Here is a 72,089-nt window from a genome sequence, read left to right as displayed (position 1 = left end):
AGGCTGAGATGGAGGTAGCAGAGATGAAGATGTTGAGGTTCTCCTTAGGAGTGACCAGGTTAGACAGGATAAGGAACGAGTACATCAGAGGGACGGCTCATGTTGCCTGTGTTAGCGACAAAGTCAGAGAAGCCAGACTGAGATGGTTTGGACATGTTCAGAGGAGGGATAGTGGATATATTGGTAGAAGGATGTTGGAGATGGAGCTGCCTGGCAGGAGGGCAAGAGGACGGTCAAAGAGGAGATATATGGATGTCTTAACAGAGGACATGAAGTTGGCTAATGTTAGTGTAGAAGATGTCCATGATAGAGTGAAGTGGAAAACGATGATTCGCTGTGGCGACCCCTGATGGGAAAAGCCGAAAGAGAAAGAAGGAGTATAAGGATGGTCATATGGCACAATGGTCCTGAAAAGCCTGTGTGTACTGGCATATAGGAAAGAATTCTGTGGTTTTTGTTGGACAGTTCTTGTCCTCCATGATTAAACGCCTCTCTGACAGCTTTGTTGTGAAGATGCATGGCTCTGATCCTTTGTTTCTTTGTTGTAATCAATCAGAGGTGAAGAGTGCGAGTTAAGTTTGTCACTCTGTCTCTTCTGATTGCTCATCTTCAGCAACGAATGTCACTGACTTTGACCTGCGTTTTCTGCTCTAAGAAAGTTAGTAAATAAGCACAAAGACGGAGAAAATGAAACAGAAATGACGAGGCTTTTATAAAATCAGTGCCTGATGATTAACCAGAAACCACCGTCTTCTTCCAACCACTGAATGAACATAACAAGATGGCCTCATTGCTTCCTATTAGTTATGCTGAGACACTATCAAAGGCTGCAGATTTTAATTACTGTGCATTAGCTTGTGTTATCATGTCACAGACTGACCTTCCTGCCGTATGTCTCATGACAAAGAAGGTTGTGTTTGATGTCTTCTTCCGAAGCAGTCAGTCATCACTTGTTCTTGGAAGAAAATCAATTACTTTTAGAGCAGCACCATAAGATGTTAACACAAGAAGCATTCAGTCACACATTCAGCTTTTATTTTGTTGAGTTTTAAGCAAAAATAAAGCGGCAGTTATTTTATTTTAATTTTTTTTTAACAATTTTGGATAATAATTTAAGAAATGTAAGCAAGATCGTAATGTCACAAACTGTGATAGCACCATTTCCAAATGACATTTGTCAGGTAATCTTAACTGATTTACACCGGAAATGTCATATAGGCTTTGCATTGACATGCAACACATTATGGGTGGCTGTGGTGCAGAGGTAGAGTGGTCGACCTCTGTTTGGAGTACTGTTGGTTTGGTTCCGCGCCTTGTGTGACCATGTGTTGAATGTCCTCAGGCAAGACACTGAACCCCAAATTGCTCCTGGTGGTTATAAGTTGGCGCCAGAGAAAGGCAGTGGAGCCATCATCACCAGGGGGTAAAGGTGGTCCAGCATTATATAAAAATATGCCTTTTTAAATTGACATTACTAGCCTAAATTGTTACCTATTGGTGCTTTTCTCTGAGAAAAAATCATCTGGGATTACATTATTGCTTAAAAAGGGTTTGAGAGTTCATTTCTATTGATTAAGTTAAAGTACTTTTAATGTCTAAAATAACAGGGGTAGGATTTGTTCTGAACAGAAACTGAACACTGTGACATAAGGTGAAATGTGTCCCTTTAGATGATCTTAAGTGTGCTTGATGCAAAATTAAAAAACAAAAAGAAAAAAGGTAAATGCAGCTGCATTTACAGTATACTGGTGGCAGAGAAATCCATCATCACCATGGCAGGTTCAACTCTTCCTTCAGGCCAAGTGTACTACATGTGTCGGCGCAGTTTTAAATGTGTAGGAGCTCTGAGCTGGAATTTTGAGCTTCTTAAACACCCTTTCTGATTCATTTGACAACATGCTGGCGTGATGGATTCATAGTCCGTAAAGACACCTATCTGACCACATGTCAGCGGGTGACTCTGTAAGACAGCTATGACAGCATCCATGGGAAAAAAAGGAAAACACAATGAACAAAATATGATTTAATTACAGATAAATGGTTATTGGATTTTTAGGGCAATGATGTCCCTTTACTAAGCAGCAACACCTGGAGTGCAACTGTGAAATGACTGGTTAAACGATAACAGACTTCTGGAAAAAGTACAAGTGAAAGTGTGGAATTGGAGTTTAATTCTTGTACTAGTTCAAGAGTACTGTGGTCCGTTGCACCGTACTCTGTATTTTATCACTGTAAAAGCAATAAACAGCTCAACACTCCCTTCGTGTGTTCCCAAATAGAAAACACCCGCTAGCTTCAAGAAGCCAAAATCCCATCGACTTATATGAGAAATAAACACTGTACACTTATTCTGCTGATAAGTGTATAATAGTAATAATTATAAGCAGGGCTCTAAATTGCCATAAACCTGCCATATGCAGGTAAAACTTTATATAGACGGCTACAAAGACAATGTCTCCCCGGCCACTTTGGCTCATACTCATACTCACAACCATGACTTTGATGTTGAAAAGTATTTAAGTTAAGGTATGTGTACATGAAAAGGTTCAGCAATTCGTAAGGTCTTTTGTTAAAAATAAAATTTCATTTCTGTACTGTTTAAAAATCTGCAAGACAACGCTTTCAATTATTATTATTGTTTTGTTTTTACAAGAGAAAAATAGTCAACTGAAACTTCATAAATGAAAGGAATAACGGTTTTGCTTTTTGTTCCAGACAATATTTGGCTAGTAGAAATAAATTTGGTTAAATGTTACCGGTCATTTAAAGCCCCGATTAAAGTCACTTCCCAGTAATGATACTTTTTTGTGCACTGTTTTGTTTTGGCTCTGTTCTTCAGTTGAATGTATGATCTCAATGTTTGAAAACTTTTTGTTTTGCCAATATTTTTGCCTCTTCATTATTTCAAACAGTAATAAATGTTTGTTTGAGTTGTGAACCCCAATTAACTCCAAAAAAATTCAAGCTCATCTACAGCCAGAAGGTACGACAGTGTCAGCTTATCCTGTCCATCTCCATCTGCATGAAAAGGGACCCCATGTTGGGACTCCCAGGAGGACACAAAGATTAAAAAAAAAAAAAAAAACAAGGCTGGATTTTGACTGATGAGATAAAAGAGGAGATTATTAGAGGTTCAAAGACATCTTGGATTGCGGTGCTACTTCAGACACACTCTGAAATGATCAACAATAAGTCCAGATCCGAATCCTACAAATCCAATACAAATGAGTGAAGAAATCTTAAACTGCAGTTGGAAGACATCCTCTAAATCTAAATGAGTTGGAGCAGTTTGCAGAATAAGACATTCAAGGGACCACCTTCAATAAAAAGTGTACATAGACATGCGTTTCAGGCTTCCATGTTCAAAATCTCGCTGCTCAAGTTTTTAAGTCAGAATTCAGGCCGTACATACAAAACCCGCATCATCATCATTGAACCAGTTGAACTTTAACCAATCAGGTACTTGGATAGGGATGTATGGATGACGTCCCTTTTAATTTATGGAAGTGCTAACGATTTGAAAATTGATCGTAAAGGAGAAATTAATAATTTCAGTTTGTGCCCAGCCGGAATTCTATGACACCAAGTCGTTCAAATATCGGACTAGAGCTGTGAAAGGAAAAACTCCGGAGCAAGACTCAGTGTGAAATGTTGAATCGGTGCAGTTCTAAAGATGCCCTAAAATGAAAACTTGAGCAATTGATTTGATTAAAGCAAAAAACAGAACATAAACTAGAGCTGCAAAACAAAACAGGACTAAAAGTTGACAAGACCTAACAGACATAACCTAAAATTGGGCTGGAACTCACTAACTAATTGGGACATTACAGTAAGCAGCAGGTCCAAATGGATGAGAGAAATTAGGACACGGAAGAACATGAGGACCAACATACAAAGCAGAACACAATGACTGATCCTTCCTTTAAAGCACTCTTTTAATGCATTACAATTTGAGACAATAGCTTTGCAAAGAGTTATAAGGAGTAATTTGATTAGTCTACCCAAACCATTTCCACTGAGACTATACAAACTCTGAGTCTATTACACAAATCCACAAGGGACGAAAAAGCCTAGAAAATGGAATTTAATAATTTACATTTGTCCGTGCAAGCAGGTTACCCATTAAAAAAACATATCATTTGTGGTACTTATTATAATCCTAGATTGAATACTAGCATTGGTCAAAAAGGTTCCATAGAGATCCTATGGTCAGAAAATGCTGTGAAATGTTTGGTCATGAAATCATAGACAGAAAAAGTAGTGGACATTTTGTTTTGGTTAGGGTGTATTCAAAATGGACACATTTGGTTCGCTTTAGGTGAACCAAAGTTTGTTTCCCCCCGATAATCCAGAGCAAATTTTCAGTCTCAGTACACCCAAGTGGACCCTGGTCCGGGAACATCAACCACTCGAGGTGTACTCGTTTAATTCCAATCAGACTGAGCTTCATTTTGCTCTGAGATTCCTCAGACTAAATGCAATCTGTTCTCAGAGCGGAACAACTGAACCAAAACAGCCACCGTAGTGAACCTAAACAGGGTAGGAATGAAGCAACAGATGAGCTGCGAACCAATCTAAAGCAATGATTGTCATTTTATCAAAGAGAAAAAATGGTGCAACTGCTTCCTTTCTTGTTTAAACGTTTATTTTAACACTGCTGAAAAAACTTCTTAGATGCATTTCTGTGTCTCTCCACGCTGCACGCGCTCGGCGCTACTGTGGGTTACAATTAAAGCTACCTTGTAGTTTTCTTAATAGAATTCTCTTTTTAATGTTTTCCAAATTGCTTCTCACTGTTTTCAAAACAATCTATCTGTTATAAATACTTATCAGTAGGGATGGGTATCGTTAAGGTTTTAACGGTACTACTACTCTTATTGATGCTGCTTATCGATCCATTATTTTAACGATACTCTTATCGATACTTTTTGAGGACGAAAATTAAATAAATAACAAATTAAGAACATAAGGTGTTTTATTTCCTCATTATGCAACAACAGTGGTTTTTTAACAAAACATTTTACTATATACATTTTTCCAACTTGAAAAGTAAAATACATGAAAGAAGTTATTTAAAGAAAAATAAACAGCAATGTTTTGACATATTGTTGTCATGATGTAAATATAAAACAAATTAAACAAACTCTTCACTCTACAATAAAATACGGTTCCATAGGGCAACATGGTGGAGCATGCAGGTAGATTGCAGAAAGCCGCATATTTTACTTTCTTTGCGAGTCCTGTGTTCAAACTTCAAGGGCTTCTGGGGGCATTTCCATTGAATTGATTTCCATTACAAGCTGCGTGCGTTCTTGAGTGCACGACGCGGCCACCCGCCGGAGAATTTTGTGTTGTGTTTTGTGTAATAAAGAATCAATTACTGTTATTCTGGGGGAATAACAGGTTATTACTGTTCTCCTTCACTCCGTAACAACAAACATGAACGCGCACCCCCAACACACTTGTGCACTCTCTCACTCACTCTCGCGCGGCACGCACTCCTTCCTCTTACACACGCAGCGTACTGACACACAGTCATTCTACAACACCTATATAGTTATATCATTAGTTAGTTGTTACTGTTATTTGTTAATAAAGAATACTGCGTTGTAATTATAAATTGTATTCATTTGCGATGCGGCCACCAGGAGATTATTTGTTTGGCGGCGACTCCTCATGCTTCATCAGCGCGGTGATCAAAAATCCTACACCGTCACAGCTCTAGTTTATATCTTGTGGGACACACAAAAAATGCTACTTCTCCAGTACCGATAGCAGAACCGTTGAGGTCCTATCTTACTGATACAGCGGTCTTGAAGAATGTTGTCCCGGGGCTCGTTCAATACCGGGGCTCGGTACTCATCCCTACTTATCAGCCTCCCTTCATACCCGAACTCTCTTCAGTACTGCAGTTGCTAGCATCCTCTAAGTTAAAGCACACATTGGCTCCTTGCCAGCAACCGCCTTGCAGTATGCCTATGCGTACCAAAGTTACATGTAAAAAGTGTTGTTCCCGACATTCAAAACTGTTAATCAAAATATCAAGTTTTAATAAGTTATCTGTCCCAATATGAATTTTACAGTAAAGCTCAGCACATCCATTTTTCTCTTGTTGTTTTGACCTGCCCTTGTAGTTCCTGGCAAATCACTGAAGAGATCAGACGTCACATGGTGTTGTTTAAAAGCTTTGGTCCATGACAGAATGGTCTGTTTGATGCCAGTCCGAATACAGACTAAATGCAAGGTTCAGGACTCTATCTAGAACAAAATGAGTAGACTTGATCTGGAACGAAGGATTTTTCCAGTCTGAATACACCCTTAGATAGAATCCAACGGACTATAGCCTGAAGCTGCAACTTCCAAATTCACACTGGACTGCCACTGCCTGACACCAGCTCATGAACTCACAGTTGGAAGAGGATTGGTTCCCAGTGGCCTTTTAATTACGATTATACCTCTTTTGCCTTAATCCTTGCTTGCATAGATTGAACAAAGTACTGGAAACATTCTTCTGAGAGTCTGGTCCATACTTGACATGATAGCATCACACAGTTGCACAGTTGCAGGTTTGTCGGTTGCACATCCGTAACGCCAATCTACCATTCCACCACATCCCAAAGGTGCTCTACTGGGTTAAGATCTGGTGACTGTGGAGGCCGTTTGAGTCCAATGAACTCATTGTCATGTTCAAGAAACCAGTCTGAGATGATTCCAGGTTTATGACATGGCGCCTTATCCTGCTGGAGGTAGCCATCAGAAGATGGGTACACTGGTCATCAAGGGATGGAAATGGTCAGCAGCAATACCCAGGTAGGCTGTTGCGTTGTTACCACGTTCAGTTGGTATTACAGTCTTGGTGAGTCTGTGTAAATTGTAGCTTCAGTTTCCTGTTCTTAGCTAACAGGAGTTCACCCAGTGTGGTCTTCTCCTGTTGTCTTTCTATCAGCTGGAACCAATCCGGGCATTCTCCTCTGACCTCTAGCATCAACATTGCATTTCCGCCCACAAAACTGCCGCTCACTGGATATTTTCTCTTTTTCTAATCATTCTCTATGAACCCTAGAATGGTTGTGAGTGAAAATCACAGTAAATCAGCAGTATCTAAAATATTCAGACCAGCTTGTCTTCCACCATCAACTACACTAACAAAGATACTTCAATCCCCTTTCTTCCCCATTGTGATGCTTTGAATTACAGCAGATCATCTTGACCATGTCTACATGCCTAAATGCATTGAGTTGCTGCCATGTGATTGGCTGGTTAAAAATGTGTGCTAAAGAGTAGTTGGACAGACTGTAGTTTCTGCAGAGCAGCTGGAGTTCATTTGAAAGTTGCCTCTGAGTATACCTCTTTTGCCTTCAGAACTGCCTTAATCCTTGGTGGTATAGATTTAACATCAAAATCTTTTTCAACGGGCATATTTTTGTCTGTTCCTGATTCACAACAATTTGAAAAAAGAAATGCTCAGAAATGCAATTTTAATTTACATTTTTTTTATACATGTCCTCAATCAACAGAAAACTGTCACAAGAGCATGCTATAAACACCCAAAACACCATTTTCATTGGAATGGATCTTTAACCCTTGTGCTATCCTAGGCACTTTAACATTGGGAGTTGGGTCATCTAGACCCACTAGACAGTGCTCTGAACCTTTTTTCTTCAATGATTTGTGATCTTCACTGATGTCCATGGATTACATGAAATCTTTCCACCTTTTTCCACCTTTGTCATGTTAGGGAGAACACGTCAATGGAAGGGTGGGGTCATAGGATAGCACAAGGTTTAAATACATACAACAGTAAACACAGCTAAAACACAAATAATTGTTAATAGTTGAGGGATTTACATGCATGTCAATTCATCTGGTTAATCGAATGTATCTTACACTCACTTTATGTTTTGTGTTCTTCTCCGGCATTATGCATTCGATGAAAACTGGACTGGAAGCCTCCCTGAATAAATACCAAACACCTGACTGCATTTAGACTTTAAATCAATACATAATTCGATGCCATTTAATTTTCTTATTCGCACATGAATACCCACCTCTTTTCCTCACAGAACACAAACAATCAAGCTTTTCGCATATGCGCCGTGGCTGAACTTGAACACTCAGCAGACCTAATTATGACCACATTAGTGTTGTCCTGCATACAATCACGGTGCACCATCATATTCTGAAACCTCCAGACTCTTACTATTCCAGGAGGCCGATATTTACCAACGTTGAGCTTTTATTTACACATCACAGTGATTTCTTGTCATTTATTCCAATTGCTGACATTACCTGAATCCAACAACATGCACATCTCAGTAAACAGCAGCTTAAAAGACCATCACAAAATATACAGACTGACAGATAAACCTTAAAAGCCTCCAAACACTAAAACCTACTTAAATAACATGAATCTGGAAAAACACATCAACTAGATATAAGAAACACAAAATAACAAAATAAAGGCCTAGAAAAAAATGATACTACATATGGAAAAATTGAGAATAACTTGACCACAGCAGCATTTTTTATTTTCAACACACTGGGCGTGAAACAGAAATTGAAGGTGAGAGTTATCTCAGCAGAGTAGAAGGAAAATGTGAGACAAACATGTAAACATTTCCCAGAAGTTCAATGTTTCTCATGCAAATACTTAGACATATATGTATGTTCAAGATCTGAGGGAAAACAGAATGTGTTTTTTTTTAATGTTGCACTGATTATCCACAATCATGCTGATGCTGCTTGCAGAGACTTTTCTTGGATCTACAACTTCACTCACTGGGTTCTGCCAATAAAAAAACCTCTAATGGTGCCCGCATTAATGGAGAAAAAGGACAAAATTTTCAATTTTTCAAAGTTTAAGTGGTTAACCTTGTAAAGGCCTCTAAATCAGAATTGACAGAATGTCTTTTTTTTCCCTTTATGATGTTTTTAAGTGATGAAATCCATTTATCTTTTTTAATTGTAGATGTGATCAGGAAAAAGCACAGTGTTTACTCAAATCTGATTCATATTTTGCATTATTTCAATACAGCAAGTAGTCATTTAAAAAAGAACAACAATAGATGAGTTATTCTCACCATAATTTTTGGAACATTAGCTAAACTTTTCCTGCCAAAAGTGTTTTTGAGATTTCGTGGAAGCGAAAAGAGCAGGGAAAGCCCTTCTACTGCTTTTGGTGGAATGATGAATAATTACCGGGCAGAAAACATGGACAAAGTTATATTCAATGGGTTTTTGAGGAAAGGTTCAATCATACTGATGAGATAGGGCCCTCAGAAGTGCCGTTATCAAATATGATACAAAGGGTTATGTAAGGGTTAATGTCTGACGAAGTTTGCGTTATCAATAAATTAACACAAGCCGTGGAAGGCTTTGTGTCAGACGGTTGCACCTGCAAAGTGCCTTAGCTTCTTTAAAACAACCTTTTGCTTCATCATCTGGACAAAAACAAGCGGTAAGAGGAGAACATTCTCTCTGAACTGATGCTTTATTCAACCCATGGGGACGATCAGCATATATACATCGCCGAATTCTTGACTGCGTGACCATTACCGTGACAGGGCACTGCACATTGTAACAGTTAGTCTGCTTTTCTTTAAAAAAGTGATCCAAATTGAAAAAAAAAAAACAAGAATTAAGGACTAAAAACTGGTTAATATTTCTTTCTTTTGTAAGTCACCATGGTATAAGCGGGTTAATGGCCTTACATAATGCAAACTTCAAAGTCTATTATCCTGTTCATACCACGGTCAATTACAAAAAGAAATGAATATTCAATCAATTTTTAGTACTCAATTCTTGTTATTTTATTCAGTTTAGATCACTTTTTGCACAAAAAGTGATTGTCGTGTTACCATGACAACGCGCTACTTAGCCAGCTTTCAAATTCAGTTTTTTCGTTTTCTCTCACTCTGCTTTCAGGTCTCAATTTACAGTTTCATTGTAGAATTTGGCTATAATTTTTTATGTGTGGGTGGGGCTTTAAGTCCATTGTCTGTAGTGGTGATGATGCGCTCTCAAAGTTTGGTATATCAGAGGAGAGATGACACAGGCTGCACCACAAACAGATGATTTGTGGAAATGACATCACCACAACCAATATTAATCATGTCCTGGTAGCCGAAGGGCTCAAAGCCCCATCGTCTCATAAAATTTTGGTTAGCATTCAACGCAAACTTTCGGAATTCAATGTGTAAATTGAGGACTGAAAGCAAAAAGTAAGGGAAACAGAATATGTAGAAAAGTTGCAAATACAAAACAGGAAAAAAAAAAGAGAAATGTTTTTTTTCTCTTTGATAACAGTTTTAGGTTTATAGGGTTCATTTATGCATGTCTTTTTGAAATATTTTCTTAAAGTTTACAATGTGTTGCTAACTTCGAGTACTGAATAGGGTAATCCAATGTTTTGGTAGAGTCCACACATTTGTTCATGGTATTCAGGAGCAGGTAAGTAATGTATGTCTGGAAAGTGGAACAGTTGACCGAAATGCCTTTGGTTAGGAACTACAATTTCTATGTAAGTAAGTGGTGGAAAGTAAAGTAAGAATAAAAAAATCAACTTGTCTAAAACTTATGTTAGTTCTTCACATTTTTGACTTAATATCCATGTGTCACAGACTTCATAATTAATTATAAACCTGTTAGAAAAACTCTTAAACGGTTGTTTATCATTAGTTATGATTAATCCACTTTTCTCCTTTATATTTCAGAATCTCTCTATATAAATATGACTCTCCTGTGGCAGTAAGCAAACCTTGGTGATTGTTAGGATTGTCGCTAGAATGTCTGCCATAAATCCCATCACCAGACCACAACCAAAAGAATCTGTCATTTAATCTTTCAGCCTTTGGAAACATTTGAGCTCACATTTGCAACAATATTTCAGATAATTCCTGTCATTGATTGTGTACTACACAATGTCTGCAATCTCCCAAACCATCAAAATTCAAAAAGAAGTAATCCCAATGTGCCAAAGAAAAAGTAAAAACTGTTCAATTGTACTCCTAGGAAACTAACTTTGCAGCTTGACATTTTAGAATCAGCCAAAAGTATGATTGTGTTTGGTCCAGTCTGTGGCTTTTGGACGGTTCCAACTGGCTGCACAGTCATGTGCCTTCAACTACCTTAAAGAACTGACTCCTGCCTTTCCACCAGTCAGATTTACATTGAACGTCTGAAGCATAAAAACACAGCGCCTGCCAAACAAACATCAAACAGATGGCTGCTAGTTGTGTCTTAGATGCATGCTGCGTTTGCAGGCTGTCAGGTGAAAAGAACACACAATAAAAGCAATTCATAGAAAAGGTATTAAAAACAGTTACACATGTCAAACAGTCAGTCCTTTCACTTACGTATATGCCATTTCTTCTGTATCCAATTATTCTAAAGTGTGCACTTCCTGTGACGTCATTTCCGGGTGAGCTATTCCCAGTGCTAGCTGTGTGACTGCTGTCCTCTTGTTTGGCATTAGCCTTACTACTATTGCTTACTCTAAGGGTTATCTGGGTTAATATTCACATCTAGTACCTTTTATTAGCGAATTCACCACTGTTAAACCGCTTGCTGTTCACTTTTCTCATTTTGCTAAATAAACCACTTCTCTTTACTTAAACACCGCTAGCCTTAGCTTAGAACCTAGTATGGCCACCACCACTCCTTCCGCCTCTCCTCCTCTCTCCTGCCCCATGTGCCATATGTTTAGTGATGACCCTGCCTCCTTTAGTGAAGATAGCGGTAGGTGTGTTAAGTGTAGTCTTGTGTTAGACTTGGAGGCCAGGCTGGAGCAGTTAGAAGCGCGGCTCCGCACAGTGGAAGCTAAGCCGGCTAGCCAGGTCGTTACTCGTAGCGCGGGCCGCGCTACCAGGGCTAACTTAGCTAGCACCCCAGCGCCCTCCCAACAGCCGGGAGACAGTCAGGGGTTTGTACCGGTTGGGAGGAAACATAGTGCTAAACGCAAAAACTTAGAGCACCCGAGACTCCACGTTAGTAATAGGTTCTCCCCCCTCAGCGACACACCCGCTGAACACTCAACTCTGGTTATAGGCTCTTCTGAAGTTAGAAACGTGGAGCTCCCAGCGGCTACTGTCAGGTGTTATCCGGGGGCCAGAGTTGGTGACATCGAGGGGAACCTTAGGATGTTAGCTCAGAGTAAGTCCAGGTTCCGTCGAGTCGTGATTCACGCAGGCGGTAATGATGCCCGACGGAGACAGTCAGAGGTGGTTAAGTTAAACGTAACTTCGGTGTGTAAACTGGCTAAGACGATGTCCGACACTGTAATTTTCTCTGGTCCCCTGCCGAACTTAGTCAATGATGAAATGTACAGCCGCTTTTCATCATTTAACCGCTGGCTTTCTAGATGGTGCCCAGAAAACGGCGTTGGTTTTGTGGATAACTGGAGCGCGTTTTGGGGGAAGCCCGGTCTCATGCGGAGAGACGGCGTCCATCCCACCCGGGACGGTGCCGCTCTTCTTTCTAGAAACATTTCTGCTAGCCTTAGTCTGTTAACCTGACAATCCAGAGACGAGACCCGGGCGCAGAGCAGCAGTGTAAAACGCTCCTCTGAGCCTCCCTTAGGGTTAGTGCTGGTGCAAAACCCATGCAGGGAAAGTCAAGCAGGTCCGAGCTTTAGCTTATGTGCTGAAAGACAAATGAAAGGAGCGCGTCATAGAAACCTTACAGTGACAGACAGCAGTTCTCACAAGCAGAATTATGATGTCATTAAATGCGGTTTATTAAACATTCGATCCATTTCCTCCAAGTCCCTCTTAGTCAACGAGTTAATTACTGATAACAATCTTAGTCTTTTAGCCTTAACAGAAACTTGGCTCCATCAGGATGACTATGTTAGATTGAATGAAGCAACCCCCCCCACTTATGCTAACTATCAGAAATCCAGGATTTCAGGGAAATGAGGTGGTTTGGCAGTAATATCACAGTCTAGCTTACTTCTCAGCCCTAAAGTTAAAAATGCTTATAATTCATTTGAAAGCATCATATTGTCTTTAAGTCACCCAAACAGGAAAACTCGAAAACCTGTTTTACTCATAATTATTTATCGCCCCCCCGGCCCATATTCAGAATTTTTAACTGAGTTTTCCGACTTCCTATCGACTATTGTCTTAGATTCTGATCAAATTATAATATTAGGGGATTTTAATATTCATGTTGATGACCCCAGTGACTGTCTAGGAAAGGCTTTTGCAGCTTTATTAGATGATGTTGGTTTCACCCAAAGTGTGAATGAACCCACTCACTGTCATAAGCACACCCTGGATCTTGTTCTAACCCATGGTATAGAGATCAGCCAGCTGAGTGTCCTTCCTCTTAACTCCATCATTTCTGATCACTTTATGATTACCTTCCAGCTTACACTGGAACATCCTTCTGCCCCAGTGAATAAGAAACAACTTAGAAGAACCTTAACTGACCGTTCTGTGTCTGAGTTTAAACACACAGTTCAGCCAGTACTTAGTGATATTCTGAGAAAATACTCTGAGACCAGCTCCCATAGTATCAGTCCTAGTATAAATGACCACTTTGTTAATGATGCCTTACAAGCCCTCAGGAGTACACTCCATGTTGTTGCCCCCTTGAAACCTAAGTTCGTCAGACAAAAACGAGTAGCACCGTGGTTTAACGCTGAAACTCGTTCTCTTAAACGAGAAACCCGTAAGTTGGAAAGAGAATGGCGCCGCTCCGGTTCAGAGCAGTCTCTGGATATCTGGAAACATAGCCTATTAAATTATAAAAAAGCTCTGCGTAGAGCTAGAAGCCAGTACTATTCAACCTTAATATCAGAGAATGGAAACAATCCAAGATTTCTTTTTAGCACTATTGCTAAATTAACTCGCAGTCAGAGCTCAGTAGAATCACATGTTCCTGTTTCTCTCAGCTCTGATGATTTTCTTACATTTTTTGATAGTAAAATCTCAAATATTAGACATAAGTTAAATCAAGTTATTCCTACTATCAGCCCAGAACAGGCTGAAGCGGTAGAAATGGAGGCATCCATAGAAACCTCTGTAACATTAGACTGCTTCACTGCTGTGGATCAAGCGGAAATAACATCAATTATTACGTCCTCCAAATCCTCAACGTGTCTGTTAGACCCAATTCCCACTAGACTTTTTAAAGAAACTTTTCCCCTAATTAATGATCCCATATTAACAATGATAAATGCCTCTCTGGAAACGGGTTACGTGCCACAGTCTTTTAAATATGCAGTTGTTAAACCTCTTCTGAAAAAGCCCAGTTTGGATCCTAGCATCTTGGCCAACTATAGACCGATATCAAACCTGCCCTTTATTTCTAAAATCCTAGAAAGAGTTGTAGTTAAGCAGCTTTACTGCCACCTACAGGACAACAGCCACTTTGAAGACTTTCAGTCGGGGTTTAGACCTCACCACAGTACGGAAACTGCACTAGTTAGAGTCTCTAATGACTTGTTATTGGCCTCAAAAAAGGGACTACTTTCTATTCTGGTCCTGTTGGACCTCAGTGCTGCCTTTGACACTATCGACCACGGTATTTTACTCCATAGATTAGAGCAGGACATAGGGATCAGAGGATCTGCTCTCCAGTGGTTTAAATCCTATCTGTCTGATAGGTATCAGTTCGTTAATGTAAATGGCCATTCCTCTCAGTGCACTCGAGTCAACTATGGAGTCCCACAGGGCTCAGTCTTGGGACCGATCCTGTTTACGCTTTATATGTTACCCCTAGGAAACATAATCAGGAAACACAGCATTAATTTTCATTGTTATGCCGACGATACGCAGTTGTATTTATCCATGAAGCCTGACCAGAATGACCAGATAGAGAAACTGAACGCCTGCATCAGTGACATCAAGACCTGGATGACAATTAATTACCTCCTCTTGAACCCAGAAAAAACTGAGGTCATTATACTTGGTCCTAAAAACCTCAGAGATACTCTGTCTGCTCAGATAGTCTCCCTGGATGGCATAAGTATAGCCCCCAATTCCACAGTTAGAAACCTTGGGGTTTTACTTGACCAGGATTTATCATTTAAGGCTCACATATCTCAGGCATGTAGAACTGCCTTTTTTCACCTGCGGAATATTGCTAAGATCAGAAATATACTTTCTAAGAGTGATGCTGAAAAACTCATCCATGCATTTGTTACGTCGAGGCTGGATTACTGTAACTCCTTGTTAGCAGCGTGTCCTAAGAGTTCCTTAAGAAGTCTCCAGCTTGTTCAGAACGCAGCTGCTAGATTGTTAGCTGGAACCAGCAGAAGAGATCACATCACTCCTGTGTTAGTTTCGCTCCATTGGCTCCCAGTTGATTCTAGAATTAAGTTCAAGATCCTCCTGTTAACCTATAAGGCCTTACATGGAATGGCCCCGTCCTATATTAAGGACCTCATAGTCCCTTACCAACCAATCAGAACACTTCGCTCGCAAAATGCAGGACTGCTTGTGGTTCCTAGAATTAGTAAAAGTACGGTTGGAGGTAGAGCGTTTAGCCACCAAGCCCCTGTCTTATGGAATAAACTCCCAGCTCATATAAGAGAGGCCGACTCAGTTTCTACATTCAAAGCTAGACTGAAAACATTCCTCTTTGGACAGGCTTATTGTCAGACTAGTTAGTATTCAGAGATTATTTAACTTAATGTTAGTTTGTTTAAATTAAACTTAATAATAACTATTTCTTTTAAAAGGCTGCTAGAAGTTGAAGCTGGGGTAACTATGGTACACTGGGGTTCTGTCCTCTTTCCTTTTTTACTTCTACCCTTCCTCTCCTCTATTCTTGATCATAATTTATCATTTAGTTCTCCATGCCTCTGTTTGGTGCAGTGCGATTCATGTATTGTCCCTCTTTTCCTCTCCCCTCCTGGGGAGTGGGAGTGCTTCCAGACTCCAGTTGGCTCATCCGTGCTCCAGTTCCTGACCGTTTACCTCGCCTTTGCTCCTGCTCCTACACCTGGCTGTGGATCCTGCCTCTGGCTCAGCTCTGGCTCGTCTCTGCTCTGTACCTGACCGAGTACCTCGTCTCTGCTCCTGCTCCTACACCTGACTGTGGTTCCTGTCTCCGGCTCGACTCGCGCCTTTGACTGTCCCGATAACCACGGCTGGATGAAGCTCGTCTGCTGGACTTTTATATATGTAGTTGTAGATTTAGATAAGTTAATTCTTCTCTAAGATTTCTGGTAAATCGCCTGTCCGTCCTGGGGGAGGATCCCTCCTTCATGTGGGCACCCCTGAGGTTTCTTCGTTTTTTCCGGAATCCGGTTTTTTTGGGAGTTTTTCCTTACCGCGAAGGGGGGTCTAAGGGCAGGGATGCCAGTATAGCTTAGTCAGTTTGTGAGTTCATTTTAGTATTTTTCTATTGAACTCTTTGTATTCGTGATCCTTTTGATTTCATGTTTTACTTCGAAGCCCATCGAGACGACTGTTGTTGTGATTTTGGGCTATACAAATAAAATTGAATTGAATTGAATTGAATTGCATGACAAGTTTTTGGCATTAAAGCGTATATTCTTTTCTTTTGTTGCCCGCCAAAAAAGAATGGAAGCTTTAAACAATACCATACCATACAATACAAGAATCCTGTTTGATACGTCTTTGTATGGATGTAAAACTCTGATGATTGCATTGTTTTGTGCCTTGATCTTGCTTGAATTGCTTGAAATAAACCATTTCCAAATCCAAATGCAGTGCATTGTGGTATATTTGCCAATCTTGTGATAATCACACTGGTTTTTCACAGAGAATTCTGGGAAATTTCTAGGGCACTGAATTTTGAAATTGTATATTCAGACACCCCAACTCAATGGTGAACACACTCTAATAATGTACTAAGTAATAATAAAGGGGGTGGAATTCAGACACAACCTAAGGCTTTGTCTGAGTTCCCTCCCTATTTCCCGAGTACTGAAAAAAATGTGTAATGTGGAGTTATCCAGAAATCTGGATTTTAAAACCATTTGAACACCATGCACACCACCGTGCCTTTTTTAATCATTAGAAATGATATCACTGGTTATAGTTTTTTCTAATATTAAAACAATGCATTGTAGTCTATATTTGCCAATCTAGTGATCATCGATGCACAATGGTTTTTCACACGGCACTGGATTTTGGATTTGTAGATTCGGACATTCCGAGAAAATGGCCCTATACAGTGCTCAATGTCAAAACCAAAGAACGTCAAGGTGTTGCTTGAATGATGGTCAACAAGTCTTGCTGTACTTTTGTCTCTGTTCATTTTGATATTGTGTCAAGCAGGTCGTGAAGCTTCTGTATTATTTATGTATTTTAAGACCATAACCAGCCAACTGGGCTTTGTAGGGTTGCAGACATTACAATCAACAAATAATTTTCCCTTTTAAAGGAAGATGATGCTGATTTGAGATGAATTATGTTCAAAACTTTTCCTTAGATTTATAACTCTTAGCTCTGAGCATTATGATCAAATAATTCCTCATATTTGATCATTCGATGCAAAACTGCTGAATGTTAGAATCACTTGAGCATTGTGTGTGTTTTTTTCACACACACCTACATCCACAAACAAAATAGTTGTGTTTCCACATGCAGGTTTGTGTTCTCCAGCAGTTTCAAAAGGGAAGAAATAGAAAGAAGCATTTCTGAGTCTGGGTGGAAAACGGCGGCCCATCCACCGATTAAACATTGCTTATGTGTTATTTAACTGTCAGTAAAAATGTCTGTGAAAAGGAAGTGGAAAGTAAAACTGTCATGTTGCATCAAACTTTCAGCAACATGCGTGATTAATTTTTGACAGTAACAATTTACCTGACCACCAGCAATGGAACCACACATAATTCTGAGCCACCAAATAAAAAAAATGTTTTTGTTTTCTTCTCTAAAAATACAAGAAATCATTGGGATGAAGCTATTGGTCATTTTAAGACCAAAAGAGTGAATGCATTTTTTTAGTTACATTCATACTTTTCTGCTTTATGAAAAATAATGCTAACCTTAAAGCAAACTATGACAAAGTATTGCCTTTCAAAATGTCTTGGAATGCAGACATTTGACCTCCTTCCAGGTTTTCATGCTGAAACTCAATTTTTTCCCTTGGTTGTTTTTGAACCTGATGGTTCTAGTAATTCATCCATATTTTACATCTGTCTGTCAGAGAATCCCACTTGAGTTTTAAAGTGAGAACATGTTGTCCTACTGAGAGCTAGCAACACATTTAGAGTCAGAGATTGATGCATGCAAAAACTGGGTTCTAGCGATGGTGTTTTGGTAATGTCAGATTTTTTAAAATACATTTCGTCCCAACCAAAATCAAGAACCTTTTGTTAAAAATAAACTCGCAACAAACGATAAAAAATTGCTGTTTAACTCTCACCTCACAGCAAGAAGGCCTTGGTTTAAATCCCTGTGGATCTTTTATGTGTGGGGTTTACATGTTCTCCTGATGCATGCATGCATGGGATTTCTCTGGCTTCCTCCCACAGTCCAAAAACATGCCTCATGGGTTAATTGGTTTCTTTAAATCAGGGGTCTCAGACTCCAAGCCTCAAAGGGCCTGCATCCTGCTGGTTTTTAAGAAATCCTGCCTCATCTGCTACTGATTACCTGGATCAAGTAAGGAGCCAGTAAGGAGCTTCAATGGCAGGTTAGTTGGAAAACATGTAGGACACCAACCTTGGAGGCCTAGAGTTTGAGACCTGTACTTTAAATAGTCCTTTCTTTTGTTTGTTTTTTTAACTTGTACTGTCCAACAGCTGATCAAGCAGATCAGAGCTGAGTAGCTCTTGTATTGGACAGATTTTATTGTTACAATTGGGGTTTATGGATCTTCAGGCAGACTGAGTGTATATTTGAATAAACCCCTTTTGTATTTGAGGCTTTATTTATGAAAATTATATTTGTATGCATTCCTTGTTGAGGAAAGAAACAAAAGAGGAGAGAAAGAAAGAGAGTGGAATGTCAGAGATGGGGGATGAGGGGTTGGAGTGGGGGGTAGTCGATATCACAAAGTTAAAACATAAAAGTGTGGTAAGTAAATTAAATTACATTTAGTTCACACAGCAACAAAACAAACAAAAAAATAGTCTGCACACAACTATTTATGGGTTAGAAGTATAAACATGCATCAATGGTTAAAGATTTATCTTCCAGGATTACTGCACAGGTACACACAATATACGCAATACCGATATTCATGAGGAGGGGTGTAGACAAAGAGAAAAAAACAATACCCATGCCCGTATTTGTGCAAAGGTGAATAAGCGGATGGGCTGAGTGAATGTGTGCCTCTTATAGTGAACCTTGATCACACTGAATGCTCCAGCAAAGGCAGGAGCCCCCCCACCCCACACCCGAGAGCTGGGGGCAGACAGCGCAGCAACCCGGCCGATCCAGGCGTCCAAGAGCCTCACTGTCAGACAAAGATCCAGGAGCAACCACCTTCCCATGCACCGGACCCTCACTACAGAAACAGAGACGGAGGTCAGGACCCATCAGCCCCCTGGCCGAGGGGTAGGAGGAACAGACAAAAAAGCAGAGCCGGAGCCCCAGCCCCGACAGGGACCCGCCCCACCCCAAGGTGCTCCGGGCCTATACCAAATGCCCCGACCACTCGAGACCTATGCCGGCGCCCAGACGAGAGGCATGCCACCACCCGGGAGTCCTGAGCCCCCACCCAACCCCAACCCCAGAGGCAGGCCTGCACAGCCCCATGGTCATCCCACACTGCGCACCCATGCAACCTGCCCGCCAGCCCGACGAGGTCAAGAGGGGGGAAGCGGCCGCAAGCAACCAGCGGAGGCCCCAGACAGGGCCAGGGTACGGTGAGCCTGAGGGCCAGGCTCTAGCTGCTGTAAGCAACGATGGAAAAGATTGGGGTGTCCCGGTAGCCCAAGAGAGGGGCCCCACCCAGCCCCCAGGGGATGCCGCCCAGCCCGCTTAGATGTTGTATACTCCCTCCCTGCACGGAAAAGGAGCCGCAGGATCCGGGGCGCAAGAGCCCCCACAGTGCCACCAACACCCCGGGAGCAGACGCCGGCCCATCCTACTCAGCCTGGGGGGCAGGGGACAGGAAGCAACGTGAGCATCCCCCTCTCGTTGAGTGTGTGTGTTTAAAGAGGTGCAGTTAAATTGGTGGACAGGGGCGATACAGACTCCTCCATTCTACAACAGGAGAATCTGACCTTTAAATAGTCCTTAGCTGCACATGAGTGCGTGTGGCCCTGTGATGGACTGGCGAACCACCCAGGGTGTACCCCGACTTTGCCCGTCAATGGCTGGGATGGGCTCTTGCATCTCTGTAACCATGAAAGGGACCAAACATGTTTGGCAGATAGATGGGGGACAGATGGCTAAATGAAATAGGTGTTTAAAATCCATACACCACCTGGTAATTAAGATCACATTTTTAAAAAAAAGGGGAAATTTTAACAGCGAGCTTTGACTTCTTTAGCTTTTGGGAATAAAAGGGGAAAAACTATGCATTCCGTAAAAAGCTCTGACCCTTTTAATAAACTGACTATTTCCAATTATATGTACAAAAAAATCCATGTTTTTTTCTATTCAATGTGATGCTGAATTGAGTGAAGTCCAGGATTTAATGGTTCATTGCAAATTTGTGACATATGGCATGAATGAGTTAGACTTCTGTATATTTTCAGCTGGAAAACTTTTTAACTGTTCATCAGGCATTTGGCTTTTCCACTTGCATTTAGATTTTGAAGAATTTTTATTTATTTTTTTGGCTTTGATGCAAACAAGTTTTTTGGGGTTTGTAATAGAAGTTAATGGAGCAGAATGTTCTGGACCCAGAATGGCAATGCCACAGGTTACATTGCAGAAACGTGTAATTTTGAAAACACCAGAACTGTTATAACTACAACACCTTTGCAATAAAATCCTGTTTTTTATTTTAGCAAAAAGCAAAGTACCTCTGGTTTTATGAAAAACCACACTCAAAACCGCAGGGGGGAACTCTATTTTTTAGAGCTCAAGTCTCAAGTGCTTACATAATCAGCGTATCAGCTGATTCTTTGGCAAAGACAAGCTGCTTTGCACCGCTATGCAACAATTTAACATCCCGTTCCAATTATCTTCTGATCTATTGTAAAAGTGTTCAGAGTGGTCTTTTACTTATGATTGTTATTTTTAGCCAAAATCAAAGAACCTGGGTCGTATTCTAGGAAATAGTTTTTGCAGAGCGGCAGGAGTTTATCAGGAATTCACCTCTGAGTTGAGCAGGACTGTTGGTGCGGAGTGACCCAGCCCCACTTCCCATCATCATCTGTTTGTGTGCTTTCCTTCTAGCTTACAGCGTCTCACAACCCAAACTAACAATACCGATCCTACAAAATGGTGAGCAATAATGGAGCTCTCCAGCTGTACAGTTTTAAGCCGGATTCTATGAAGTGATGTATATGCCAAAACATTGCAAAAAAAATTGTAAGTAGCTAATGTAAATGTTCAATAATTGCTTTCAAAAGCTTTTGTTTTGCTTTCAAATATTTTTTGTGCTTTTCTAGTTAAAGCTAGATGTAAGGGCCAAAGTTCGTTTCAGAGGAAGTGCTGAATGATGACAAGTGACACTAAAATGCAGAAAATGGATATATGTTCATATTTGGATTTGGTTTACAACAAAAAATAAACAACCAAAAAAAAAACACAATCAGTTCTATGCAGTGCATCTGCTGTCCATCATCCAAAAATATTCATAAATCTGATTCCAAAAAGTTCAGTGCAAGCAAAGTTCATAGCGTAAATTCATCACATCCACATATGGGGTGTAGGTGTAAATGCCTACTACTACCCAGTCCAACGTTGCCACGATGTCAGCTTGAGAAGACCTGGGGGGTATTCCAGGAGGCATTTTTAAACTACCCTGACTTTAACCCTGAACTCTGGCTGAAATCCGCCTGAACTTGCTTACTCTGGGTATGTCGGTTCCAAAAGACCCGATATGAGTCAGCATAATTATGCTCAATTTGGTAATCCCAGGTTAATGCACGTGCACAGCAGGTACATAAAGATATTCTCAATGGATCGCCGATTTCTGAGTTACCATGGAAACGCGTGGTGAAAAAAAGAGAGCGCTATACATCAGTGAGACGGAGTCTGAGATTTTAATGACGCCGTATGAAGATTATACGTCCATCAAAAAAGTAATACAGCTGCATCATCAGCAAAAATCACCAAGTTTCTGCTTGGAGAAAAATAACGGACAAAGTAAACGAGTTTCTATCTCATTTCTATTTTCATTGTGACGCATATATATATAAATTATCCAACTTTGCCAACTTAAAATAATTCCTTCTATTGGTAACAGGTAATTAAGTTAAATTTATTCAACCTAATTTCTTATGTCTGTCTAATCAACAATTATTTTTACAACTCAAATTTACATATTTATCTAAGTAAATGTCATATGACTCCAATTCAATTAAATGTTTTTCCATCTTAATTTATTATAATTCTTGAACTCTCAAATGTCTAAGTTTGAACCTGCAGATATACTCATTTTTATAACAATAAAATGAAAGAAACAATATGGATTTGTAAAATTAAAACAATCATTTCTCAGAACAATGAAGTAGGGGTGCTTTATAAACTCATCATCCTCTCCCACCCTGTCACTCATGGTGCAGAAAGAATTTAACATCACTGGACAAAATAACTGGACAGAACACCGTAAAACAGCTGAACAACTAAACACATTTGGTCAAAAACCCACACTTAAACCCCAATCCGTCCAGACAGCCAAAGGGAATGGTATCCCACAATCCCTTGCAGTGCCGATCTAACAGCAGCACCAAAGTTACACCTACTTAATTGAATTAATTTAAATGAAAGTAAAATAACTGTCTGATAACTACGTGTTATTTTTAGGTGGACTGAACTCAAAAAATTATTTATCTTAACTAAAGCAAATAATGAAGTTAGATCAAAATAAAAAGTTTATCTTTCCAACATCCATATGTGGTCTTATCACCCTCTCATGGTGGAAAAAGTATTATCTGAGCTTCTTCATCCACTAAATCATCTTCAAATGGACACGCCATGCTGTTTCACCTTTCTGAAAACTAACTAACCTTCAACTAAACCTGATCCAGACCAGGTTATGTTCAGAGCATGAGTTGCAGGGGAACTAAGCATACCCTGAAACATACCTCTGTTTTTGGAACCAAAAGCGATGGTTGTACACTTTTTTTAGCCTCAAACTTACTGTGGGAGCTAGCATAACCTGCTTTCTGGAGTACCCCCCAGGCCACTGGAACTCATCCACTCTCCCTTTGACCTACTTTACTCACCTTGCACAGGTGTGTTTAATCACCTCATTTGTGCCTAAAGCTTTACAAGCAGTGGTGAGTCAGTCACCAAAAGAGAAGGGGTGGGATGACAACATGCACAGTTAGAATTTAAAGCAATGTTTGTGTGTGTGCTTTCTTTTTCATCTTGGAATCTATGACATTAGTTTGCTGATTCTCAGTTTTCTGAAATGAATAAAAATGGTTCCTTTTCGACCAAGCCGGAGGTCAGAGAAGAGTTCAGACTCAGTTGTCTTCACAACAGGGATCTATTTTACAGTGTCAGAGCTTCTTGTACACAGTTCAGTTTCCAAAGTTTTAAAAACAAATACTAAACCCAGGAATTTGGCATCCTTACAATCTGGGTTTGAGATTATATAAAGTTTCAAAACTGGGCAACAAACATGGGGCTCGAAAAGAGGAGGAAGGGTGTGTTGGAGTAGCCAAGCGTCCATTGTAGATTTTTATCTCTTCATAAAGACTCCAGCATATTGGTGGTCATTCCAAAAGCAGTTCCTCCCAGGTCTTGAAGGTCCTGTTGGCATCACTTTCTAATAATTCATTGAAGCACAGCCACACCGGCCTTCATTGCAGCTGAAAAATTAGCACACCTGCATCATACAGGTGTCCCGCATGAAATATAGAGGTCACAGACCACATGTGTCAAACTCAGGCCCGGGGGCCAAATTTGGCCTGCAGTGTAATTATAAATGGCCTGCATGATCATATCAAATGTGCATTAGAGCAGGCCTGTGGTATATACTATACCTACAATACTACAAACCCCACAATGCTTTGCTAGTACGTTGGCGCACAGTCGAATCCGGCAATCGCTCCTTTTTTTTCTGTGGACAGTCATTGACAGCCATGCTTCAGTCACAACGGACAAATTAATTTCACCCTCCACAAAAACGGTCAAACGAAGGATGGACATCAGGATCTTTAAGACAGGTTCTGCTAAAATACGAGGTTTTCCTCGGCTCAGCCTGACCCCAGACATTGATGGACTTGCATCTAAGAAAAGATACCGTTGGACTGCGGGTGGTAACCTGAGGACAGGCTGACAGTAGCACCAAGCGCAGTACAGAATGCCTTCCATACCTGTGATACGAATTGAGGTCCTCTATCAGAGACTATGTCAGCAGGGATGCCATGATGACGGAAAACCTGGTCAACCAGGGTCTTGGCGGTCTCTGTGGCAGAGGGAAGCTGGGGAAGTGGAATGAAGTGCACAGCTTTAGAGAACCTGTCGATCACAGTGAGGATAACTGTATTACCCTGAGAGGGGGGTAACCCTGTGACGAAGTCGACAGCAAGGTGGGACCAGGGCCGGTGAGGAGTGGGCAAAGGGCGGAGCAAACCAGCAGATGGAGAGTTACCGGATTTGGACCGGGCGCAGACAGTGCAGGCACTAATAAACTCACGAACATCCTTGTCCATGTGAGGCCAAAAAAATCTCTTGCGGAGGAGGGAGAGGGTTCTGTGAACTCCTCCGTGGCAGGCGATTTGAGAGCTGTGTCCCCAGGCAATGACATCAGGCCTAAGGGACGTGGGAACAAAGAGAGTGCCGTCAGGACATTGGGTATTACAGGTCTCCTCACCTTGGGCATTTCTGACGCGGGTTTCGATGTCCCAGGTTAGATTGCCCACGATGCAGGTAGCGGGGATGATAGGAACAGGAGGCGAAGCATCGTCAGGGCTGTACTTTCTGGAGAGAGCATCGGGCTTGGTATTGCGGCTTCCGGGTCTGTAAGTAATAATGAAGTCAAAGCGATCAAAAAAAAGGCACCACCGAGCTTGGCGAGAGTTCAGTCTTTTGGCCGTGCGTAGGTAAGCTAAATTCTTATGGTCTGTCCAAACTATAAATGGGTGAGTAGCTCCCTCCAGCCAGTGACGCCACTCCTCCAGTGCCAATTTAATGGCTAGCAGTTCCCGATTTCCCACGTCGTAGTTGCGTTCGGCTGGTGATAATTTGCGGGAGAAGAAGGCGCAAGGTTTTATTTTGCTGGAGGATTCTTCTCTTTGGGAGAGTACGGCTCCAACTCCAGTGTCCGAGGTGTTGACTTCGACTATGAATTGTTTCGTGGTGTCCGGTTGAATAAGAATAGGGGCAGAAATGAAAAGAGCCTTTAAAGTGTCGAAAGCTTCCTGGGCCTGAGGGGTCCAGATAAATGGCTTAGAGACTGAAGTGAGCTGGGTGAGAGGGGCGGCTATGGAGCTATAGCTACGAATAAACCGACGGTAGAAATTTGCGAACCCTAAAAATTGTTGAAGTTTTTTGCGGGTAGTGGGAGGTTCCCACTGGGCAACGGCTTCCAGCTTGGCAGGATCGGGGCGGACCTGGCCGGCTTTGAAAATATAACCTAAGAACTGAATGGAGTTAGTGTGGAATTGACACTTTTCAGCCTTAACATATAATTGATTTTCGAGGAGCCTGGACAAAACGAGACGGACATGATTTTTGTGCTGGATGGGATCACGGGAGTAAATGAGTATGTCATCGAGGTAAACGAACACGAACCGGTTGAGAAAATCACGGAGCACATCGTTGACGAGTCTTTGAAAAACGGCGGGAGCATTGGTTAGACCGAACGGCATAACAAGGTATTCGTAGTGGCCGAGAGGTGTGTTAAAAGCCGTCTTCCACTCGTCGCCTTCTTTAATGCGTACGAGGTGATAGGCGTTGCGAAGATCTAATTTAGAAAAGATCTGGGCCCCCTGGACAGAGTCAAAAGCGGAACTGATGAGCGGAAGCGAATATTTGTCCTTTATGGTTATTAGATTAAGTTCGCGATAATCGATGCAGGGACGAAGGGTCTTATCCTTCTTTTCAACGAAAAAGAAGCCAGCGCCTACAGGGGACGAAGAAGGACGAATTTGACCGGAAGAAAGAGCCTCGTGAATATAAGTCTCCATGGCGGTTTTCTCAGGGCCGGAGAGGTTGTATAGGTGGCCTTTGGGAAGCGTAGCGCCAGGAAGGAGCTCTATGGCACAATCGTAGGGGCGATGCTGGGGTAAAGAACCAGCCTTACTTTTACTGAAGACGGCTTTGAACTCGTGGTAACAAGAAGGGACGGAAGATAGGTCGATGTTTTCGAGCATAGGAGTGTTAGGAGAAACAGGGGGAATAGCAGATTGAAGACAATTGGCCAAACAAAACCCACTCCAATTAGTTATGCGTTGCCTGGCCCAGTCAAAATGAGGGTTGTGGATCCTAAGCCAAGAGTAACCTAGAACTACAGGGTTATGAGGAGAAGAGGTGACATAAAACTCAATAAACTAGTGATGATTACCAGAGTTGATGAGTAACAGGGGTTTAGTGCGATGGGTGATGAGAGAAAGATGTTGACCCCCCAATCCAGCGGCTTTGATGGGATTGTCGAGGGTTTCTATGGGAAGAGAGAGAAGGGAAACCAGAGAATGATCAATGAGGCTTTGTTCGGCACCAGAGTCAACAAGAGCATGGGTATCGGAACACTTAGACTGGAAACAAAGCTTGACAGGAATATAACAGAAGTCTTTACGGGTAGATAAGACCGACTGACCCCCCCACGGCCTGTCTTTTAACGGGGTTTGAGAGTTTAAACGAAATGAACACTGAGAAACTTGGTGTCCTTGGCCACCACAGTAAAAACATAGTCCTTCCTTACGACGCTTGCAACGTTCTTCAGCAGATAGGCGTGAGAGACCAATCTGCATGGGCTCGTCCAGGCTGGTGGTGGTGGTTCCAGTATGGATGGTTGAGTAGTATTGGTCAAGGTGATTTTACGTACAGGGGGTGGACGTTCATGTTGGCGTTCTCTTAGTCTGATATCAGAGCGTAGAGCAGCGGCCACGAGTTCCTCAAAAGAAGGGGCTTAAGGCTGAGTACATAAATGGTCCTTTATAGTTTCGTTGAGTGACTGGTAGAAAATACCTAGCAGGGCGGGATCTGTCCAACCTGCCTCCACCGCCAGGATGCAAAAATCCACCACATGATCACTGACTGAACGGTTGCGTTGTTTCAGATTGAGAAGTCGCCTGGTGGCTTCTTCTTGTCTACGTGGTTGGTCGAAAACGAGTCTGAACTCACCGATGAAGCGTTCGAACAGCAAGTGGGAGATGGGGTTAGCAGCGAGGAAGGCTTGAGCCCACTGGAGCGCCTTACTCCTCAGGGAGTTAACGACCATTGCAATTTTGCTATGATCCGTGCGATAAAATCTGGGAGCCTGTTGGAACAAAAGCTGGCATTGGAGTAGAAAACCCCCACAATTTTCTACATCACCAATAAATGGCTCTGGCTGGAGACGGTAGTTTTCCAGGTTAACTGAAGGTGGAGCAGGATCTTGCACTGGAGAACCAGAAAATTGTCCAGTTAGATCTGATAAAGTTTGGGTCATACCATCGAGGCAGCAAAAAAGGTCTTGTTGAACCGAAGCCATTTTAGAAAGGGCGTCGACTTGGCGTCCTAGCATGATGCCCTGTTGGTTTACAGCAAGACGGAGACCTTCTGGGTCAGCTGGGTCGGGGTTTTGGCCAGTTCGTTCTGTCATGATCTGAACAAGGCAGACCCAGATGCTGCAACCCAGAAGGAAGAGGCGGTTAGGTGAAAGGTAAGAAATTGGTTTTATTTTGAAGGAGCCAGAGGATCCAGGAGGAGGACGGGGCGTGGAGCTTGACGAGGTTTCCTCGACCAACGGTGAGCGCGGGAACTTTACTGTGGCGTGACTGGAGCTCTTGACTGCGGCGTGACTGGAGTTCCTTAGACCGCGACGTGGCTGGAGTATAAGGCTGAGGCAGGGCAGGAGTTCTTGGCGGTGGCATGGCTGGAGTTCTTGAGGAGCGTGGAGGGTTTCAGCTTCTGCTCGAGGTGGAATGCGGACTCGGGTTTCTCTCGTGGAAAAAGGCAGACCATCAGGTTTAACGAACTGGCGAAGACTGCATGTGGAGGTCCTCCTTAAATGGCAGGTGAGAAGATGAGATGAGTAGAAACAGCTGTGAGTCAGGAGCAGAGCTGGGAGGGGGAGGAGTCTGACTGGCCACCATGACATGGACAACTATTTTAAATGCTTCTCTTTCAGTTAACAGGAGATGTCTGTGAGCCTGCTGGACAGGCTTTGCATCACACTGGGACTTCTTTAGGGCCTGCATCTGGAAAGAAACAAAAACAGCAAAGTTGATTAACCAAAAAAAGAAGAGAAAAAATTAAGATTAAAATTGTTTTCATTACCTTAAAGAAGTTGTAGACATCCACGTCATAGCTGCCTCAGTATTCCTGCCTTTTTTGTTATGGCATGCACAACAACGGCCCTTATAGAGAACAACAGACATTCAGCAATAGTCAATTTTTAATTCAGCACCTAATTAAAAAGAAACTAATAATTCTATGGATGTTTAATACTGGAATAATTTTAAGGGGAATAAAGCATGTTTTTGCTGGTCTGCTACAATTTACTCTGCTCTGATTCACTCATACCAGAATTCTGCCAGTCTGCATAGTGCAGACGCATACATTTTGTAAATATGGAACAGGAATATTGTTGCTCTGTTCAATAATTCCCTCTGTCTGTAAACCCTGAAAAATATTGAGAAACCTTATAGGTTATAACATATTTGATTAACCCTAGTGACAATTCACGGGCAATTATTCCCAGGTTTACATGACACTCTGGTAAAAAATCGACTTTGTTTAATCCATAAAAGTCATGAAAAAAGCTGGAAACCCCGCTAGCATTGAGCTAGTTAGCGTGCTAACACGGGAGAACAATGGTGATAGTTTGTCATGCAACTTCTTACTTTCTAACATCTTTTTTCACTAGCAGCTACTGGTGGAGCTCCTCATCTGACTGTGCTGGCGTCCTCTGGTTAAATAAAGTACAAGTGAGATCGTTTAATATAGTAAAAGATATGAAAAATTTACCGGCACATTCTAAACTGGTCTGTTGACGTAAGACTCGGTCTTATTCGGCAGCCAATGAGCTTCTGGATATCAGGGATGTCCCGCCTCCCCTCCCCTTGACTGACATGTCGCTGTTTTTACGTGTGGACAGGTTTTAGAATCAAAACCGCAAAAAATAAAAGCGCAACTCAAAAAATAAAAGCGCAACTCAAAAAGATAATTTCAAAATAAAACTGCAACTCAAAAACAGGATTTCAGAATGGCGAGAAAACAAATCGGCAGCTGAGAAATAGGATTGTGCTTTGGGGAATGGCTTTTGGTTGCAAATTGTGGGTTTTGGTTCTCAATTTATGCATTTTGATTAGCAGATTTGGGGTTTTGATGCGCGGTTTTACTGTTTTGATGCGCAATACTTTAGACGCTAATTTGACACCATAGATACAAGAGGAAGCTGGAGGAGCGGCTGGAGACCAACAACGTTCGAGGTGTGTGGAGAGGTCTAAAGACCATCAGTGGTCACGGAGAGAGAGCAGGCATTTTGGCATCTGATGAAGACCAGGGCTTGGCCAACGAGTTAAATCTGTTCTTCAACAGGTTTGACTCCAGCCCTCCCCCCTCCACTTCACACATCTCCAGTCCAACAGTCCTTACTGTGCTTGAACACCAGAAAGACATAGGAGATGGTGATTCATTTCCGGAGAAGAACATCACAACACACACCGGTGAGCATTCAGGGCTCCCAGGGCTCGGACATTGAGGTAGTGGACAGTTTTAAGTACCTGGGTGCTCACCTCAGCAAGAAACTGGACTGGACTCACAACACCAATGCCCTGTATAAGAAGGGCCAAAGTCGCCTCCACTTTCTGAGGAGACTGTGGTCCTTTGGAGTGTGCAGGCCTCTCTTAAGGACTTTTATGACTCTGTGGTAGCCTCTGTTATCCACTACGCCGTTGGGGAACAGGCAGCACAGACCGGGACAGGAAGAGACTTAACAAGCTGGTCAGGAGGGCCAGTTCTGTCCTGGGCTGTCCACTGGACTTTGTGGAGGAAGTGGGTGAGAGGAGGATGTTGGCCAAGCTAAAATCCATCATGGACAACACCTCTCACCCACTGCATCAGACCGTGGAGGCACTGAGCAGCTCCTTCAGAGGCAGACTGTTACACCCTCAATGCAGGAAGGAACGGTTCCGCAGGTCATTCATTCCAACAGCTATGAGATTGTACAACGCCACAGTTTAAATATGCATGTACAGACCGGTTATCATGCATCCATAGCCCATCCGAATATTCTGTCTTTTACTTTATTTAATTTCATTTTACGTATGACATATGTTATGTCGTAATGGTGTATAGGTGTAGATTCTTGTTGTTAAATGTTATTACTTTAGCCTTTTTTGCACATTTTTAAACACCCTTTTCATTCTTTTTGCACATTGCTGTTGTTCTTATTTTTTCTCTATTTTGTACTGAACTGCTGTAACATTTGAATTTCTCCAACGTGGGATCAATGAAGAAAATCTCAATCTGTTATCAATAATTTTCTGCTGTAGTCACAGGAAGATCTGTTTTTCATGATTAAATCAACTCACATTCCAGACACTTCTTTCCTTTCTGCTGAAGTGATCAATTCTGTAAATGGGACACGGAAAGATTTCAAACACAAACAACTTTGATTGTGTAAGACTAACAGAACATAAAAAACTGTCTTTAAAACTGCAGTTAGAACGATAAAGAAAATATTTTCATTCAACACTAAGATTCTAGTATAATTTTTTAGGATTTTTTTGTTCTCAAATTCCAAAATTTTCAGTAATTTTTGAGCATGATTTTAGGAACTTCCTAAGTTTTTCTTTATCATCTTGTTACACATACCACAGTTGAAAAAAAAGAAAACCACTCTAATGTATCATGTGTTGTCATGTTTTTATCGGGTAAAAATGACCCGTCATAAGTGATAAATGTTGAGGTACTATTTACGGTTCTCATTATGTCAACATTTACATTTTTAGAGTTTCTCAAACCCTTGCTGCTGTCCCTTTAACTGCTAGGGGACAATAGTTGCGTTCCCCTGGACAGAAGTAATTGGAATAAACGTCTGATCAGAATAAATATGTATCATTTAAACACACCGTTTGGAATACTCTGCTCCGATCAGACTCATTCGGATCAAACTTTCCTTCCAATCAAAATCGGTGGGTTATGTGGATTGTGGATCCGATCGCACCGCATGTAAACAATTTATTCTGATTGTGGGTCACTACTGCGCTGGCTTTTATGCATAGACGGCGTGGTGCTCCGCCGTCTATGCATAAAATCCGTCTAAGCTGGCTGCTTCAGGCGACCAAACCATGTCTCTAAGCAGAGCAGCCGGACATGTAGCTTCGTGTTTGTGAGCAGGGGGAGGCTTTGGACCGCAGTCCGTCCAGATGTTCTGCCTGAGTGAGCAGCTGGACTCAGGACAACTGTGTCTCTGAGCAGAGTAGCGGCTTTGGGACAGAGTGTGAGCTGGCGGATGCGGCTTTTGAATGCGGAAATGCTGCTCCGCGCTTTTCTGAGGATCCATGCAAACAATCATGTGAATTTTGTGTTTCCAATCATGTCCAGACAAATTAAAGGCTGAAGTTATTCCAACATATTTACGTGCAGCCAAGATGCACAATGCGGCATCGTCCGCACAGATTTTAGGTGCATCCAAGGCCAAATGTTGTTGTTGTTGGCACGTAGTAACCTAACCCTAACCCTTCTTCCGGGTTTGTGCGGCCAAAAATAAACACTGACCTTAATTATTGAGAAAACAGGCTCGAACAGGCACTTTAAAAAATTAGTAATAATAAAAGCATGTTTAGAAGATTAAGATAGTTCTGTGGATGTCAAAATGGTTTATTGTGATTGAAAGTGTGGCTTATGTAAATTTTTGTTCTAATCGGAAAGTTTTTTAGGTCCCATGTACATAGCTTAATTCTAATCCGATCTTTGATCCAACAAAGACATCTTGTACATTTAACCGCAGCTATTGTCCTTACGTGTGCGTGCATCTTTTGGCACATCTACTCAGGGCTCACTGCAGAGAATCCTCTTTAAGTCATTTTACGGATTTCCTTCCTGACACAATCCTGTATTTTATCTGGGGAACCAGACTGGGGCTCCCTTGTGGCTAGACCATGTTCTTAAGAATTATTTTAACCCTTGTGCTATCCTAGGCACTTTACCATTGGGAGTAGGGTCATCTAGACCCACTAGACAGTGCTCTGAACCTTTTTTCTTCAATGATTTGTGATCTTCACTGGTGCCCATGGATTACATGAAATCTTTCCACCTTTATCCACCTTTGTCATCATAGGGAGAACACGTCAATGGAAGGGGGGGTCATCTAAGATAGCACAAGGGTTAAAAAGACATACGCATTTGAAGTGTTTGAATAATAGTTGTAATTTTGTAAGGTCAAGTAAGTGTTGCAGAAAATAGGACACCCGTGTTTTGACTTATAGAGAGAAATGGCTGATGGCAAATATTGAAGGCAGCAGCTTAAATCCTCAATGCCTATTGATACAAATATGCATCATAAGCTCCAAAATTCCCTTCATTTAGCAAAACTATAAGTGCATTTTTACAATAGCTTTGAATACATCCAGGTGTCAAGGGGTTAAACCGCTGAGAATGGTTGAAGAAGGAGAACATCTGTTTGGATTCTTTTTGTCCAAATGTCCGATGAGCGGACTTTACCTGAAAGGGTTAGAGTTTGCTCAAGAGCATTAACCCAACATAATCATGACCTTAAAAACATGGCAACCAATGCAACTTTATTTTTTATAAATGAGGTTGAAAACAAATATCAATAAAGTGATTAATTGTTCTGATTTAAAATTCAGTCTTAGCTGCTTTTATAGTCTGCCCTCTTTCATTTATGCTTTTTCACACTAATGGATCAATATAATCTCATAATATTAGAAGTTTATTTTTTTTCCTGTATTTACAGCTGTCTGTGCTGGACTGATGGGCCGTTCCTCCCTCTGAGGATCTGAGATTAATATAAAACAGAATTAATGAATTTAATTGATATTCTTGCAGAGATTTTTACAGACCTAAAATGATGACCAAAGCAGCAACCAGAAAAGAAGAGAAAAACGATCTGCAGGAATTCAGTAGGGGCTGGTTAGTAGCTGACTTCAGCTTAGTTTGTTCCTCTGTGTCTCAGGAGGCTTTGGCTTCTATCAAGGTTGTGAGTGCTAATTACATAAACCTTGTACACAGCATAATTGTTTTAAGAAGCCTTCCAAAGGCAGAGAAGACTTATTTGGGTTGTTGCTGCTTTAAGTATGACCATGGAAAATGAGGTGATATGTTATGCATTAACAAATAGATTTTTTTCCCTCAACAACCAGAAAGTTTAAATGTACAGACCTTTGTCTGGCCTTTGCCGGTCCAAAGTTTGGTTTTCAGGAAAAAAAGAAAGCTTTCACCGTCTTCTACTTATTGCTTCATTAAGGGACTGTCTCTTTGGATTATGGAAATGGTCTGAAGCCTGACGGTTTGTATTGGAAAATAAGAGAAAGCTGAAGGTAGGAAATGTGCCAGACTCCTATTTACATAAGTATCAGTTGTGTAAACAAAATGTACATAATTGCCTTTTGGGTAAAGTGATATCCTAAAAAAAATGCAAGTCACAAATTCTTTTTAGCAAAATAAATAAATAACTAACTATGAGCAAGTTTACTCTGCTATTAAAGTTGGTGGGAAGCTAAAATAAATAAAAGAAGTTATAACTACAACTGTGAGAGACAATGTTAAAAAAGAATCCAAAGATGTGTAATTTGTAAAGACTGTATTTGTATATTGGTGCAGAAATCAAGTATTTGGTCAGTAACTAAAGTTCACCGCAATACTTTGAAAAAAAACAAAAACTTAGGTTGTCAATGACAAAGTTCAAACCTTTCTTCTAAGTTTTTACCAGATCGTCTCAAGAGCTGTGATGTTTTGGGGCTGTTAATGGAAAACATAAACTGGCTAAGTTGTAAGTCTAAGTGGCACTAGCATAAATTTTAATGGTCAGTTTCCACATAACTTTTTGAAAAAAATCAAATAACGTTAGATAAAAATGCACAAAATGATGTACTCAAAACTCAAATAATAAAAATAGTAAATGCTGTACACGTCTAGTACTTTTCTACCTTTCTTGAAGCCCCAAACCACTTTATAATTACAGTCCCGTTCACACACACACACATTCACACAGTCTGCTGCCTTACTCTGGGGACAACCTATAACCACCACTAGCGGTGGGGTTTAGTGTCTTGCCCAAAGACGCATTGACACATGGCACAAAGCAAGAGCCGAACCCAAAATCCTTCGATCAGAGATCAACCACTCTACCTCTGCCACCCACAATTAAAAAAAAGTGTGTATGTGCAGTATATTTATCTCAAAGTAATAGCAACATTTTTTTCTGCATATCGTTTTATGGCACCCAAAAAAAAAGTATCCTAGTTTGATGTTAAAATAATAAGCTGCATATTGACACCCAAACAGCAGACCGAGAATGAAGGTAGTGCAGTTGTCCAGAATTGGTCTCCAACGTATGATTGTGAAATAGATTGGATCTGCACATTCATCGGGCCTCCATGTTTAGTGGGTTGTTCACTGTACTGTACTTGAAAAAGGGCTGTTCATCTTTGCTGGTGAGGAAGCGTGCCTAAACGGTTCTGGATTAAGTGTGGCCTATTTTGGCACCCTCCTCATGAGCTCTTCACAAACAGAAGTCCATCAGAATGTCCCCCAAACCATCCAGTTAGAAAAATCCCATAAATATACTAGCTAATTTACAAGTAGTTGTACATTGTGCAGTAGCAACAAAATTCTTTCAGATGACTACAAATTAAACAAAGGCTCAGAAGGTTGCAGCATATAAAACAAAATGGTTAATTTATATGCAAATCCCAACCTTTTACAGACAAAAGACAAATATAAAACCTTTTTCCCCACATTTTTTCCTGCATTACATGTAATGATGTGCACTGCATAAATTGCTTGCTTGCTTGTACAATTTCAGTATGTGCTCATTAGAATGTCTTAAAAATGTCAATGGTTTCCATTTTCAACCCATCCTAATGTGAAAGTCACCAAATAACCTTTACAAATAAATGAACAATATTTATGTGTTGTCCCAAACGTTCAAAGGTTACCCCACTTTCTTTGTGTGATATCTGCTGTGGCCCCACAGAGCAGTGCATTAGAAGTGCAGTGCAGCAAAGCCAAAGCTGTGGGCGTTTACTGTCAGGAGGTTCACTGTCATAAATAGACAAATAAGACAAAAGATAAGTCAAAGTCAAATCTAAAAAACAAAGGTGTTGAAATGAAACTGTTGTTGGTGTCTAATAGATGTAAATTTTAAAGAAAGATCAGTTGTTTTGGAGATCTGTGGGCTTGTTTTGTTTATGGTTTATTGATGTGTGCCAAAATTGTATTATGGGTCTTTCTGGGGGGTATTCCAGAAAGCAGGTTATGCTAGCTCCCACGGTAAGTTTGAGGCTAAGGAAGTGGATAACCTCAGCTTTCGGTTGCAAAAATGGAGGTATGTACAATGTACAATAACACGTGGAATTATACACATAACAAAAAAGTGTTAAACGACAGAAAATGTTATATTGTAAGCTCATCAAGAGAATGCCAAGAGTGTGCAAAGCAGTAATCAAATCAAAAGGTGGATGCTTTGAATAACCTACAATATTACATATTTTCAGTTGTTTCACACTTTTTTGTTATGTATATAATTCCACATGTGTTAATTCATAGTTTTGATGCCTTCAGTGTGAATCTTCAATTTTCATAGTCATGTAAATAAAGAAAAATCTTTTTATTGAGAAGGCATATCTATCTATCTATCTATCTATCTATCTATCTATCTATCTATCTATCTATCTATCTATCTATCTATCTATCTATCTATCTATCTATATCTACATCTTTATAGTTCATTCAAGGAAGGTGAGCCAATACTTTTGGTAAAATATAGTGTATTTCTAACAGTTGTATTCTATTTATGTTTGAGCAGTTTTTAGCTAAATCTGTCTTTTTTTAAGATATATTTTCTGCACCACAGCAGGAGTTCATTAGGCAGAAGTAACCCTTTATGGATATCCCAGCATTCCTTTGTTTACACTCTCTCCCGCTAGCCTTATACAACCCCAAGCTAATATTAGATTGATCACGATTTGAATAAAGAAATTCTCAGAAATGCAGTTTTAATCCAACACGAGAAAAAGGCTACAACAACATGTTAAAAACACCCAAAAAAGATTTTTTATCGGAGTGAGTCGTTAAATATAAGTTAAAAAGAATTGTGGAAGCATCGTTTGAAAGTTAAAAATTTAGCCGCTTGCTGATTTGTCATGCAGGGATCTTTGCATTCTCATTGTTTCATGTATTTACTTTTTCAGTGCATTCTAGTATGTATCTAGTATGCTATTTTACATTTTTTTTTTTTTAACAGAGCACCATGTTCTTGGTCCCGATTGGACATGGACTTATTTTCTATAAAGGTTTGAACTTTGAGAGTTTTAAGAAGAGAGAAAAGTGTAAAACTAATCATGTTGGCCTGAGAAAAGGCAATAAAGTTTTTGAGGGCTTTTACATTCTTCAAACATCTGGTATTCTTGTATGTAGTTTTCACCTACTGCAGGTTATTTATGAAACTCCTATGATGAACAAAGGAACACTGGATGCAAGAATTCTGCTCTGTGAGGTCTGATTTTAGGAATATAACTAATATTAAATTAATTTGTGATTTATAAGATACTTACCTACGGTATACCATGATTTGTAAGTACATTTTTTTTTCTTTTTAAAGTTTTTAACTTGGTAAATTAAAAGGTATCTGTTTTCTTGCATCTGATTGCTTAGTGAGAACAGTGTAAATCACAAATCAACAAACATGTTGCTTTGATGGGAAATTTTGAGTCCTTCTGTACGTCTGTTTTGGTCTTATGTTTTAAAGAAACAAGTTTAATGTTTTTTAATGTTGCTGTAAAATTGACTGTTTATTTATTCATCTTCTGCCGTTTTATCCTTTTCGGGGTCACAGGCTGCCGGAGCCTGTCCCGGCCACAAAAGAAGAATCTGGTCTCACATCAAACATTCAAAACGTTTGATAGGGGTGTTAATTTCCAACAAGTTCACTCAAAATTGGCAAGAGTGGTTGCCATAGAAGACTTAGTCCACTTCAGACCAATCACTGCTTCCTAACTCCATCTGGCTCCAACATGGCAACTTTGAAAATTATGAAAAATGATGACTGAACAGGCTTTTTTGGTTTGGAACCGGAAGTAAACCATTTTTTATGGATGATGTCACAGTCACTCAGTCCAGTTCTCTTAACAGTCTATTGGCTCTACACAGAACCACAGTCACTTGTTAGCAATTGAGGCACTGTGGCTCTACTGGTGCCAATAGAGTTAAAATGAGATGAAATATAAATCTAAACCTATAAGAAGTATAGGTGGGTGGATCAATCTAAGTATCGGTAGTATTGATAAGAAGGTGAAGTACTGATACTAGCGTGATAGATAGATAGATAGATAGATAGATAGATAGATAGATAGATAGATAGATAGATAGATAGATAGATAGATAGATAGATAGATAGATAGATAGATAGATAGATAGATAGATAGATAGATAGATAGATAGATAGATAGATAGATAGATAGATGACTTTATTAATCCCACAATGGAGAAATTTCATTTATCTGTGGCAGCAACACGACATTCAGAAATAATCTATATAATATAACATCAATAAAGGACATCACAAATTACATTTATATTAGATAATTAAAAATATTACTAAAATTATTATGAAAAATTATTATCAAAAATGAGATTCTTATTAAATAAAGAAATAAATATTAAATAAATACAGCTGCAAAACATGTAAACTGTAAAAAAACATTACAAATTTTTTCAAAATACAGAAATAACTAATGAAGTTCACACCAAGAACAAAAACAAACAACTGTTCAGGAACAAAAAACAATTTAAAATTGAAAAACAACAACTACAACAAAATGATGAAAGTGATACAACAAAGTGATGAGACTGATACTTTCGTTGCAGTTTTTCCTGAACTCGTACAGTAACAGGCTTTACTCACAGAGCTCATCCAATCGGGCTGTCTACCTGTCTGCAGTATTGCCAAGTTGGGCAAAAAAACGCTCAATTTGAACAAAAATCTGCCCGATTTGTGTGAAAAACAGCAACATCTGGCAACACTGTCTGTCTATGTAAACAGAAAAGCTCACATCTTGCCCCTACCCTCGCTGTTTCATTGGAGAGCAGAGAGAGTAATTAAAGAGCCACATGACAGGATTTTTTGTTGTGTTGTTTTTATTTTTAGATTTATTTAAACCTCTAAATGGTTCCAAAGCGTAGCTGTGTCTGCAGGTCACTGCTCCCCCAGGGTATGGCTCAAATAGGGAGGACACATTTCACACAACTAGGAGTTTGACAACTAAGGGACTTGGTAACCCTTTCTTTTACAGTACAGTACTAACAGTATACTTAAGTGGTATTTACATAGTACTTTTATGGAATTTACTGGGTACTTACAGTGTGTTTAAATTGTACTTTTTGTGTCTATTCGGTACTTACATGGCACTTACTGTGTATTTATGTGGTACTATTTGGTTCATACCTATGTGGTACATTCTGGGTATTTATACTTACTGGGTACTTACATGTTGTGCAAAGGTGTCTTTTTTGGTACTCACCACATGTAATAACAAGGCATTTACAAAGTACCTTGACCTCTAGGTCTGCACTTTTATGTTTTATGGTATTTACCATTAATTTATCACAGAAACTACCCCTTAAGTACAATGAAACTGGACTGTAAGGGAAGTAAGCCCTATTTCCACTCTATTACATGGTATTTTCAGTAGTAAATGCTGGGTATGTTCACGTATTGAGTACAGTGTACATACACACTTGGTCTTCTGACCTCACCTAATGAGACAATGCTAAGTTGTTGATAAGGGTGAAATAACTGCATTGTAAAAACATATTCTGGCTTGATTACTTCTTGTAACATTTGGCAAATTTAAAGAGAAGCAAGACAGCAGTGAAAACAACAATCTTTAAAATGATACACTTCTGCAGCATACAAGTGTCATCACAATGAAATGTGTTTTAAGTTCTCAACAAAACAGTAAAAAGGAGGATTCCAAAGAACAGATTATTTTTCATATTATTTATCTTTTCTTCCAGAGTTTTGTGTTGTTATAGGAATGATTCACTCGCCTTTACATAATTCATGAGTTTGTCACCCACCGTGAAAACAGAAAATGGCCCCAGATCCTCACCTTTTCCAGCAAAAGTCATTTCTGCAATAGTTGAAGTCAAATCTATTGTATTTTTGTCTATACTACACTGGCAATGTGTGAGGGTCATGCTTTTGGTCTGACGAAATTCCTTCAGGAGAGTTTGTTAACAGTGGAGGACTTCTTCAAGGTTTGTAACTGCAAGAAAAATCACAATACAAGCTCAAATGAACATAAAAAGCATATCCAGCATTTAGTAGTGAAAGCACCAAGTACCGTAAATTCCGGACTACAAAGCGCACCCAATTACTAGCCACACCCACCCATTTTCACGTGTTTAACTACTTTTATACATACACAAGCCGCGTCGGAGTACAAGCCGCATGTATCAGGCAATATTGTCATCCTGACAAATCACGTCCTTACTCCCAAAGTGTGCTTCATTAGCACACAGTGGATGGAGTCAGCTTTGCCTCAGGTCCATGTACAACTGCCAAACAGCATGGAACTCTATTCTGTTCACAAGTTCCTCAGTTATGTTTTTTTTTATTTTTTTTTAATTATTGACAATCTAGGTATCATACATAAAATTACAAACAGTAACCATATAATCAACATTACATCCCTCAGTTATGATGAGGAAATTTTCATCCGCGATCCCCCATTTCCCATGAGTCTTAGGGGCTAAAGGCGGGGCCAATGCCCGGCTCGCCATTCTGTTGTACGTGTTTAAGAATGAGCAAGTATCAGCAGTTCATGGAGGGGTGAACGGGAAAAGCTCTCCTTCCGCTTGTGTGGCGGCAGCATTATGGGAGTAACAGGGCTGGTTAAAAAACACACCAGTAAAATAAAGCACCGGCGACTGAAAAGCGCGCGCCTCAGCACGGCGCGTGGGTCAGAAGTTTCCTTCAACAACAAACACTGTTGGTCTGCGGACGCCTCTGCGCTCCGCGCTCCCGCGCGCTCCTTGTCTCTCCTTCCCATCTTCTCCGACAGCTCTGGCCAGGGCGGCTCCATGAGGAGCACTTAGTTCGTCCCCATTGCGCCGGTGAACGGAGCAAATCGTGTCTGTGCAGAGCAATCGGACTTAATACTGTATGTTTTGTGTTTGAGGGGCGGATGCGTTGTTACGTGTGGGAGCCTTCAGACTGCCATCGGCCCCGCAGCTCACACGACACGCAGTCTCCATCTCACACGGAGGCTGTGAGCGTTTCAATGCAAAACTCCGCTCAGTCCTTAGAAACCGTTAACACGACCACGTCAATTTGTGTTTCCAGTCGTGTCCCGACAAAATAAAGGCTGATGTTATTCCCACATATTTACGTGCAGCCAGCCGAGTCACTGTGACTCAGAGGTAAATTCACTCCTGAGCATGCGCTGTTCTCTCCGTCACGCAGCTGACCGGCTTTTCCAAACCCGTTGGTGATGGTGGATTTTTTCACGCTGCTTCTAACGATTGCTTTTAACTTGAAAGCTTTATCATATTGTAGCGGCGATCAAGTGCACGTTGGGTCTAATGGCACCAAAGGATTCTGGGATGCGGCCGGGCATGCGTGTTTCATTTTGTTGAACCATGACTGAAGTGTCTAAGACCTGAAGTGAGGTCCATGCTCTTTGGCTGATTAGAGGTGTGTTGAAAAACAAATGACTTGTGCTTGGTGTTAGATAGAGAAATCTAACCATTCACTGTGTCCGAAAATACGTACATGGCGGCCGCCAATTAAAACCATAAATTAGCCGCCTCACTGAATAAGCCGCTGGGCTGTAAGCACAGGAAAAAAGTAGCGGCTTATAGTCCGGAAAATTACGGTAATAGAGTGGAAATAGGGCTGACTTTATTTTACAGTCCAGTTTCATTGTACTTAAGGGATAAGTACCGAGTAATATTCTAGTGAACATACCAAGCATTTCCTACTGAAAGTACCAAGTAATAGAGTGGAAATAGGGCTGACTGTGACAAATTTATGTTAAATACCATGAAACATACGAGTGCAGACCTAAAGGTCAAGGTACTTTATTTGTACTTACCTTGTTCTTACATGTGGTAAGTACCACAAAAGACACCTTTGCACAACATGTAAATACCCAGTGTGTACCACCTAAATTGTTACCATGGCGTGTGTGGCAGCTTATCTGGGCAGCTCTACCTTTTTATGTTCCTTACTTTGCGTTTTTTAATATTTTCTTCCAACTTATTTGTGTTTTTTGTATTTTTCAACAACTATTACAAAGTTCTGCGACAAAGGACAGGAACATAATTACTTTTGCTTTTTGTTTTTTTATTTTTTCTCAACTTTTTGAACCGGCCTCGGGGGATCCGTTAGGATGCAGCTCCATTGTTTACACTCGAGATCAGCTGTTAGCTCTTGGACGAGTTGAGATTCTCCTCGCTGGAAAGCCAGATGTTCCAGCTGAAATACGGAGGAAACGACGAGGCTGCAGAGCTGGAGTTAAACGCCGGGAGAGAAGACGGAGGTACAAGCCATGTTTACCATCCGTTACTATGGGAAACGTCCGCGCTCTCTCTAACAAGCTGGACGAGTTAACAGCGCTCATGCGTCTGCAGCCGGTGTACCGTGAGAGCAGCCTGCTGTGTTTCACCGAGACGTGGCTCAACCAGGACATGACAAACTCCGTGGTCTCAGTTACTGGATTCACGCTGGTGCGGGCGGACCGGAGAGCGGAGCAGAGCGGAAAGAAGAAAGGCGGTGGTCTGGTGGTGTTCGTGAATGACATATGGTGTAACCCGAACCACATCACTGTGAAAGAACAGCACTGCAGCAAGGACATTGAACTGGTGGCAGTCAGCGTTCGGCCGTACTACCTTCCACAGGAGTTCTCCCATGTGCTGGTGGTGACTGTGTACGTCCCTCCGTCGGCTGACGCTGCTGTCGCTTGTGAGCGCGTGCACAGCACCGTATCCCAGCTGCAGACACAACACCCGCAGGCCCTGATCCGGATTTCTGGGGACTTTAACCATGCATGCACCCCCCTCTCCGCCACCCTGTCCAACTTCACCCAGTATGTGAACTGTCATACGAGGGACAGAAAAACTCTGGACCTTTTCTATGCTAACATCAAGAATGCATATGCTTCTGCCCCCCTCCCCCCCTTTAGGACGCTCTGATCACAGCCTGGTCCATCTCTCCTCTGCGTACACTCCAGTGGTGAAACAGCAGAAACCACAGATTAAAACGGTGAAGATCTGGACTGAGGAGGTAACAGAGCGACTAAGGGACTGTTTTAGCACCACAGACTGGGACGTTCTCTGCAGTCCACACGGGGAGGACATTGACAGTCTCACTGACTGCATCACGGACTATGTCAATTTCTGTGTGGAAAACACAGTGCAAACAAAATCAGTGCAGTGTTTTTCCAACAACAAGCCCCGGGTCACTCCTGAGCTGAAGACCCTCCTAAATGAGAAGAAGAGGGCTTTTCTCTCTGGGGACAAGGAGGAGCTACGCAGAGTACAGAGGGACCTGAAATATAAGATCAGGAAGTGCAAGGACTGCTACAGGAAGAAGCTGGAGCAGCGCCTGGAACAGAACAATATCCGTGATGTGTGGAGGGGTCTAAAACACATCTCAGGACATGCTGAGGCTGGAAATGGTCGCCAGGTCACAGGTGACCAAGCCTGGATAAATGGACTGAACCTGTTCTTTAACAGATTTGATTCTGCCCAGCCCCCAGTCTCCACCCACTCGGCCCCCTCTTCACACCTTTCCAGCTCAGGCGTCTCCTCCCAGCTGCAGCTGTTACCACCTCGGCACCAAACAGTCCACTCTCCCCTTCTTCCAACAGAAGCAAAGGGACCCCCCCAACGACTCACAGCACTAGACCAGCCACCGCCCACCCATCCTCCAACCCCCCTCTGCCTCACCCTGAATCAGGTTAGGATGGAGTTAAGGAGAACAAAGGCCAGGAAGGCAACAGGCCCTGACAGCATCACCTCCAGGCTCCTCAGGGAGTGTGCAGACCAGCTCTGTGTGGTGATGCTGTTCATATTTAATATGAGCCTCAGACTGGAGAAGGTACCAGTCCTCTGGAGGACTTCCTGCCTGGTTCCGGTTCCAAAGATACCTCGTCCTACGGAACCGAACCACTTCAGACCTGTCGCCTTGACTTCCCACCTGATGAAGGCTATGGAGAGGATCATCCTCAGCCATCTCCGCACTCAGGTGAGCTCAGCACTGGACCCGCTGCAGTTTGCATATCGACCAGGCATCAGGGTGGATGACGCCATCATCTACCTGCAGCATCGGGCCCTGTCTCACCTGGAGGCCCCTGGGAGCACTGTGAGAGTCATGTTTTTTGATTTCTCCAGTGCTTTCAACACAATTCAGCCATCACTGCTGAGGAGGAAGCTGGAGGTTGCAGGTGTGGACCAACATCTGGTTGCTTGGACCATCAACTACCTCACAGACAGGCCACAGTTTGTGAGGCTGCGTGACTGTGTGTCTGATGTGGGGGTCTGCAGCACGGGGGCACCTCAAGGGACTGTGCTCTCCCCATTCCTGTTTACCCTGTACACATCAGACTTCACCTACAACTCCCACCACTGTCATCTGCAGAAGTTCTCAGACGACAGTGCCATTGTGGGCTGTGTATGAGGGGGGGATGAGCAGGAGTACAGGGGGGTCATCACTGACTTTGTTAGCTGGTGTGAAGTTAACCATCTGCTGCTTAACACCAGCAAGACAAAGGAGCTGATACTGGACTTCAGGAGGTCCTCACCATCACAGTCACCGGTGAACATCCAGGGTTCAGACATTGAGGTCGTGGACACATTTAAATACCTGGGTGTTCACCTGAACAAAAGACTGGACTGGTCCAACAACACGGATGCTCTGTACAGGAGGGGCCAGAGTCGCCTTCACCTGCTGAGGAGACTGAGGTCGTTTGGCGTGTGCAGACAGCTGCTGAGGACCTTTTACGACACTGTGGTGGCCTCAGTGGTCCTTTATGGAATTGTGTGCTGGGCGGGGGGCAGTGCAGGCAGAGACTTGAAGAGGCTTAACAAACTGGTTAGGAGGGCCGGCTCTGTCCTGGGCTGCACACTTGAGTCCATCGAGGAGGTGGCGGACAGGAGGATGTGAGCTAAGCTGACATCCATCATGGATAACCCCTCCCACCCCCTACACCAAACTGTAGAGGCGCTGACCAGCTCCTTCAGCACAAGACTGTTGCACCCTCAGTGTAAGAAGGAGCGCTACCGCAGGTCATTCCTCCCCACAGCCATCAGACTGTACAACACCGTGTCAAAGTGACACTCCACGGTCCCAGGGGTGTTTTTTCTGTTTAGTCATTGATTCATTTACTTTTGTTGTAGTTGTTGTTTTTCAATTTTAAATTGTTTTTTGTTCCTGAACAGTTGTTTGTTTTTGTTCTTGGTGTGAACTTCATTAGTTATTTCTGTATTTTGAAAAAATTTGTAATGTTTTTTTACAGTTTACATGTTTTGCAGACCGCATGTTTTTTACACTTTTGCAGCTGTATTTATTTAATATTTATTTCTTTATTTAATAAGAATCTCATTTTTGATAATTTTTCATAATAATTTTAGTAATATTTTTAATTATCTAATATAAATGTAATTTGTGATGTCCTTCATTGATGTTATATTATATAGATTATTTCCGAATGTCGTGTTGCTGCCACAGATAAATGAAATTTCCCCATTGTGGGATTAATAAAGTCATCTATCTATCTATCTATCTATCTATCTATCTATCTATCTATCTATCTATCTATCTATCTATCTATCTATCTAAGTATGAACCAAATAGTACCACACAAATACACAGTAAGTACCATGTAAGTACCGAGTAGACACAAAAAAGTACCATGTAAACACACTGTAAGTACCCAGTAAATTCCATAAAAAGTATCATGTAAATACCCTGAAAGTACCCAGTAGTTACACAATAAGTACCAAGTAAATACCACTTAAGTACACTGTTAGTACTGTACTGTAAAAGAAGGCGTTACCAGGGACGTTAACTTAACTATTACAGTGTTGCTTTGTTTAATTTTTTAATGTTTTATATTGACTTTGTGATTATCTCACTGCCTTGATTTTGAAAATATATGTTTGTGGTGCATTTCTTTTGTTACACTAGGTACTGTTTCATTATTTAAGTTGCTATTATTAAAATACGTGATGAATGTTCAATTCAGACTATTAGTTAAACATTTTTAGTTTCCGAAAGTCTCTGTCTTAGCTTATTAAAAAACTAGATTAACACAATACTTTTTTTATTTCCAAAAGTATTCTTTAATCAAACATTTCAAGAAAAAAATTATCAATATCGGTAATACTAGCCTACTTACTATTACTTGGTATCGGATAGATACCCAAATTCTCAGTATTGAAACTATAAGTACAAGTATAGGAAGGTAATAAGAAAAGTAAAAACTGAAATTTTCTTATGCATTTATAGAAAAAAGAAATTGGTATGTATTATGTAGTTTCTAGCAGTTTTAAAACAACGTGACTATTCGCACGTAATTTTCGAAAGTCCTAAACTTTTTTCTTGGCTGTACGGACCTAGAGGAAGGGTTAAGGCTAGGATTATGGTTACGGTTGAACCACCAAATGGTTCCTGGGTGCTGCTCGCTGCTCCTCCAGGGGATGGGTGAAACGATTAGAACACATTTCACACGCCTAGATGCGTCACAGCTAATGGGACTTTAACCTTATGTTTATTTTTAAAAACGTGGGTCCAACTACAAAAATATGTGCTGGCAATGCGCATTTTGGCTGCACATATTATGTGTGGCCAACACTGGTCGCACGTAAATATGTGCCACTGACATCTGCCTTAAAAAAAATGCGTCTAGGAATTGTTTGTCTTTTGTTTAGGGACCATGTTCAGTTTTTTTTGCAAGTCAAGTCATCATTTAAATGTAACAAAACTCAAAAATTACATTTTTTAAATATACACACCTCAAAAAGTACTAATAAAGTTAAATCCAAAGTTGGGCCATTAAAGAAGCTCTCGAAAACATCATCAAAAATTATCTGCTTGTGTTAACTCAAATTTAGGAAACGTGAAAGCTTCCTAATTTACCGAAACAAGTGAGCAGGATCATTTCCACTTCCTTAAGTGATGAAAATGTTTATTTTTCCCCTTGATGATGTCTCATACTGGCAGACAGTCAAAGCTGAAACTAAACACACCGTGTGAAACCATGTTATTGAGGCTGCAGTTAAGCTAGTTAATGGTGTGACTCACTGGTGAGACTGAAATGTGGTTTTTAGAAAAACTGTATGTTTCTTTGCATCAGGGAAGGAAATGTTTCATTTTCCAACCATATCTTTTGCAATTATCATTATAAACACAGAAAAAAAAATCATCTCTGAAAGACTGAACTGGATTATTGTCAGTTTTTAATATGACCTCCAGCAGATCGCTTTTGTTGCATTTACCCCAAAAAGCTTTTATTATTACACGCAGTATGAAAAAAAATGACATTTCATTATGAGGAACAAGAAGCACACAAAAAGTCTTTTGTTTTGTTTTTTAAGCACTGTAAGAGACTGAATGACTAAGAGGCCAAGCAGAGTTGCTGGCCTGTGTGTGTTCGCCTTTGTTCTTGTTCCTGACACTGCTCTAGCTGGCATCAAAACAAGTGTACGAAACTCAACAGCACTGGTCTGTGTTATCAAAGGCGCTCAGTGGCTCTACCCCCAGCTGGTCCTGATAGATTTTTCCTCATGACCTGATCTGTTTTGTTCTTGCAATGCACACTCTGAAAGTGTGTGACAGTAAAAAAAGAGCTTTCTGCAGCTTTAGGGAATGCAATTTGGAATGACAGATATTAAATATACCACATGGACAGAAATGTGCACATTTTGGCTTCAAAAGCCAGAAGTCTTCATGCTCTTTGTTTATGACTCCAGTCAGTGAAGGACAAAGGGATATATATATTCTCCACCTCCCCAGGATTAGAAGACTTTTTATTTTGTTCAATTTCCCGGTACTCGGGAAATGGTTTGATAACTTCTACGGTTATCATTTGCGTTGCTTCTTTTGATTACATGGAATCCAAAAGTAAATACATTTTTTTTAATAATTGTAAAAACAAACAATATAGGTTACTTTTGAGAATAACTTATACGCCCACGCCAATTAAAATCCTGTTTTTAGTGTTTTTAATATGTTCCTGTAGCATTTTTCTCATAATGGGTACATGTCTAAAAGAATTTTAGAAAACTGCATTTCTGAGTATTTCCTTATTCTATTTGTGTTAGATCAGGAGCAGATGAAAACTAGATGTTTGGACTTATGATGCAAATTCTGACATGGGTGGGACACACGTAGCTTTCCCTGCATCAATTCTAAATCCTACACTTACAGACAAATAGATCCATGTACGTTTTCCTGTTCCTTGTCTGGCCTGCCATATGGCTCTAAACAGTGCAGCTGGATCTCTCCGATATTGCTTGCCGTATTTTTACTATGCGAACTTTAGCTTGGGCTTGTGAGCCGCTTGTTGCTAGGGTGAGAGAGTGCAAACAAAGGCATGCTGGGAAATTAACTTCAGCTAACTTAAGCAGCAACAGACAACAACCCAAAAGTGAATTTTTAATGAGCTTCTGCTGCTCTGCAGAAATATGTCCTAAAAACAACACAGGCTTTTTAAATTTAGCTAAAAACTGCATGATCATAATTAAATTATGATTAAATAATAATTGCCAGGACTCACTTGAAAAAGAGATTGTTAGTCTCAATAGGACAATTCCTGAAATAAAGGTTAAATAAAAAAATCAACTAAAAGACCTATGGGAATGTTGACAGCAAACCTGTTGCCCTAAAATTAGGCTACCTATTGTAAAAGTGTTGGAAATACCCATATTGTTTCAACTGTTTATAGAAACAAGCCTCTTTCAGGGCTACTGTGGTCATCTTATTGTTATGTGATTGGACCTGGTGACACATGTACACAATTGACATTTAAATACTGCATAAAAATATGTGAAATTCAACAAGAGTACTCTTTCAACAGATATATCTTAAAATGTTGTTAAAAAGAACTTGTCAGGAACGTTGTGGACACAATATGCCGGACGCAGAATGCTCAGAATCAAAAAGGTTCCTTTCATTTCGGAACTAAACGGGAAATAGCTCAAAATACTGCCAGATGCTCGTAGCTCTGAATCACACAAAACAATCCGGCAAAGCATGTTGGCAAGAAGCAGATTATGAAACAGCAGGAATGATTGACCAACAACAAACAGGTGCGCACCTCAAAAGGGCCAATGTAGGCGAGAGCTTCCTTGACTCAGTCCGGAGCTTTATGTTGGCTGTTGACTGACCTGGCGAGTAAGTGGATGCTGGAGTACGATGTCGATCAGCCAGCCTCTTGTTTGTTGCAGATGAGCGAAGCAGGGCAGCACGAGCCTCCCTCCAGATGCGTCTGGATAGCCGATATAGCTGTTGAACTGATTGAACTGCCACCTCCTTCTCCTGCTCGGGGAACAACGGGGGTTGATAGCCCAGGGAACACTCAAAGAGGGACATGGCCGAAGCTGATGAGGTCAGCGGGTTATGGGCATACTCAACCCAAGGAAGCAGGGAGCACCAGGAAGTCTGCCGGCGAGAACAGACCCACCGGAGGGCCACCTCTAGGTCCTGGTTGGTTCTCTCGGCCTGACCATTGGACTGGGGGTGGAAGCCTGAGGAGAGGCTGCAGAAAAGGCTTTCCACACCTGAGAAATAAACTGTGGGCCCCGCTCGTGAAACCATGTCCACTGGAATGCCATGCAGCCTGAAAACATGGATCATCACCAGTTTGGCAGTCTCTGCGGCAGAAGGCAGTTTGTTCAAGGCCAAGAAATTGCCACCTTTGAGAAACGGTCCACCACTGTAATGAGAACAGTCTTACCAGCACAGGGGGCAGGGCGGTAACAAAGTCCAGCGCAATGTGGGACCAAGGGTGGTTGGTACTGACAGGGGATGAAGAAGTCCAGCAGGTGGGCGATTTCAGGCCTTGTTCCGAGCGCAGCCCATACAGGCGGGAACAAACTCTTGGGTGTCTTGAGCCAGGCGGGGCCACCAGAACTGGCGACGTAGTTAAGAGATGGTTCTGCGGACTCCCAGATGGCAGGTCAAACGTGATGCATAAGCCCACTGGAGGACCTGACTCCTTGTGACCCTTGGCACAAAAAAATCTCTCAGGAGGACCCCCTCCAGGGTATGGCTCCTTGTTCTGTGCAGCCCTGATTTCCCTCTCCAGCTGCCAAGAGAGAGCCCCCAGAACACAGGAGGCAGGAATTACAGTCACTGGCTGCTGGTAGCCCACAGCTGGTTCCTTTTTGCCGGGAAAGGGTGACAGGTGTTTTTGGAACCAGGATGGAAAGAAACAACGAAATCAAACCGATTGAATAACAGGGACCACCGCGCCTGCCTAGGATTCAGCCGTTTTGCAGTCCGAAGATAAGGCAGAATCTTATGATCCGTCCAGACCACAAACGCCTGAGCTAGCCCCTCCAACCAGTGCCTCCATGCCTCTAACGCTAGCTTAATGGCTAGTAGTTCTATATCCCCCACATCATAATTTTGCTCTGCCGGATTAAGCAGATGAGAAAAAAAAGCGCAAGGATGAAGATCGTCAGTACTCACCCGCTGAAATAACACCGCCCCCACCACCAGTATCAGACGTATCTACCTCAACAATAAACTGGTGGGAGGGGTCGGGTTGAGCCAGGACAGGCGCAGATGTGAAAAGCTGCTTTGGCTTACTGTTACAGGCATTTGGCCACCACTGTTCAGTGTGCCCACCCTTATAGACGAGTGGCGATGTTTGGGCACTCCCTGCAGAAATGACCCCGCTGACCACAGTAAAGGTACTAACCTGCCGTCATCCGCCGCTTACGCTCTGAGGGGAGAGGGGGCCATGACCCAGCTGCATTGGCTCATCCAAAGGAGGAGCTGAGGGTTCTGTTGAAGCAGCAGAAGGAATAGGTGAGTAACGTGGGGCGTGGTCACTGGAGTGCCATCTGGGGGGGACAGCCTCCCCCCTGCGCCCCCGCCTCAGATCCTGCAGCCTGTTGTCAATCCTGATTGCCAGGGCGATGAGGGGCTCCAGGGAAGATGGCAAATCCAGCTGAGCCAAATGGCGCTTCACCTCCTCAGAAAGTCCCTTTAGGAAGGCGTCTGTGAGCGCAACAGTATTTCAATCGCTCTCTGACGCGAGGGTCTGGAACTCTATCGCGTAGTCCGCCATCCGCTTGTTCCCCTGTCTCAGCCGCATCAGCGCCAGAGCTGTCTCTCTTCCTGGCTTTGTGTGCTGGAACACCTGAGTGAAGGCCTTGAGAAAAGCTGAAAGACAAGAGCAGGTAGCTGCTCCACGTTGCCAGCTCGAAGTGCAGCTCACACTGTGTGACGAACGCCCAACAGTCCCCAAGTCACCAGAAAACCTGTCTGGTCAGGCCAGCTGAGCAGCGGGAGCTAGGGATGTCTGGGCCGGAACCACAGGCACCGAAGTGGAGGAGAAAGGATGCTGGATCTGCTCCGCTAGCAGCTGAATCAGCTCTCCGACTGCGGCCAGCTGTTGCTCATGGCAAGTTGACATCTCCAGCAAGCCTCGCCGAAGAAAGGCTGGCTGTTTTAAATACTAGTGCATCATTATAGCTCAGTAGTATAACAGCAATGACTTTTTATAACAGGGTTAGCAGGGCTAAAACAAACATAACACGAGTACAGCCAGTGCTGGCACCAGATGGCTTATATCTATACACTGAGAAAATGATTATCTCAGTCTAGTGTTAGCATTTAGCTATGTACCACTCAAACAAAGATTGAAAGTTACAGTTTCAGAACATGACAGGGGTGTTGACCCGCAACTGTGCCTTGCATTCCCCTTAAGACTTCTGTGGCTACCTCAAGGGAGATCACAATAATTCAATCAATATGCATTTAGTAAACTTGCAACCGACTGGCGACCTGACCAGGGTGCCCCTTGCCTTCGGCCAAAAGTGGCCAGGATAGGCTCCAGCAGCCCCGTGACCTGGAGAGGGAATAAACAGAAGAAGATGAATGAATGAATGAATGAATGAATGAATGAATGAATGAATGAATGAATGAATGAATGAATTTAGTAAGCATGTCGTGAAGTATGCAAAAGTGAATGTAAGTTACGCACACTTGTAAAAAATGGCTGATACTGTTGTACGATGCTTTATGCCAAACTCTAGTCCAGAGGTGTCCAAATCCAGGCTTGCTGGTTTTCCAGTAAACCCTGCCTTATCTGCTGCTTATTACCTGGATCAAGTGTGTTTAACCAATAAGGAGCTTCAATGGCGGGTTGCTTGGAAAACATGAAGGACACTGGCACCCTTGACGCCTGGATTTGAGCACCCCTGCTCAAGTCATTGGTGATGTGTGCGTACTGGCTCCCTGATTATGTACAAATATCGCATCCACAGGGAGTGTACGTGACACGTGCATGCTCATACGACATCCGTAGGATGCCCTACACATCAGTATCCTTTGGTTGTCTATTTGACTAAATTCTAACAGTCAGGTTGCATTTAAGAAACGCACACTTATCATGTAAACATCACTAACAAGCTCTTTATGCAGTGTGCAGAGTTTGGGGAAAGGAAAAATCCATATGACGGGCCTGTGTGTCACACACCTCACTCCTACTTTACTGTGGTGTATTGTATAAGTACCCATAAAAAAATAAAAATGTGTTATTGACATATCGAGGAATGAGCCAGCCCCTTTCCTATCGTTAAAATTACATTACTGGCAAGCAATATTGGCACTATCCAGCCGTACAATTTTAGCCAGATGCCAGCTGAGATGAAAAAAAAAAAAAACAAGAGGCTATTGGATCTATGTTTTCAGGGTTTTGGAAATGGCACCCAAGAAAACAAACAGGCTGAAGCACAAAAAGGTTTCTTTTGGAACTTAGGTAGGACAGTAAAGTGGAGCCTCTGGGAGCGACACAGTCAAACCAGCAGGTGGAGCAGCAGTCTGCACTAGAGAAGAAAGTCATAATATGTTAAACCAGAATAGTGGATAACGACAGGGGGTCTTACTTTCTTGTGGGAGGGATGCTCATGGCAGCAGGAGTCCAAGGCAAGAAAAACTAAAGGACTGCATGAGGCCAGACCACAGACTGAGAAGGATTATCTTGAGGTTTTGCTTGACATCAGCAAGTCTCTCCTCTTGAAAAACCATGGGGAACAAAACAGATTGACAACTCCAAAAACTCCTGAGAAAGGCAACAAGTCAGCACCAGTGGAAAGCAAACCTCGAAGGTGAAGCGGAAGGCATCTCAGAAGCATTAAAAACTCCCAAAAAACAATTTTCATCAAAGCGGGTCTTTAAAGGATTTAAAACTGTTGTATTTAACGACTCAAGTTTATAATGAACTATGTCAATGTTGTGTTAATAACAAAATTAATAGTACAAACATATTTACTAAATTGTTCTCATAAAAATGTAGCAATGGATGCACTCCAAAAACACCAGATTTGATGACGCTGTTTAATTTGTAATTGACAATATTTTCACAGATTTATTGTAAGACTGTAGACATTTCAGAATAAAAGCACTTCAATTGCAGCTTTACCTCCGTTGTGAGTTATTGTGTTGTGAGTTATTGTGTTGTGAGGTAATGTGTTGTGACCCTTCTGGGCCACTGTACTTCTGCTATCTGTGGCAGCAAGTGACAAATTTACACTCATGTGAACCTAACAGTCACTTTACAACAACTAACAGTTTTTATTTGTCATGGTCACCTATCTGCAATCTGGGACTCCAGCATCAACTCTGTGACACATTTTACCTGTTTGAATTGCCTCTGCAGTTACCAGGATTTGATGAGTACTTTTATTTGATCGTGACTTGTCGGTAAACTTTACATCAAAGTAAAGCAGCTTGTTTATTTACTACAACAGCATAAATCTCAATACTCTATTTTCTGATACTATATCAAAATACTACATAAGCAGAGCTGTTTAAATGGAATATTTTGATTTCATCATTGAGAAACTCTAATTTACACACATCAGTATGGAAAAAAAATAGGCACCTTAATTCACACTGACCTCTGCAACACAGATTAAAGCCACCAATTCCAATAAAATGTCTATGTAAACGCTTGTATACTGATGTTTTAGGCTTCTGTGTTTAAAACTCTTGCTTTGACGCTTAGCTGGGCAACATTTTGAGACAATTTTCGGGCTCTACGTACAAAATGCGTACCAATGGAATGTATGAAAAAGTTAAAACAGGTGGAACTTGGACCAATCAGGAACTCAAATTTGGTAGGGACATGATGGTGACCTCCGTTTTAATTCATTGAAAATTGGTCACAGAGGAGAAATTAATAATTGAGGTCTGTGTCCAGCTGGAATGCAATGACACAAAGTGTTTCATATACTATATTAGAATAGAGCTATGAAAGGAAAAACCTGGAGCAAAATTCACAGGAATTGCACCTATTCGACATTTCATATCAAGCCTTCTCTAACCGTAGGTGGCGGACATGAGCTAATAAAGACCAACATCCGTCCACCGTAGGCTAAATGCACGTTCCAGAATGTGCGTACGGCGCATTCATGCCCGGTGTGTATGTAGTTTCAGAAATCAGTTTAAAAACTTCTTACCCCATTTGCAGATTTTCTAGTTATAAGCAAACACATCTGCCAGTGGGGTAAGAAAAAAATAGTCTCGTCAAGAATTCTTATTTTAAGAAAAGAATTCTAGCTTCTAAGACATGTTTTCTCAAACTGGTATTATGTTTCTTGCAAGACAGAAAGTAAAATGTGGATATACTTTGAACAGTCATGGAAAGCCACAAATATGCATCTCACAAAAATCACACACAACTGCGTATAATTCATATGATAATTGCGAACAAACTACGTAAAATACACATAAACTGCATAAATCTTAACCGACTAAAAATTTTTCACGTGAAGACCCTTCGGCCAAAACCCTCAACGGACATCTGCCCAAGATGACGAAAGAAAAACACAAGAAACACTTACAAAACTGAAATTCATCTGTGATCAATGCACAAATTGTGCGTAGAGGGAGTTAACCAAAGAAGCATGATTTCCAATGATCACATCAATAAAGACATGGCTAATTTCACCAAGATAAGACACATTGTTTAATAAATAAAATGCAAAAACTGAATCTTAAGAAAGTAAAAAGACCCTTGTTTTGAGAAAAAATGTGTTACTCTCCGAAACTAGAATTATTTTGATAAAATAAGAATTCTTGGTAAGACTAGTTTTCTTACCACATTGGCAGATGTTTTAGCAAATAAATTGAAAATCTGCAAATGGGTTAAGAATTTCTTCGACTCTTTTCTGAAACCACTGTACATACACCCCGGGCATGTGACACACGTTAAAAAATGCGCCAAACGCACATTCTTGAACTTGTGTCACATGCCCGTTGTGTATGTAGTTTTCAAAGGGTCTTCCCCAATTATTATGTTGATCTTACCCAATTGGGATTATTCTGAGATGCAAATTTGTGGCTCCCCATCACTGCTCCACAAAATTAACATAACGATCAGATGTTTGTAGTGCATGTAACAGTCTCTCCGTGTACTTTTAAACTCAAAAAGAGCTCTGTGGTGAAACAGGATAATGTTGTTCTGGCGTCCCTGTCCAGCATTGTTTTTCATTGTGTCTCTGCCACACTTCATGGACAGAAGTTCTCCTCTCGGCCCAGAGTTCTCCTTCATTCTCTCCTTGGCTTCACTTTCAGAATTTGGATTGACTTCTTGAGGGTTGATTGTCCTTCATACTCCAGGTTTTCGTGAGGTTCTTTTGTTATACAAATTATGTGAATATGCAAATGCTTATGTGGAGAGTGATGGGATTAATTAATAGTACAGAAGCAAGTGCATGATTAAAATGACCATTCTGTGTGGCAGAATAGATAAACAGCTCTGCACACCAAACACAGCAATGCGTACTCTTGTGTGTTATGAACTCTTGAAATCAACTGTGAATAGTTTGCATTGGCTCAGCAATGTTTTATTGTTTCATCACTCCATCACCACCATTTTGTTTTAATTGAGGGGTGGCAGGGCAGGGAACAGTATTATGTTTGAGTCCAGCTTGAAAAGAAACCTGCTCTTTTTTCCCTTTTTCTTTCCTTTAACTTTGATTTTGGATTCAAAGCTGCACTTCAGGCTAAGGTATCCTAATGGGTATCCCATGGTGTTTAACAAGCACAAAAAATGACGGAGGGGCAAAAGTGTGCTGGAATAGAGCTTCAGCTCTTTGTATTCGAGTCTATTGTTCTTGCCATTTTTTTCAGACTGCTTCATCTGACCCTTAAAAGCTCCTGAACACAAATCTTGCACCGGCTTTACACTTTCAAAATGCTTTTAAAGATTTTGACTTACTAGTCAAGGGCTTTAACTTGTAAAAAAAAAAAAAAAAAGACGTCAATGCTTTCAATTTGAAATAAAAACTCCTGGATTCCAGGAGGCTTTTGTAGATGGGTTGTGAGGTAGGCCTTTACTAATGCATGACTATTTCATTAGCATGGAGGGCTTGTAATACATGTGATACATCAAATTTACATTTCCAGTACTGTGGCCATAGAAAGACACACAGGGCGGCCAAGGTGCAGAGGTACAGTGGTCAACCTCTGATTGGAAGATTTCAGGTTTGTTTCCTGCCCATGTGTCGAAGTGTCATTGGGCAGGATAGGCTACCACTATGTACCATGTATACACCATTTACCATATACAGTCTATATAGGGGCAGAAAAAAAATTAATCCTCACTTCTTTTTGCCGACATGGTTCATAAAGTCTCTCAATTATAATAAAAATAACAGATAAAGATAGTCTTTAGCGGTGTTGCTTGTTTTTTTTGTTTTTTTGGTGAAGTTACATAAAACTGCATTTTAATAAACTGAAGGGGAACGTTAAACTTTGTGTTCCACAACTATTACAAATACATAAGATAAATAAAAATAGAACTGTAATAAAATCAGTTTTAATTTATAAGTAAAGCCTCCTTTGCATTTTAAATCGTTGCTTATGTCTTTGTTTAATTTAGCTTTAGCTTTAATGTTTATTATCTTTTTTTTTTAACTTGTCCTGTCCAACAGCTAGGCAGGCAGATGAGAGCTGAGGGCCTCTTGTGTTGGACATATTTTACTTTAACAAGAGGGGTTATTAATCTTCAGACAAACCAGAGGTATGTCTGAATAAACCCCTTTTGTAATTGAGGCCAAACTTTAATAATTTCAAACATGTCTGAAAATCTTTGGTGTTGGACCGGACGGAAAAGGAAAGAAGGGAAGAAGAGGGAGGGATGTCAGAGGGAGGGGGGGGGGGGGGGGATAGTGAAAGGGGGGGCAAGACCTTGAAGCAGCATAGAGCAGACAGGTTTGCTGGTTGTTTATCGTTACGGTACAGTTCAAATGTAGTACAAAAAGGGCGGGGCCTGTCCACACACACTCAAATATTATCAACACACCTGCTAGCTGCAAAAAATGTTCACATGTCAACATGTACACAAAACAGATAGTGTTCACGAACGCATACCTATGCCTTTAAAACCAACTAGTGTGAAATATTTCAGTCATTCAATCATGCAAACTGTTAGTGCAAAGGTGAGCTAACACCTGTGCTCAGGTGAGTGTTTATGTTCTTCTAAAATGGATGGTGGAACGTGAAAAGAAGGAGGAGGAGCGCCCAGCCACCCCCACACCCAGACCCCCGCCGCAGCAGCAGCGGCAGCCAGAATTCCCCCAACGCCACACGGGAACAGGCAGGGAACAACCGCCCCCCGGGCGACCAAGACCGCCACCCAGGCCAGGGCCAGCACGACCGCCGCGAGGCCCCCAGAGCCAGAGAGCAGGGAGGCACGAAGGGAAAGAGAGCGCCGCCCCAGCCCAGCCAGGAAAGGAGCCCCCCCGCCGCGCCGGAAGAGCCCAACGCAGGGCCCCACCGGAGAAGGACGCCCACAGCCCCATACGAGCACCCCACCACCACCCAGGAGTTCCGGGCATCCCCCCGCCCCAACCCCAGGTACGAGCCAGGACCCCCCAAGGGAGACCCTCTCCGAACTCCAGGCAGCCACCCACCCGGCCAACGGTTGGTCCAGGGAGGAGCAAGGCAGGGGCCCGCCGCCCAGGAGGGGGGAACCCCGGGGAAAAAAGGGTGGCCCACAAGGGGTGTTATAAATATGGCCCGACCAGGCTCGGCCATGTTGGAAGTTTTGCGGGGCCCAGCGCTCAGGGGCAAGGAGCAGGACCCACCCCCCAGGGACACGAACACCCCCGGCTCAGGTGTAATATGAACCCCCCCACCGTGCGGAGAGAGCACCGCCGGGCCCAGGGAGCCGGCACCCAAGGGACACGGCCGCCATCGCCAAGGGGCCCGCACCCCCCACAAGGGAAGGGGTAGGGGACAGATGGACCCAGGTCTCACCTTCCTTGCAAAATGTGTGTGCGTGTATGTGTGTTTGAGAGGGTGTGTGTGTGCATGTGAGTGAGTTTATGTGGGAATGTATATATTGAAGGGGGAGGGGTGTGTGTACTAAGGGGGGTGCAGTTAAAATTGGCGAGTAGGGCACTAAGGGGACATCTCCTGATTACTCACAGTGATGTCCCCCCACCCTCCCTACCAAGGGGCCCTAAAAGTCTAAGGTGCGGTTAAAATTGGCGGGTAGGGTGCCAGGAGGACATCTGCTGCTTGCTTGCAGTGATGTCCAAGCACCCCCCCTACCAAGGACCCTACATGTCTAAGGTGCAAATAAAACCGAAAGAGGGGGGGCCCACTCCATACAGCAACCATAGGAGGGGGGCCACTGCCAAGTAGCCCCCCCCCCCAAGGCGCATCGCAGGCTAGACCCCCCCACCCCCTCACCCTAATATGAGGTTATATGAGGAAGGGGGTAAGTTGGGGACAGCTGGTAGACTGTCCCCCGGTGGTCAAACAGCTGTCCCCCAGCCCCCCCCCCCCCCCCCCCCCCCCAGCAAAGGGGCCAGGGCCACCCAGCCCAGGGGCCCCACCCTCGGAGGCGCTGACACCCCAGGCCCGGCACCACCCACCCCACACAGAGAGAGAGGAGCCAGAAAGCGTCGCCCCCCCGGAGCAAGCCCAGGCCCCCACCCCCAGACGCCGGCCCTAGAGGAGCTCTGGTCAGGCCTTGACGGGACCGAGGAGGCAAACAGGCCGAGGCAACCACCGATTGTCATATTTAAAACGAAAATGCAAATAGGGGATTGCATTTTTATTGTCACGTCCACCCTGTGAAAGGTGTCGGATAACTCAATCCCACTCAGCATTTCCAGGATGGAGGCGGGACTTTTTCTTTTTAATTTTTAAGTAAACAATTGCAGCTTCGTTTTGAAAATGAAGAAGCATTTCTGTTATTGACTTTTATTTTTAATCATGCTACGCAAATGCTTCCATAACTTTGAAGAACAAAAAAAGGAATTTTGAGTTGCACCGCAACCCGTTTGCCGCTATAATGTGGAAACTGCACCTGAGCAGATTCAGAAGGAGCTGCAGTGTTTTGGTTCACTGAAGGCAAAGTACAACACTAAAGGGATGCAGAGTTTATTCTCTCCATTCCTGCAGAAATGTCTCAGCTCTGTCTACATTCAGCTCCAACCTTGTGCATGGTTGGTGTGAGAAACTCTTCTCGGTGATGAAGACCAACAAAAAGCACACACGTGTCGTGTCATTGAGTAGCACCTGTGGTCCATCCTGAGAATCTCTAAAACACACGACCTCACACCAAACACAAACCAACTTGTTGACAATAAATGATTCCAGGCGTCCAGCTCTGATAAAATGACACAAGGGCAAAGAAAACAGAATTTAATTTTCCGCTGAAAAGCACACATTTTATTCATATTTTCAGGTTTTGTTTGTTTTGATATGCAGCATATTCCTTTTTTTAATTTGTGTAATTTTGACAGGATATATTTTTATGGAAAGCAAACTCTTTTGATACGTTTAAAATTTAAATGAATTCTTTACAAGAAAGGACATAAGAGTAAAACATGTCAATGATTTTTACTTTTAGCATTTACTTTACTGGATATATTTTTATGGAAAGTTATTTGAGGTTCAAGTTTTTTAAGATTAAGTTGATTTATTCCCGAATAATATTTTTAGTCAATTTTTCATTTTCATACGTATGTTTAAAAAGGTTAAGTTAAAAAGTTTAGTTTTAGTGTGTTCAATGAAAGTTTATCCTGATCTGCGCATGACCGTCAGCGTGTTTGGGGTTTCGGCCCCTGAGCAATCGAGTTTGACACCCCTGCCGTAAATCTTTGACCATTTATGCGATCAATGTGAGTCAGCTGATTCTGACGCAGAATAAAGTGGCTTGTCATTTGGGCTTTTTAATGTTCACTTTATGAATATAAAGTGTTTGCAGAACAGTGCCACGCCACTTATCTCTGCGAAACAAAATCTGATGATTTACGTTGATTACGTAAACACTTCACTACTGTGCAGTGCTGCATATTAGAGCAAAGCTGCTTTTCTTTGCTTGGAATTACGTTAATTACGTAAACGGTTGAAGAGTTAAAGTAGCCGAAAGAATGTAAACACTCGAGCTAAAGCTGTAGGGTAAAAGGGTTAAACTCCTTCAGAACCCACGGTTCACATTGGCTGGAGACATTTAGAAACAGTCGCTTGGTGAGGTGTGATGGACGAGTTGCTGGGTGCTCAATAGGGGCAGTTGTCTGCACACCTGTCCCATTTCTACACTCTTCACCGCTTTGCTTTGCTTGTCAACACAAAATTTTCTTTGCTGAAAAGGGAAACCCACTTGAGCCTCGTCTGAGAGGTAAGGTCCAGTCTGGTATTTTGACCGTTTCCTTTAGGAAATGGACCCGTTTGGACAGACTAAACCGTACCATTTTTGGGCCCCATTGGTTGTTGGTCAATAGAAAAATGGAGCAGCTACTGCTGAAACCCATTAAATGCCTGACGGTCATTATGACAAAAAAAAAAAAAAAAGGACCAAGCGGCTGTGTTCCTCTTTGCTGACTGCAATCTTTTCTCAAACAACAGTAAATGCTTTGTATGCTTTGTAGGTGACACAGCGTCAGCAGGTGACACAGCGTCAGCAGGTGACACAGCACTCATGGCGGTTTCTACGGTTTGTCAAAACTGCTGCTGTGACCAAATGAATGAAACTGTCACTAAGCTTAAGGACGAACTAGTAAAACTCGCTGATGCACTCACCGAGAAAGAGACTCTCCTCTCCAGCGCCTATCAACTCGCTGCTAAGCAGTCGCAGGTGATCACCCGTTTGACGGTCGCCCAGGACACGCTTCCGTGGGACACCGAATGTGTGCGGCCTTCCTCCTGCTCCACTCCGAGAGACCATCCATCCTGGGCTGAGGTTGTTGTTCGGGGTGCAAGAAGACCCCAGACGAGGCCGACACCACCATCAACGCCTCCCCAGCTCACCCTCTCCAATCGGTTCACCGTTCTGGGAAACGAAGACGTGGTCGTGGCTGGAGCGGGCAGTGTACCAGGACAATTTCCCGCCCCATCGGCTCGGTTGCCCAGCGGAGCGAAATGCTCTCCCACAGCTTCAAGTGGCAACCACACTGGGGGATTTGGTGCAGACAGCGCGGTCGCCGTTTCCTTCACCGGGGCCCAAGCGAGGAAGCGAACCCCGGAAGCGGCTCAGACCCGGCGCCCGGGGCGCGGAGAAGCAGCTTCAAACAGGAGGATAAAACTCCTCCGGGACGCGGTGACTGAACGGTGCACCGGCCGTGATCAATCACAATCCGTGCGGCCCCGAAAACGCCCCCCGCCACAGGAGCAGTCCCAAAAACAGCAGCGGAGGAGCGGGGTGGCTCTGCTGCCACACCTGTCGAGTCCCACAACCCCCCGCCTCTACCACTCTTCACCCCAACAACCTTGATCATCGGAGACTCCATCACGAGGAATATAAGATACTTTAATGCAGTCACCAGATGCTTTCCAGGAGCCAAAGTGATGGACATTCTTCAAAAGCTTCCAGACCTTCTGCCTTCCCTCCTATCCACCATTACCCGGATTATTGTCCACGTTGGGACTAATGACACCACACTGCAGCAGTCAGTGGTAACAAAACTGGATTTTCTGGACCTCTTTGTCTATTTAAAAATACTGGGAAAACTGTTTTAATTTCTGGACCCATCCCCACACTCTCCAGAGGATCCTCTAGATTCAGCAGAATCCTCTCCCTGAACACCTGGCTGCAGTCCGCTTGTTGCAAATTCAGGTTTGGTTTTATTGATAATTTTAATCTCTTTTGGAATCGCCCCTCTTTTTATCGACCTGACGGTCTTCACCCCAGCTCTCTCGGAGCCAATATTTTATCTGCTAATACCCAACACACTGTGCATTGTTTTAAAGAGGACTGACTAGTATCTCCCAATACTCCCTCAGAACCAACATCTGCAGTGCCACAGCAAAACTCTGTCCCCTCCCTCAGACCCCCCTGCCAGATATCTCACAAGCCATCACCACCACATGTCACCTTCATCATACCCTCTGGTATATCCACACAAACTATCTACCCTAAGAAACGTATCAAGAACTATAATAACCTTAAAACAGTACACATCCAGAACTCAACCAATCACCATCAATCCAGTCACAGCAATAAATCAACCAATCGGAATTTGGCACTCCTAAATGTTCAATCACTTTCAAACAAATCATTTCTTTTACATGACTTTATTTTAGATAACAATCTTAATGGCCTGTTTTTAACAGAAACCTGGAACTCTGGTCCACCAATCTCTCTGTCAGAGGCAACACCCCCCCTTTTTAACTTCACAAATGAGGACAGAAAACATGGCAGAGGTGGTGGGACTGCTGTAATTTTATCTGCAGGTATTGGTTTTAAAGACATCATATTTAATGAATGTTCTTCTTTTGAATATCAGGCCATTGTACTCAATAATCCCGTCATGTTGTGTTTTTGATCGTGTACAGACCTAAATATAATTCATCTTTTATTTCTGATTTCTCTGATCTGCTTTCCTCAGTATACATGGATTTTCGGAAAATAATGGTTCTTGGGGATTTTAACTTACACATCGATGACCCTTCAGAAATGTATGTCCGTGATTTTGTGAATATTTTAACAGTTATGGACTTTGTTCAGCATGTGAGTGTGCCCACCCACAACAGAGGTCACACTCTGGATCTTATCATTACTCACGGCCTGAAGGCCACAGTGTGACCTCTGTTGTGGATGTGGGCATTCCAGACCATTCATGTCTGTTTTTTAAGGTGCATGACTGCATAATTGAGAAGCTCCCTGAGAGAATCATTAGAAGGCGCCGTCTACACCCTGAAGTGGCTGCAAACTTCATCTCACATTTGGAAAATCAGCAACCAACTTTTTCATATCCATCTATGGACTCATCAATTGAACATTTTAATAATAAACTCACAACAATTCTGGACAAAGTTGCCCCATTAAGGTTGCATACAGTTAAGGAGAAAGCTCCACCTCCCTGGAGAACAGAAGATATTAGGCAACTCAAAAGAATGACAAGGAGGGCAGAACGGCACTGGCGGAAAACAAAACTCACCATACATCACCAAATCTTTAGAAACACCTTAATGCATTACAATAATTCCATTAAAAAGGCAAGGCAAGACTATTTCTCAAAGTTCATCGCAGAAAATCAGTCAAAACCAAAAATCCTCTTTGCCACAATAGACAAAATAATCAATCCAACCTCTGGCCCACCATCCACCTTTGGCAGTAAAACCTGTGAGGAGTTTGCAGTCCACTTCACCACTAAAATAGATGACATTAGATCATCTATCATACAGGGGAGGGATCAACAACCCCCTGTTAACCCTTCTACTGTACGTCCTCCTATCAGCGAGAAAACGCTCGACAGTTTTGTCTTGATTGACGCTGCAGCACTAAGAAAAGTGATATCCCAAATGAAAACAAAAACGTGTTCTCTTGATCCCATCCCCAACTCACTTTTTAAGTCAGTTTTCACATCATGTGAGGAAGAGCTACTAAACATTTTGAATTGCTCTCTTCAGACTGGAGTCTTCCCTGCATCCCTAAAGACTGCTTTGGTGAGACCCAGTCTGAAGAAGAGTGGTTTAGATAAATCCGATCTAAACAACTACCGGCCGGTATCCAACCTGTCATTTTTAAGTAAAATTTTAGAAAAGCTTGTTTTTACTCAACTAAATGATTTTGTTAATGAAAATAACATTTTAGAAAAGTTTCAGTCTGGTTTTAGATCTCATCACTCAACAGAGATGGCACTTGTCAGGGTCTTAAATGATCTCAGGTCCAATGCGGACATGAAGAAAGTATCTGTACTAGTCTTACTGGACCTGAGTTCAGCCTTTGACACAGTTGACCATTCAATCCTTTTAAATAGACTTCATGACATGGTTGGAATTACTGGGACAGCTTTTAGTTGGTTTGAATCTTACCTCACAAACAGAGATTTTATTATTAATCTAAATGATTTTTCATCTGAAAGGCACAAACTGACTTGTGGGGTGCCTCAAGGCTCCATCCTGGGTCCCACACTTTTTAATCTTTACGTGCTTCCACTTGGTGATGTCATCAGGAGACATGGCATTAACTTTCATAGCTATGCTGACGACACTCAACTGTATGTAGCTGTGTCTCCTGATGACACTGGACCCCTGGATAACCTTTTAAACTGTATTTTAGACATTAAAATGTGGATGGGAGAGAACTTTTTGCAGCTCAATCAGGACAAAACTGGAGTCTTGGTAATCGGTTCTGAGGCTGAGAGAGTTAGGGTCCAATCTTATCTGTCAACCCACTCCATGACTACACGTGACACAGTAAGGAACCTCGGTGTGATTTTAGATGCAGATTTTAGCTTTGACCAACATGTGAATCAACTAACTAAATCTGCATTTTACCATCTCAGAAATATCGCCCGAGTGAGACCCTTTCTCTCTAGAGCCAGTGCTGAAATCCTAATTCATGCTTTTATTACATCAAGAATAGATTATTGTAATGCCCTCCTTTCTGGTGTAAAGAAAGCCACTCTCAATCGCGTGCAGCTAGTCCAGAACTCTGCTGCTCGCCTTTTAACGAGAACCAGGAAGAGGGAGCACATGACACCGATCTTAAAATCTCTGCACTGGCTCCCTGTCAGCTTCAGGATTGATTATAAGATTCTTTTAATAGTTTTTAAGTGTCCATGGTGTTGGTCCTTCCTTTATATCCGACTTGCTTTTAACGTATGAACCTCCTAGAGCCCTTAGGTCCTCAGGTGCAGCCCTGCTGAAGGTCCCTAGGTCAGGACAAAAAACCACGGCGAGACCTCGTTTAGAAACTACGGGCCTCGTCTGTGGAATAGTCTACCTGAAAATGTGAGGGCTTCATCAACTGTGGAGGTTTTTAAAAAGAAACTAAAGACACACCTTTTTAAATTAGCTTTTAATTAGACTTTATGTCTTTTTATGTTTTATGATGTTTTATGATGTTTTACTACATCATTTTTAGCATTTTACTTGTTTAATCCACTATTTTCTATTCTTATATTTTCTGATATTTTATCACATATATATTTATTCTTCATTCTTTTTTACGTTTTATGATGTTTTTGCACATCATTTTATTTGCTTAATCAAGATTTATGGTATTTTATCACATATTCTTTTTATTTCATATTAGACTGTTTTTGAGTGTTTTCTCACCCTCGGCTGGGGTGTTCGGGTCTATACTGACACCCCTGCCGAGAGGAGGACAGGGCAGATGGCGCTTTCTGGTTTCTCTTTATTTTGGTTTCTCTTAATTCTGATTTCTCTTCAAGGGCTAATTGAATGTATTTTATTGCATTTGTTTTTGTTTTTATGTACAGCACCTTGAGCTGTCTTTTCGTCATGAAAGGTGCTATATAAATAAAATTAATTTAATTAATTTAATTTAATGTATTAAGGAGCTGCTGGATGACCTCCATTGTTGTTGTTGTTGTTAGCTTCATCTTGTATATGCTGTAATGGTTCAACTTTGAGTGGAAATGCTCACCGGAATTGCCTGGACCATTCTTAACCAGACCTTACCGCTAAGTGGAAACAAGGCGATGGATTACTATCAAGCTGCCACATTGTGAGGAATGCCCAGCAGTTCCATCTAACAGGAAGGAAGAAAGATCCACTCTGGCTGTGGATTTTTTTTTTAATTCAAGCTATGTGGCTATGTTTTCAGAGATAAATCCACTTCTGCAGAAGGAAACCGGTTGGTAGCTAAACTTTCTGCTGGGTTTGACATGGTCGGTTCCAAACGTCAAGGCAAGCCGTGGAAGGAAATCCAGGTGCAAGTGTGGGACTAAAATAATAGACAGGTCTCATTGGCAAGAAGCAGACAGGGAAGGATGCAGGACTGAGCACCAAGAGACATCTCTTCAAACCAACCAATTATCTAAAGTGCAGGCAGCTGTGACAGCTCCAGCAGAAATCAAAGCACAAATGACAAAAACAAGGATTAAGACCCAAACTATTACACTTGTGACCTGTTTAGAGGGTAATAGGTGGGATTTGTTCCTGTGACCCTTTTTCAATGTGAATTTATATTTTTATTAGTTATATTTGAGTTAAAGCATTTCAACTTCCCATAGCTTTGGAAATATGGATATTAGATTTTGTGTAAAAGTAAAGTGGCTTTTACTGCAGTTCCCCAAACACAACAAACTATAGAGGCTGCCCACACAATGGACTGTATTGTGTTGCCATGCAAAGGGTTACCTTGACCTGCATCATACTGCAGCCAGTGGAACCACTGATCATGTATAGAGGTCTAGACGTAACGTAAATGTTCAAGCAGAATCCTTTAGTTTTCATCATGCCTCAATATGTTTTGGAACTATCCTCTGGCCTACATTTGCCATAAAGAGAATAGCCATGGTTTACTCCAACAATTTTTTTTTCTTCCAAAAGTAGCAGGGTTAAAGGTTAACAATACCATTAAGTGACATTTTTACAGTGGATGCAAAATAATGATTCACTTTGTCTTACTAAGTTTATCAGCACTAACATTACTTGCATTTTTAAATTAGTTATTAGTTTTATGTTCCATGCAATTTACCATATTTTTCAGACTACAAGTTGCCTCAGAGTATGTCTCAGAGTAAGTCGAAGTTGCTGCTTCTTCTGCTGTCCTTACCAAAATACTGATACACACACAATGCCCCCTAGTGGTTGTTGATTTTTTTTAAGAATCTCTGAGTATCTAAATACAAACCTGAGTATCAATCGCACCCCCGGTCAAACAATGCAAAAAAACGTGACTTATACTCCGAAAAATGTATTTCAATTTGATTCACGCACACACACATGCATGTTTTAACACACTGGGCATCGGAGTGTTATACGTTTTTGGCCAATTAAATACAATAATATTCACCTAATTTTGATACCCAAGAGGATCCATTTCTTTGCATCTGTGGGCTAGAAAAACACAGCATGCTTTACAATGTGTTCCATAGCAGCAAGCCTCACATGCACCAAATCATTAAATGATTAAGTTCTGCTGAAAATGTATTAAAACTGTGCACTAACGTATTGTATTGATCCCATTTTCTACCTTTGGTCCTTATACTTTGCATATAAGTTCAAGTCCCACTTCAATCATCTTTTGATCTATTTTCAAGACATTTTCAGTGGTCTTTTAATAATGAATATGCAGTGTTTAGCCAAACTAAAGAAACCTGTGTTGTTTCCTAGGACATAGTTTCTGCAGAGCGGCTGTAGTTCATTAGGAATCAACCTCTGCATCATGGGTGGGACTTTTGGCTCGGGACAAGCCCACCTCCCTTCACTTCCCAATTGCGGAGAGCTTTCTGTTTAAGCAGAGCAGGGAGCTCTTGGCCCACCCTGCATGTTTTTTTAAGTTTAACTGTTTTTTTGTGTCTCCTCCTGATTCACAACGATTTGAATAAAGGAATACTCAGAAATGCAATCTTAAGCTTAAGTCTCTACATATATGTCCTCCATTACCGGGAAAATGGCACAAGACTATGTTAACAACACTATTTTCATTGGTGTAGATTATTTAAGAAATAAGCCTTTGGAAAAAGTTTACACTTTGAAAAACTAAACCAGAGTTTCTCAGAGTTTGCTTTACATAATATTGATTAAATAGTTTGAAAAAATTTTATGCAAAGAAAGTATCATTTAGGATCAAATGTAGTGTATTATTATTATTATAAAAATGTTTAGAACCACATAGAGCCCTGAATGTGTGGAAATAGTTATTTTGATTTATCAATAATTAAAAGTTGGGAGTAAGTAAGTCGTCATAATCCATAGATGTGTGCTAAATGAAAATAAAGAAAAGAGAAAAGAACCAACAAAATATCATGTGGTGACAGAAAAAGATGAGCGAGAGCAAATATTTGCCTTGGCCATTTTTCATTGGTGACTATGTCAATGGATTTAGTGTAATTGGAGTCTTCAATGCTCTCTGCTCCAGCAGATCTATTATAGAAACATGCTTTGTTGATGCATTGCACCCTCCATTAATTTGTGGGGGTGCTGTGTGAAAATGGGCATGGTGTATATTCTCAGATAATTTAGCTTACTCCGTTTATTCCTCTGGACTACATCTTGGTTGTTGTTGAAAAGTCATAGCATGCATTAAATGAAGACGGAATATATCTCTTCCTGCCACATGCTGCTCCGTTCCTCCTTTTTCATAGTTTCATGCTCACCATTATTTGATGTGACATCTCCAGCCAAGAGAGCAGACAGAGACAGAGGCCTGACAACAGCAGCAGGGGGAAGGTGCTTCATTTGTGTGCATCTGGTGGCTGTCAGTAATCTTAGTGCAGAACAAGGATGACCCATATTCCTGCCCTCCAATCTCTGATTGCCACACTGTCGCAAAGGCTTGATTAAGTGTTGACAGGCAGAGCAGAGCTTGAAGTGTGGTGGGAAAAGTGAAGGCAAGCATTTGACTTTCAAATGAGCCAGGCAGAGCTAAACTTGGAAACTGCATATGGAAGAACTACAGCTGAACTTTAGAATAGATGCAAAATCTGAGGATGAATGAGAGAAATGAAAAAGACAAAGTGGAATTATGAAAGGTGATGCAACACTAACTAATGTTTTGTTTTGTCAAGAAACTTGTAAAAAGTGAATTAGAGAAGAGTTTCTTTTTAAAAATTGCAGGAGAACTTCCCTTCTTCACATTAATATGAGGTGTCATTCTTCCTGCTTTGTGGATTAATTTTACCATGTGAAGAAAGGTGAAACCTCTAAAGTCTCACAGGGTTCCTATGCTAAACATGTCAGATGTTGTCTGAAGTGAATTAAAAAATATAATATTGACATGTTGATGTGATTTAAAAGCTTTCACTGAATAATTATTTGTGACAATTTTGCTGGCTTATATTCAGTTTATGATGGATTGATTGGTACAAAGAAAACCTGTAAAACTATTTTCTCACTGGGCATGTGGCGTTCAAGAACCCGCCAAAAAAACGAGTTCTTGAACATGAGTTTAGCCCAGTGTCCACACCGGAAGAGCTGGGAAGGAAGTATTTACTAGTGCATGTCTACCTTCCACACTGGAAAGAGGCACAGTGTAAAATGTGGAAGTGGTGCAAATCTCTCAAATCTTGCTCCAGGCTTTTTCTTTCACAGCTCTATTCTGATAAATATGAGACTTACAGTCACAGAATTCCGGTTAAGCACAAACCACAAATATGAATTACCTGCATGTGAACACGAGAGTTTTGAATGCAGAAACCTTTACAAGCTTTTACATAGACTTTTTTTATTGGAAGTGGTTGCTTGAACGTGCATTGCAGAGGGCGGTGTGAATGTGGCTTCAGAAGGAAATCATGTCTCCAGGATTTTCCACATTATAGGTGGAAAAGGCAAAACTTTAAAAAAGGCGTCAATACCAGTATTTCCAAATTGGGGACTGCTATCATCTACAAATGCTGTGTCTACAAATACTTCAAAGAAACATTTTTTATTTTTCAACAGATAATAATAACATTCTATTTAAAGCAACAATTATTGTTGATAAAGTTTGAATTACAATTTAAGTATGCATTTCTGCCTGAACCGCCTTAACACAAAAGCTGACAATTTTCCTTTTCAGCTATATACTATTGCAGGATGAACTGGAAACTACTTCATCCACGCATCCATCCATCCATCCATGCATCCTTCCATCCATCCATCCATCCATCTATCCATCCATCCATCCATGCATCCATCATCCATGCATCCATCCATCCATCCATCCACGCATGCATCCATCCAATTGTTTTTCCGTGAGATTTTCTGCAGCCTGTCTCCGCTGCCTCTGGCTTGGTGTTTCCTGGAAAGGTCAGCAGCCCATCACAATGCTGTAGGGGGGTATTTATCAAAGAAATACTAAATCATTTTGTCAAAAGAACATAGGTCTGCTTACGAGTGACACCTTCAAAATCAGGTGCTGTATTGAATAGGGCCGGGTAGCGGGCCCCGGTATTGAACGGGCAACATTCTTTAAAACCGCAGTATCGGTAAGATCTGACCTCAACGGTTCTGCTATCGGTACAAGAAAATTCACATTTTCTTTTGTGTCCCACTAGATAGAAACTAGAGCTGTGATGGTTTGGGATTTTTGATCACCGCGCTGATGAAGCAGCAGGAGTCGCGGTTTTCTTTAAATAACTTCTTTTTTTATGTATTTTACTTTTCAAGTTGGAAAATGTGAGGAAATAAAACACTTTATGTTCTTAATTTGTTATTTATTTATTTTTCTTCTTCAAAGTATCGATAAGTGTATCGTTAAAATACCGGATCCATGAGCAGCATCAATAAGAATAGTAGTACCATTAAAACCTTAACGATACCCATCCCTATATATATATATGTATATATACATAAAAAAAACAGAAAGGATGCCCTCTTATCTGTTTTACAGCTCAACTATGAAGCTCACTGCAAGCATATTACTGTTCTTCAGAGAAATAAAAAACATTTTTCAGGTTTTCTGGTGAAATTTGTGCTCTTAAATCCAGTATCTAAAGCTCTGACACTAATCGCTGTGCTTGGCAGACAAGCTTTTAACCTTGAGTCGTTACACCAGTTCTCTGTGTCAGATGAACTCCCAATGATGTGATTTTGTGCTTGCATACAGGCCGAGGAGGGAGCGACACAGGCACTAAAAATGGAGAGCACCAACTTCTAAGTGAGAAAAAGGGGCCAATCTTTCCTGAGAGCACTTCTGTCATGCATAGAGATGAGATGACTCCAGGACTGCCCACCGTCTATGAAGAGCCCAGAGGTGTGAGTTAGAAAATGAAGTCAACAACACTGGAACAAAGATGTTCAGGTTCTTTAAACATCGGGGAGCTATTGAGACATGAGCAGACGAAAGTAACACTTGACCGTTAGCGGCTCCTATACTTCAAGTTGCTTCTTCCAAAGAGGTTGTATGCTCTCTGCATTTCTGACACGCTCACATTTATGTTGAGCTTTGGAGTCAATTTAATAGTGATTGTAAAGGAGTCAAGCCAAATTAAGCATAGTTTTTTTTTCTGTTATACTGAAATGAAGAGCTAATGAAGCCTAGCAGTTTGAAGTGATTTATATTAAAAAGATCTCTTACTTTTAGGAAAACTTTGCACAAAAATATAAGATATCTGTCTCTTTTGCAAGAGCAGTCACTTTGAGGTCTGGATTTTCTTTTTTCTACTTGTCCTGTCCAACAGCTAGGCAGGCAGATGAGAGTTGAGGGCCTCTTGTGTTGGACATATTTTACTTTAACAACAGGGGTTATTAATCTTCATACAAACCAGAAGTATGTCTGAATAAACCCCTTTGTAATTGAGGTCAAACTTTATTAATTTCAACCATGTTTGAAAATTTTGGGTGTTGGACCGGACGGAAAAGGAAAGAAGGGAAGAAGAGAGAGGGACGTTAGAGAGGGGGGTGGGGGTGGGGGGGTAGGAGGGTGATAATAGGAGGGGAGGGGGGATAAGACCATGAGGCAGCACAAAGCAACAAGTTTACTGGTTGTTTATCATTACGGTAAGGTTCAAATGTAGTACAAAAAGGGCGGGGCCTGTCCACACACACACTCGAATGTTATCAACACACCTGCTAGCTGCAAAAATGTCCACATGTCAACATGTACACAAAACAGATAGTGTTCACACGCATACTTATGCCTTAAAACCAACTAGTGTGAAATATTTCAGTCATTCAATCATGCAAACTGTTAGTGCAAAGGTGAGCTAACACCTGTGCTCAGGTGAGGGTTTATGTTCTTCTAAAATGGATGGTGGAACATGAAAAGAAGGAGGGAGAGTGCCCAGCCATCCCCACCCCAAGACCCTCGCCGCAGCAGCAGCGGCAGCGGCAGCCGGAATCCCCCCAACGCCACACTGGAACAGGCAGGGAACAACCGCCCCCCGGGCGACCAAGACCGCCACCCAGGCCAGGGCCAGCAGGACCGCCGCGAGGCCCCCAGAGCCAGAGAGCGGGGAGGCACGGGGGGAAAGAGAGCGCCGCCCCAGCCCAACCAGGAGAGCAGCCCCCCCACCGCGCCGGGAGAGCCCAACGCAGGGCCACACCGGAGAAGGACGCCCACAGCCCCGGACGAGCACCCCACCACCACCCAGGAGCTCCGGGCA

Source organism: Oryzias latipes, chromosome 22 (genome assembly GCF_002234675.1).
Source record: "Oryzias latipes chromosome 22, ASM223467v1".
NCBI lineage: Eukaryota > Metazoa > Chordata > Actinopteri > Beloniformes > Adrianichthyidae > Oryzias > Oryzias latipes.
This window is presented reverse-complemented; position numbering follows the sequence as displayed.